This window comes from Vitis vinifera, chromosome 13 (assembly GCF_030704535.1).
Source record: "Vitis vinifera cultivar Pinot Noir 40024 chromosome 13, ASM3070453v1".
Lineage (NCBI taxonomy): Eukaryota > Viridiplantae > Streptophyta > Magnoliopsida > Vitales > Vitaceae > Vitis > Vitis vinifera.
In genome coordinates this window covers 12,056,834-12,128,922 of record NC_081817.1, presented here as the reverse complement: position 1 = coordinate 12,128,922, position 72,089 = coordinate 12,056,834, and the positions used below count along the sequence as shown (strand labels likewise).

Sequence of the window (72,089 nt, the reverse complement as noted above, 5' to 3'; positions counted from 1 at the left end):
GTGATTGAATCTAAAAAATCCTCAAGAAACTCATAAACTCCAAAATGTACTCATCTTTTTACATATTCTTTTTATGCTAACTTTGAACTCTGGTGGTTATTAGTTTGAACTCGGATTTTGATGCTTAAACCGTATTTTTGTACAAGAAATTCAAAATAACCTTGTGACAAAGTAATATTGTAAATCGATGAACAACATTAGTTTTTAATACTTTACAATACATAATTCCCGGCTTGTTGTGAATCATGCTTGTAGATTTGAAAGTTGCTTGCTGGTAATAAGAAGCATGATACTAAATACATTCATTCTATAGTTATTTGATGAGGGATGCATTATTTCCATATCATTCATTTATCTTATTGTTATTTTGGACTCTCCTTTCTTCTCTTGCTCAATATGGATTGGTTCTTTGGAGAAGTACATTAAGTCTTTGATTTACAAGGTGAATCTCGAAGGTGGATTGAATCTGGTAAAAAAAACCTTCTTGCCTTAAATCAACAAATACTGCACTATACCCAGTCATTCCTCTTAGCAAAAGAGATAAGTGTTAAAGAAGCTTGTTTGGTTCTAATTAGTTTAGTAAGTATGGGGTTTGATTTTTATTTCTTCCCATTATTATAAGTTTAGCATCTTTAGAATTGTTATGTTTTAGCAGGTTTAGTCATAGATGTTCACAATATAATGGGAAGGCTTGGCTTTTTGAAATTTTAAGAGTTCATCTCTTCTTTTCACCTATTTTGTGGTATTGAATGGTAGATCCGTCTATCTATTGTTTAAGGCTGATCTTAATCGCTTGTTATAGATGGCAGCTCTAATGATTGAGATAGATTAGTTACATGCTATATCATTTTGGTGTTAGATCTGAAGGTTGGAATATTTGGGGATTCGAGAAGTGTGTTTTAACTGGTAAAGTTTCATGGTAGTTGAATTTAGAATATCATGTACAATGGTTGGGAAGCTTGTTAGCACGTTGTTTGATGATAATGTGCTTGAAATTTGAATTTGGAAGAATCAGTCATGAAGCTGGAAAAACTGTACTAGATGGTGGCAGTTAACAGACATAGTGATGATGAAATTCTTAGTTCTTATTGGTTCTGAACTACACATTACTGGATTCCATTGACAGCTTAAATCGGGGCTAGGTGGTTTTGTGCTGCTGTTTTCTCTGTTATTTATTTATTTCTTTTGTTTGCTCCTTTGATGGTGCATCTTGAGTACCTCTTGTGTACATGAGGTGCACCGCTTTTTATTGCATCTTTGCTATAAAATAAATTTTCCATTTCTTGTTGGATCTGAAAATACACTAAAATGAGGTTTTGGGTACCATTGTTTCAATGGAGTATTGTTATTTTATTTTTTGGAAACCCATGGCTTGAGATGAAGACAGATGCAGTTACAATCTTGCAGTTGCATCAGTTTGTGCAAAGAAGATGGATGGAGAAACAATTATGAGCTAGGGCTGTTATGCAGTACATAGTTAGTGGTTGTGAGACTAAAAAAATTCAATGGGATTTCCTACTAAGAGGAGGGGCTGTCAAGAAAAAGTCCCATCTAGTGAAACGGTTGACAATTTGCAAAAAAGAAAAGGGGTCTAGGCATTAAGAAGTTGTCCATTCTCAATAAGTCTTCATTGGAAATGGTGTTAAAGATTCGCTTTGAAGAGAGATATGCTTTGGAGAAAGGTTATAGTAGGAAATTTTGGAGAAGAGCCAAGTGAATGGTGCTCTTGGGTAGCGAGAGAAGGCTATGGTGTTAGCTTGTGGAAGTCAATAAGAAAGGGTGAGAAATTATTAAAACTAAAACAAGATTTGAGGTGGGCAATGGGAGAAGAATAAAGTTTTGGCATGATGTATGATGTGGTAATGTTCCCTTAAAGGACTCTTTTCCATTTCTATTCTCCTTTGCAACTTCCAAGGAGGCTTGGGTGGATGATGTTTGGGAGATAGAAGACGAGATGGTCCTATAGAACATGTGCTTCTCAAGACATTTTCAAGTTTGGGGGATAGATAATGTTGAGGAGTTTCTTTGGAAGCTTTAGATGGTTTGGAAGACTAGCCATTCTTGGTGAAATCTTTCTACTCCACCTTGGAATTGGAGGGTCTAGTGTCATTCCCCTCAAAGATAGTGTCGGCTCTTGAGCTTTGTATTTTGTATTTTTATTTTTTGTTTTTTTTTTTTTGTTGGGTAGGAAGTGGTTTGGGGAAGGATTCTTACTGAGGACGGACTTAAAATAAAAGGATGGCTTTTAGCGGGTTATTGTTGTATGTTTAATGATGTAGAAGAATTAGTGGACTATCTCCTTATCCATTGTGGGAAAGTTAGAGGGCTATGACACTTCCTATTCTCTTTGTTTAGCATTTCATGGGTTCTCCCACATTTGGTGAAGGGCATGTTAATGTGTTGGAATTTGACTTGTGGGCAAGAAGACGAGAACAACATGGAGAACAACTCCTCTATACCTTTTCTAGACAATCCGGAAGGAAAGCAATGCATTAACCAATATCTTAAAGACTACCTTATATCTGATCTATATATGTGGTCTTGAGGGTATCTTATAGTTGATGGTCAAACTAATCCACCATCCTCGATAGATTTTATTATTAACTTGTTGATATCTAAGTACTAGATTGGGGCGGTGGTTGTAGCTTGCTTCTTTTTGAATACTTTCATGTATACTTCTAGTGTATTGTGGTCGCCCCCTGTTTATTGGTGTTTTTTATATATGTATTTATTCTTACTTGCCTATGAAAAAAATGTAGTATGTTGGTTATTAATTCATTCTTTTTGGAATATGGGATGTCAATAACTGCCTCTTTAAGCTTCTGTTATGCATTATTACCATGATAATAGCTTACAGAGGCTCTTATGATTATGGCACATGCTTCCTCTTGTAGGATTGCTGAACTCTGTTCATGTTACTTTTTCCTTCAAAAAAATGTAACCTAAGAGTATGGGGACTTTGCAAAGTGTATGCATCCAGTTCAATCGATATCAAGGCTATGTTACAAGTCCTAATTATTTTCATGGGGGGAGGTTTGGGTTACGGCCCTTTACAGGGAATGAGACCTTGGAAGCTTTCTTATGAGTGTCTTTTTGTTTGTCTTTGTTCTATTACTCAATCCTGTCAATTATCTGCCACAAAATAGTACCTTGTGAAGTCACCTGAATTAATTCTCCAATTATTTTTATTCTCTTTTACATATTATCTTGTTAGCTAGTTGTTAAACATGAGAGGGTTAAAAAGGAAAAATGAGTGGAAGACTTCTACTAAAGCCCACTTGTGGAAAGCTTATTGAAATGTTTCTCCATTTATTTTATTTTTTCCCTCTTTTTCAAGCGGAGAAAAAGATAGCTACCATTCACAATGTTTTTGCTGTCATAAGGGGATCTGAAGAGCCTGATCGCTATGTCCTGCTTGGCAACCACAGAGATGCATGGACATATGGAGCTGTTGACCCCAATAGTGGAACTGCAGGGCTACTTGACATTGCTTGTAGATATGCTCTTATGATGCGTCAGGGGTGGCAACCTCGGAGGACAATTGTTCTATGCAGTTGGGATGCAGAAGAGTTTGGGATGGTAGCTAATATTTCATCTTTGTTGGTCATTAATATAAAATGGACCAGGTTGTCAATCTCTAGATCATTTTGTTATTTCTAGGAATTTTGGATTCTATAGAGAACAAATACAACTGTGTCCTAGATACTGCACCCTGAAAGTGTGTCAAAGAAAGGCATTTGATCACTCTTAATGCCTATATTTGGTTTAGGATGTTAATGGGCAAAGAATAGCCATGACATGTAGGCTCTGCCACTCTTCTATTGTTGGAATTGCCATCCAGTTGAGTCATAGTGGTGCACATCACTAGGAGAGATATTCCTACTTCCATGATATCAGTGACGAAAAAAAAAAATGAGAGCTTAAGTCGTTAGTTTATGTGGTTTTAGCGAATTATGTGCTCATCCCTGATGTGAAACCTCAGACTGATTATCAGCTGGCAATTTGCAACCATTGTAGATGAATCAATAGTGGATTATTTCAAATGTGTATGAACTCAAGAGGCTACCATCTGTGATATAAACCTTTTTCCTTGCTTGAAGTTGTATATATCACCATCACCAGTTTTTACTGTCGCTGCCTGAATTGCTATATGCACTTGCTCATTTATTTGTTCTAAAAGTAATCCAATTAGCTAGGCTTGTTCTATTTGAATGGTTGTGTGTATTTAACACTCAAAAGTAATTTACTTGTGTTGTGTGGCCTCAGATAGGATCTACTGAGTGGGTCGAACAAAACCTTTTGAATCTGGGTTCTGAAGTTGTAGCATACCTTAATGTAGACTGTGCAGTTCAAGGACCAGGCTTCTTTGCTGCTGCAACGCCTCAGCTAGATAATCTTCTCATTGAGGTTGCAAAGAAGGTAGAAAAAGATGGCAAAATAAGTTCACAAGATTGTTAATGTTCAATCTATTTGGATCTGAATTAATGACAACACCTGGTATTTCAAACTGTCTAAATTGTGATTTAAACTGAATTCCAGGTCCAGGATCCTGACTCAGAGAGCATGACCATATATGATAACTGGATGATTACAAATAAAGTCATCAATGTAAGTTAACCCTAATCTTTAGCTTTTCAAATCATTGGAATGGTTGCATTATGGTTGTCCTCATGCTTTTACCATCTTTGAAAAACACAAGGTTCCAAGTAAATGAAGTTATGAAACATTACAGACCTTTTTTTGGTTTGTGGAGGTTGATCTTCACATGTGAAATGATTGTCCTCCTTTGTAGGTGGCAATTCAAATAAATTTATTTGTTGAATGTACAAATGACTGTCTAGGATTCTAAGGAAATTTGTTTCAAAATTCTATTATTCTCTTGCTGATGCTCCCTTTGAAGTAGGATAGCTCCTTAAACTCAGAATAAGTTGTCTTAATCACTTGTTTAGTTGGACGATTATGTTTAGGGTATTGCATGGATTTTAAGGCTTGTCAAATTAGATAAATTCTTATAGGGTTAATTTGAAATTTTGGTAGAATGGGGTATGCTTAAAAAGTTCTGAAATTATGAAAAGAGGACTGAGTTGTGAAATTTCAGGACGATAATTAATTCAAGTTCTTTGTTACTTGGGTAAATGTGCTGTAGAAGTCGGGTTTTAGGTTAGAGAAAAGGTTTCATCTTGGAGAAAACAAAATTTGCGTATTTCGTCATATTATACCACCAATCATCACACTAACTTATTCATGCTTATACCATGACCACCACGACCACAGCAGTATTGTTGTTACCACCACCTCCACTATAGATGTTTATCACTTAATTATCTCCTTTTGCCCCTCAGTACGACCCCTTTCCAAGTTACACCATTTTTGGAAGTACTTTTTCAATTGCAAAAATACAACTAAAAAGCTTCAGTTGCAATTAAAAAATAAAATGTTTTGGAGAGAACAAAATTTACTTTTCCCATAACCTATGATCACATCAACACACTACTTCCATGAGCATCACACCACAGTAGTACTGCTACCACCACCTTGGTTGTCTGCTACAACCACCAGTTCCGTTTCATCAATACTTTGCTTAAATAAATTAGTCTGTCTGCACAGAAGACTTGTAAACATGCTTTTTACTTCTGTTTTTCATCAAAAAGCAAAAAGGAGAGACAAGTATACCACTTTTCTTGCTTTATAAATTTTGGCTTTGGATATGTCAAAATTTATATTTGTTGTTTCTATATGGATTGTATGAAGTAATTATTGGGATTGTCTTGGCTAGATTGCAGATTCAGAGGCTAAGTGGAGTGGATTCTGATTTTTCTCCACTTTTGCAACATGCAGGGGTTCCTTCTGTTGATTTATACTATGGAAGAGGTACATCACTTATACCCTAACATTTCCAAATTACAAATGGAAATTAGGAAAGCTATGAGTATTGAGAAAATGTGTTCTTGTGAAGGGAACTTGTGTGCTCAGACATGCATGCATAAAGGAAACTAAGCATCTCCACTTTAAGGGGTACATTAGCTTTGTCCTTGGTTTTTTTTTTAATCGATGAAAGGACATAAAAGTGGAACAAAGTGTAGTTATTTTTATAAGTTAGCAAATGTTAGTTTTGTTTGTAATTCATCATTCCCATCCTTCTCGGTTGTGGGACAGATAGATTGCCTTAGGCTTCCATCATGGATATCAAAGTTCTCAAAGAATATACATGTTTGTGTTGAATAGAGATGACATGGGGCGGGTTTTTTCGAGTGTTTGCCCCATCCCACCCCTAATAGGACGAGTTGGGGATTTTTTTTTTTAAATCCATGGTGGGTTTGGGTATGTCTTGCCCTGGTTATATATAATATTAAATAAAAAATATTTTGATTCTTTTTTTTCCTTTTACCTTTTCTTTACATATGTATAAAAAAAATTATTTTTCATAAAAATAAATTGTAAAAAATATACTATATATTTATATTTAAATTATATTTATTTTTAATATAATTTAAAATTTTAAAAATAGAAAAGTTTTAAGAAATGAAGAAAAAATTAAACAGGGCAGGGTTGGCATGGGGGTGACCCATCCTGAACCTGCCCTATTGCCATCCCTAGTGTTGAACAAGAGTGCCCCAGTCATTGCTTTTGCTTGTTCTCTTTTGTAAGTGAATGTGTTAGTTTTAAAGAAAACCTGGGATGTTTTTTTGCAATCAAATTCTGCAATTTCATAATCCAAAATGCAAGGCAAGGATTCCTTTTCATTTAATTTGAATATACAAGCTGAATTGTCTTCAATCTCCTAATGAATTTTTTGTTTCTCCTAAAGTGAGTGAATAGATATGCATAATTTGGTGTATTTTTGCCATTGCTTTGTGAAATCAATCTGTGATCAGATTATCTCAGCTATTTGTACTTTTTCAATTAATTGAAGGAGTTTAAGGGTTTGTTTGGCAACGTTTTCAAATATGGTTATCAAAAAACGGTTTTGTAGAACAATTTTTAAAAATAATTACCAATTATTTTCAAGTAAAAAATTCTTTATGGGAACTCAAAAATGGAAGACAGTTTTTTCTGTTTATTCTCCATGAAGGTAAAATGCATTTATGTATGTTGTAAAGTTCCTAAAGTATTCTCTATAATTTCAATGTTTACTTATAATACTCTACAAAAACTCCTTGAAGTAGTTGTAAAAATAACCTGTTTATTTAAAAAAAATAAAAATTCTAAATGTGTTTTTTAAGTGAAAAAATTGTTTTATATTCTAAATGGCAGAAAACTATTTTGAAGAGTTTCAAAATAAGTATTCCAATATATGTAGGCAAATAGGTTCTTTTCTAATTGGTATGCTGATTTACAAAGAGAGAGCATGTTGCTTGTGCTTTTGCAGTTTTCTTCCACCTTTTTTTTTTCTTTTCTGTAACGCTTAAAATTGAGGTCAGTTGAGCTTTTTTAAAAGGTGTACTTTTCTTTCTTTCCCTACAATTATCTTGGTCAATTTGGCAGTGACTCCACATATTAAAAACCTTTTCATTCAACTGTGGTGTGTTTGCAAATCCAGTGCAACCAAAATCATTCCACTGGGTTTACTTGGATGTGGAATGATTTAGTTTTGTTCCTTTATATTATTGCTCTCGAGAACATTTTCTTGCATGTGTAGAATGATCATTTTTAGGGCTTTATGAAGTGATATTTTGAATTTCTTAATTTTCTCATCATCTCTGATGGTATTTCTGTTTTCTTTGGTATTTCCATTTTAAAGGATGGTTTTTTGCTTGTTCCTTTTTTCCCTTTTCTAAATGCACCAGAAATTACACCTGGAAAGATTCTAGTTTCAAGGCATAAGACGGAGTATAAAAGAAAAAAAATAATTTGTTTTTTTCATTTGTAGGCAAATTATTTCCACTAAAAGGATTATCGAAAGCTTTTATTATGATACTCCAAGCACCGTCAATAATGTTAGTAGTAAAATTTACATCACAATTAAGATTTCATGCTAATCAATTTGGTAAAATAGAACTTCAACTTTCTTTTTCTTTTGTCCTTGAGATTTTCCAGTCTATCACACTGCTTTTGACTCCTATAACTGGATGACAAACCATGGGGATCCATTGTTTCAACGTCACGTGGCTGGTTAGCTTCTTTTCCTTCTAGTATGCATTCTTGAAAAAGATTTATCGATGAACTAGGAAAATCACTGCTTCATTGTCACTTCTTCAAGCTTACATAGTTTTCTGTTTTTTACTGCCTCAGTAGCTGGAGTTTGGGGACTTCTAGCTCTTCACCTGGCTGATGATCCTATTTTACCTTTCAACTATGTCTCTTACATAGAACAATTATGGGTAGGCATCTGTTATCTTTCATTTATCATTGCTTATTTTCTCTGTCATTAAACTAGATTTTTTGAATTGAGATTTTATACTCTGGTAACTGCAACTTAACCAGGTGAAGTGACCTTATTTTCAAAAATTTTGATCTAGCCTTATATCTAAATAGGGAAGTTTTGATCTTTTGAAATGGTATTCCTTTAGGAACTGCTACTCACTGTCCTTTTGTCTGCGGCCTTGGGTAATCATTCGATTTGCCAGAGTTAGTCACTTCATTTTGTGAGAAAGCCCCTGCTCTACCTGCACAAAAATGAAAAATAAAGGACAAAAAGGGAGGGTGGAAGAAAGAACTTGAGTACATCTGTTTTACACAGCATTATTTCTTTCTTTTTTTTTTTTTTCTTAGGGATGCAAAAGGATGTTACCATGTTTTAGAAATTGAAAATTTCAAATAGACCAGAAATAATTGATTGTTCATTTTATTTTATTTTTTTCCTTTATGCATAGTTAATTTGATTTCATGTGTTACTGCTTGCAAGAAGTTATTATTCATTACAATTAAACACCAGGGCTACTTTTGGTTTAGTATAAGTTTCCTTGGTTGGTCCCTTGATATTTTCTCAGAAGAAAGAAAAAGATAATCAATTTTTTTGTAAAAATGTGACATGGTGTGGTCCAAGATGTTGCACTTATGCTATTGAAAAAGTTGTGTAAGTGCTGATATGCATTTGTATATTTGTTCTGTTATATACATATACTAGTCTTGTAATAATCTTTTTTCTTGGGGCAGAACTACACAAATCTCCTACGCAACTTGGGTGAAAGGTACTGTATCCCTGCACCCTATAACTGCATCCATTCAGGAACTCACCTCTGTAGCCGAAGAAGCTGAGGGAGAAGCATCTAGCAGTCCCTATGGCCAACTTGACAAGGAACAATGAAGATAGCCTCTAGACGTCCATTTGATGGGTGCAAGGCTGCTAGATTTTGCAATTCTTAGACCATACTTGCAACATCCTGCCATCAGTCATGACCCAGGTAGTGCTATTGCCATACATGCCAACATTGCACCCTTGTTCTTGCTGCAAGAAAATTGAACTAATTCATAAGAAGCAACTTACAGCAACAGTGACATCTAAAGGACTGCAATCAATTCTTGCCGGTTTTGAACTAATCCCAAGGTACTTTTCCATTTTATGTGCATGTGTGTCTTATTGGGAAGTTGCTACTAATTTATGAAAGTGTTCTTGTCATGGATTTAGGCAGTACTAGTTGTAGGAAGAAACAACCTATACACTCTTGGAATTGGAAACAACAGAGGGGTTAGATACTCAACTCCATGAGACCAGATGGAAATTACTTATTTTTCGTTGTAAATCAAGTTGGGTAATTAGTTGGATTTATTTTTATTTTATTTTGCATGTTTATCTTTGTAGGTTTAATTTACATCTCTTGTACACTTGGTTAAGAACACAATACTGTTAAAAGATTCAAAGACAAAAGATGCTCTCTGTGATTTAATGGGGACATGTGCTACCAAATACCACTATACGGTACAATCATGTGTTGTTGGTAGTTTGGTTGGTTCTCCTATCATAGAGGTTGGAAGGACAAACCGAAAAGACTATGTGAAGGACAAAGTTGGGGCTATAAATATCAAACGTTGCTTTCTTGTGGAGCTCGTTGATAGATTTGTAAAGTTGATTTTAGCCAACACAGGTTGTCCTGTATTTTCTTAGGACTAGTCCACTTATGAAGCCGTGGAGAATGTGTTTGTTACCATATATATCAAGAAAAGTTTGTTTTCTTTTATTATCCTAAATATTCATGGCATCTAAACAAGTGGGGTAAATCTTTTGGTTCATGATTTATATTCAGTTTTCTTATCAATGGTGTTTTTTCCCATCAACAATTGATAAAACCCTCAAATATTCTCAACTATGAGAAATGGGAAGAAAAGAAAAAAAAAAAAATTAAAATTAACTATCAATTGAACATTTGAGTAATCCATTGTTTTTTTATATTCTTTTCTAATAATTTTTATTTGATACTTGGTGAATGTTCTCTCTTGTGCATCAACAAATTCAACTGTTCTGTGTAGTTGAGTTAAGTTTTCACTTTCCAAGTTAGATTCAAATATCTATTTTATTCTCATTAGTCATTTTTCTAAGTAAAGATATTGACATTAGTTATTTTGTATATTTTAACCATTTTTTTTTTAAGATTTTAATCTTTTTTTCTTCTTATGCAAATAGATGTATTATTTGATCTCTCTTGGAAAGAGCTTTTCCATCTCCAAGAGTAAGACGTGTTTGATCATGTATGTTCATTAATAAAAGGTTTCTCTAGTCTCACACTATCTTGTAAATTAAATCTTAGGGAGAGTCCTAGGCCCAATCTCAACGTTCTTCCAAAGGTGGATTCTCCATCTCGAGTTACTTACGATCTGTTGATAGTGTACTGATCCTTGATTGGGTAGCCTCACATTGGATTGCTTTTAAAACCTATACTTTTTTGCTTCTCAATATTGTCCTCATTCTGGGGTTTAATATTGTTTTCAAGAACTTCAAGGTTGCTAGAACTGCATGCTTGAATCGGAAACATTACTCTTACAAGTTTTCTAAAAAGTGAAAGAAAAAACTATTGTCTAATAAGGAGACCCTGATATTTGGCATTCTGAAAAGCTTAATCACCAGTTTTTGGCTGCTAGATAACTTATGGTATGCTGTTACTGATAATGTTATTGATTTTATATATGCAATTCATCCAACTACTGAAACCTTAGTTGTTGACTTGAGGAAAATGTCTCTTAGTTGCAAAATTACATTGAAAGTTGTATCATGCGTCCTTTCAACTGTTCTTGTAACAAAACTTAGTAGATATTTATTCATTATGTTCCATGCTGCTATTAACCAATTGACGCATATGGTGTCATGTATCCAAATAGAAATCTTAATTGATAGTTTTGGCTGCTAGGAAACATAATGGTATGCTGTTGCTGATAATGTTATTGCTACTATTTATGCTACTCATCCAACTCCTATGGAGAAATATGGAAGTTGTGGTTGAAAAGGTTTGCAACAGGTTTGGTGGAGTCACATGTATTGTTTATACTATTGTTTTAATTCTATTTTCATCTATCATGTACTAATATGACAACTTATTATCATGTCAAGTTTTAATGCATGACTTCATTATAAGATATAATGTCATGGCACCTTGCATTTTTGTTGAATATAGCTTACGCTTGGACTAGTCTCTTATTTACCATATTGGAGACATACTTCATTAATAACCTAGCAAGGTATTAAGTTCTTGCATTACCTCATTTGCAGTTTATTTTTTTTAATAATTGGTGTATTTTTTTCACACTAACGAAAACCATAGTAAGGAGTTTGCAACTAGAACTCAAGTCTCGCATTGAGGAGTTTGAGAAGCTTGACAAATTCCATATGGAACAAATGGAAGAAGAGGTTACTGCAAGAAATGCCCATACATCAACAGAAAGTTGGTAGTTTGAAATGTTTTATGGTAGCTAAGAGCAGTGCAGAAGAATTTTCAAAAACTGATATTGTTGAAGGTATGTGCAAGAAATGCCCACTTTGATTCTATAGTTGCTTGATCTGTTCCTTGTGTCTTCTTGAAAATTTTTAGCAAGTTATCTTTTCTTAGCTTTTTATTAGAACTTTAGTTGAAGCTTGCATATCTGATTGTCAACTTTTATATGCGAAAGGAACACCTAGAAACATGAATTGTTGAACGGTGTTGGTCCTGACATGTTTGAGGCACATGCATGTAGAGATATAACAAGACCAAAATAATCCATATCGTTGTTGAGTTGGTTTAGACATTTGTGGATTGATGCTGATAGATCTGTATCTATCAATGCTTCTGAAAGTTAGTAAGAAAATTTAATTGACATCTAAGCACACAATTTTTGAAATGTTCTACTGCATGATAAGCTGAAGCGTTGAACATCAATGATAGTTGAAGTTATGGCCATCTTATGTGCAAATCTTTTCTTGAATTTCAAAGGTATTGAATTATTTTTCAAATCTCTATGTTTATAAACATCTAGATGGTGAAGTCATCAAAATTCAATAAAAATCTATTCTTTTTCCCCCCTCAACATTGTCCTCATTTGGGTGTCTAATATTGGTGTCAATAACAACTCCAAGGCACTCTTTCTTTCTATGTGTTTGAGTGTGTCTTGTTGGTCTTTGCTTCTAATTTAGTAAAGTGTTCTCATTATAGATTTAAGCAATATTGAGTTGTTGGAAGAAATAGCTTATACACTCATGGAATTGGGATCCACAAAGGGTTCAACTACTCAACATAATAGCTAATTCACTAGAGATCAACCCTTTTTGATGCTCTTTGGGTCATGAGACCTAGTTAAAAATTACTTATCTTTCATTGTAAAGTATATTGTATAATTAGTTTGATATTTTTTAATTTGATTTTTCATGTTTATATTTGTTAATTGGATTTTGTAGGAATGTATTCTCTTAGTTTGAGAATGCGGTACTATTTAAGAATTCAGGGACAAAAGATTTTCTATGTCATATAATTGGGACATGTGCCACCAAAGTTATTTGTACAACTTGTTTGGTTACCTATATTGACAGTTGTGACCTTATTTATGTGGGATTGTAGTTCAATTGGTCAGTGCAATGCCTTTGCAAGGTGGAAGCTACGGGTTCAAGCCCCGTCAATCCAAACTAGACCAATGATAGGGTTGTGGGTCAAATGTTCTAGGAGTCATCCTCTTTTCATAATGTTCTTTTTTGTCTTATTTTTCCTCTTTTACGTTATTTCGCTCAATTGCATTCTTATCTTACTAGATAATGTATTTGGATTGTTCGGGATTTTATTTTATTTATTTATTTTTCCTTTTTTTTTTCTCATAGATTGGCTTGATTTCATTGTTATATAGTGATGTCTATACATTTTTACTGCTTTGTGGGCATGACTATGGATTTCATGTTTTCTTGTACTTGACTTTGTACCTAGGTTTGAGTTATGAAAATCATGTATGTGGCAGTTTGTGGTTAAGAAATCATTGAAAGTCATCTTATTGAATCATTGATATGGTAAAAAACTCTTCGCTTATGCCATTGTATTTTAAGCAGTTTGTGTTGTAGAATTGCCTTGTCTTTGATGGTAGATTTGTGTCATTTTCAACAATTTTTCATCCCCACGCAATCATTGTTGTATACCCTGTGCAACAAGAAAGAAATGATGTGTTTATATTTTTTTGTTGATAGTTGTTGTGATTCACACAATAATGAGTTACACTATGTGGTTGAGTTCAATAAGGGTGTTGGAAGTCTTAAACTGTGATTGCATTTTTATTTTGCTTTAAGTTTGCTTTGGTTTGTTGACCTTCACCCATGTTAGTTATTGGCGATTTAGGTCAATTTCCAACTGTAGCTTGGTGTCTTACTCTATAAGGAATAGAAAAAGGCTAGCAAGGGTCCAACTAGGATTTCCTTTATGTAAATTGCATGCTTTAATTAATATTTAAATCAGCTATTAACAAAAGAACAGGAAAAAGAAGCACTAAATCACAATGGTAGAGCCAACTCTATTTTTGTAATCCACTATAAAAGTTGTTTGTTTCTTATTATTTTTGTGGTTTTCTTAAGAAATAATATAATGTGGAATGTGGGGTTTAATAAGTTCAGAGCTACGACAATGACAAGAAGTGTGTTTTTCTTCTTCTTTGCCTTAATATGTAAATCAACTTATGCTTTTGTTGTTAGAGCAATTGGTTTAATCATTGTTGTTTTTAACAACCTATTTGGTACTTATGTGAGATTGGCATTTCTCTTGTTTTGCCCCTTAAGACAAGTAATCTCTATCTCCTTTTCATGGTGGTGATGAATTTGTTAGATTTTCCCTTAGGCAATATATAAGTTTTGGAGTTTAAATTTCTAGATAAATTTGAAAGATAATAATGGAATTTGAATTTTTGTATTAGTTTTTTAAAGTTCTTTGTATGCTAGTTTCATTAAAAATTGATGTTAGATTCTTTTTTAAAGTTCCTTGAATGCTAGTTTAGTTAAAAAATCATCTTAAGTTATTTTCTAAAGTTCTTTGAATGATATCTTAGTTAAAAATTCATGATGTTTGATTATTTACCTTTGAGAGCTTGTTATTCTTTAGAAAAAACTTAATTGATTTTTGAGTCAAAATTTCTTTTACAAAAAAAGATCTTTTCTCCATCATGAATGAAAAGGTAGCCAAAAAGAAGGTCTAAGTTGATTTTTCCTTTCTTTTCAAATTGTTTTAAGTTATGAATAAAAAATCCCAACTTTTAGGTCTTTTGTTTGGAATTTCTTAATTTTCTTAGTTCCTTTTTTGCTCCTCCTAAAATCATTTTTTTTTTAAAATAATTTAAATTATTTTCAAAAGGAAAAAAATCATTTAAGGACTTTAAAACAAAATTCGTTTTAGGTTTAGGGCAAAGATCTCACTTTCTTTTAAAAACATGCAACTCATTTCATACAAGTTGCATTCTCTTTTTGGTTTTCCAAAAACTTTGTTTTTATTCACATAAGTTTGAACTTGTGCCCCCAAACTAATGGGAATGTCCTTGGCCTTGGTAATCTTTTCACTTGAGGTTGAGGATGTATGGGTTATGGAATATTGAAGGAAGATTTGATAGAACCCTACATAAAAGATATTTTAAAATTAATCATTGCTACCAGTTTCAACTTAGCTAATGACCTTTTAGTTTTAAAATTTGTTTTAATTATTTTTGGAGTGTATTAAATTTTTTTTTTCCACAATTGTGTGATGTTACTCACTTCTTGAAATTGATTCTAGAATGTTATTTGCATCAAAAAAGCTTTTCCCAAAGTTGATTTATTTAGTTGGTTATATACCTTGTATAGCTGATGTCTTTGTAAGTTCATGCCATGCAGATATTATGCTCTCATAATTGCTTGTCATCATCTTTTATCCTAGCTTCTCCATTTGTATTGAAAGTGTATTGCGTTAAAGATATGTTCTTCAGGTACACTCTCCACCATTCACTTCTTTTTAGTTACATATGAAATGTTTTGTGTGAACCATACCATGTTTGATATTGGCACTAAGTGCCTTGATGTTTGTTTGATTTTCGCTGATGAGATGCATGTTATATATTTTGTTGTTTTAACTAACTTTAGTATCTTGTAATACTTTAAATTGCAGGTATTACTCTTCCTTTATGGTCTAACTTGAATTATTTGTTTAGCATGCTTAATATGTTATTGGAATTTAAGTAATCACCATTAGTCTTCCTTGATTCCCTCTATTAATCACTTAATTGTCGTACTTCCCTCAATTTAGTCGGTAGAGACCTTTTCAAGGGTTTAGAGTACCATTATCTTAAGGTACCTTCCTGATAGGTAACTTGATCTTTGGACCTAAACTCGGATTTATTATTTCAAAGACATGTTTTTCCAAAAGTTTAAGGTGTCATTTTTCTTAGGCTTTTAGTTTCTTATATTATTTTCCCTATAAAAAATAAATAAAAATAAGTGGCATGAGAACTCCAAATTTTAATAAAATATCAATTTTTCACAAATAAAAAATGAGTCTCGTCGTTGAGTGGGGACGCAAGTGAGAAATGCAAGTCCATAGTAACCCCCTTCCTAGACTTTGTTTATGGCACATTCTTTCTTTCAGTTTGATTAGAGTATCCCCTATCCTTAACATTGTTTAGGGCATCCCTTTTTCCTTGAGTTTTTTTTTTTTGGGCATCCCCCTTAGTTTGTTTAGGACATCCCCCTTTCCTTTAGTTTGTTTAGCATCACCCTTTCCTTTAGTTTATTTAGGTCATTTCCCTTTATTAGGGCATCCACCTTCCTTTAATTTGTTTAAGGCATCTCCTTTCTTAGAGTTTCCATAAGTCATTATATTCCCTTGAGTTAAATTAGGGAATCACCCTTCCTTCATTTTCTTAGGTCATCCCTCTTCGTGGAGTTTTTTTTTTTTTTTTTTTAAATTCATCCTTATTTCCTAATTTTGTTTATGACATCCCCTTTCCTAGAGTTTCTTTAAGGCATCCCCCTACCCTTAGTTTGTTTAGGTCATCCCATTTCCTTGATTATTATTAGGGAATCTCCCTTCCTTGACTTTGTTTAGGACATCCCGTTTTCCTTTAGTTGTTTTTTTAGCATCCCCTTTGAGTTTTTTTTAGGGCATTCGATTTCTTTGAATTTGTTTGGGGCATTCATTTTCCCCAAGTGTTATCATGATACCCCCCTTCCTTTAGTTTGCCTAGGCCATGGGATTCCTTAAGAAACCCTTAGTGCATCACCCTTCCTTCACATTCTTAGGTCATTCCCTTTCCTAGAGTTTGTGTAGAGCATTCACCTTAGTTGAATTTGTTTAAGGCATCCCCTTACTAAGTGTTTATTCAATGCACTCCCACTTCCTTAAGTTTTATAGGGCATCCACATTCCTAGAGTTTTTTAACAACATCCCCTGTCCTTGAATTTGTTTATGGCATAGAGTTTCATTAAGGCATCCTTTCCTTTAGTTCTTGTGGGGAATCCCTTCCTTGATTTTCTTTTGGACACCCTTCTTTCCTTTAGTTTGTTTAAAGTATTGTCATTCTATGAATTTGTTTAGGGTATTCCCCTTCCTTTAGTTTGTTTAGGGCATCCCCATTCCTTGAGTTTCTTTAGTGCATCACCCTCTCGAGTTACATTAGGGCATCTCCCTTTCTTGAGTTTCTTAGGTCAACCCTCTTCATGGAGATTGTTTAGTTCATTCCCTTTCTTGGACTTTGTGTAGAGCCATCCCCTTTCCTTAAGTTTGTTTAGGGCATCCCCCTTTCAATAGTTGATTTAGTGCACCCCCACTCTCTTAAGTTTTATAGGGCATGCACCTCCTGTAGTTTGTTCAACACCTCCCATTTTCTATATATTTTTGGCACATCTCCCTTCATTGAGTTTGTCTAGGGAATCCCCTTTCTTGGAGTTTGTCTATGACAACTGCTTTCCATCACTGTTATTAACACATCCCCCTTTCATTAGTTTTTTATAACGTCTCCCTACCCCTTGAGTTGGTTTATGGTATACCCTCTTGGAGTTTATTTAGGACATCTTCCTTTCTCCAGTTTGTTTAGGACATCTTCCTTCAGTGACTTTGTTTAAGGCATCTCCCATACTCAAGTCTTATAAAGGCATTCCCCTTCCTTGAGTTTGTGTGTGGCATCCCCATTCCCTAACTTTGTTTATGGGATCCACCTTACTTTAGTTTGTTTAAGGATTTCCCCATCCTTGAGTCTGTTTAGGGAATCCCCCTTCATTGAGTGTTACTAGGGCATTTCTCTTCCTAAATTGTTATTAAGGAATCCCCCTTCCATTAGTTTGTTTAGGGCATCCCCATTCCTTGAGTTTCTTGGGGCACCCCTTTCCCTTGGGTTACTTTAGGGCTTCACCTTCCTTGAGTTTCTTAGTCCCTTTTCATGAAGATTATTTAATTCGTTCCCCTTCCTGGAGTTTGTGTAAAGGATCCCCCTTGCTTGAGTTTATGGCACCCCCTTCCAAGAGTTGATTTAGTGCACTCCCACTTCCTTAAGATTCATAGCACATTTGCCTCTTGGAGTTTGTTAAGCCCCTCCCTCCCCCTTTCTTGAGTTTTTTTTTTTTTTTGGCACATCTCCCTTGTTTGAGTTTGCCTAGGATCATTTCCCTTCTTAGAGTTTATTTAAGGCATCCGCTTTCCTATAGTTTTATTAGGGTATCCCCTTCCTTTAGTTTGTTTTGTGCATCCATGTTCCTTGAATTTCCTTAAGCCATCCCACTCCCTTGAGTTACATTAGGGCGTCACCCTTGCTTTAGCTTCTTAGGTCATTCTTTTTCATGGAGATTTTGTAATTCATTCCCTTTCCAAGAGTTTGTTTAGAGCATCCCCCTTCCTTGAGTTTGTTAATGCCATCCCCTTCCCAAATTTTGTTTAGAGAATCCCCCTTCTTTGAGTTTCTTTAGCGCATGCTTCATTGAGTCGTGTTAGCACATCCCCTTCTTTGAGTTTGTTTACAATATTCTCCTTCCATATCTTTGTTTAGGGCATCCCCCTTCCTTGAGTCATATTAAGACGTCCCACTATCCCTTAGTTTCTTTATAGAATATCTATTCCTTGAGAATTTTTTTAGTGCATCCCCCTTCCTAGAGTTTGTTTAGGGCAACCTGATTCTTAGAGTTACTTATGGCATCCTCCTCATTTGATTATGTTTAAGGCAACCCCCATCCTTGAGTCTTATTAGTGCATTCCCCTTCCATGAGTTTCCTAATGGCAATGCCTTTTTTTTTTTTAGTTTGTTTAGGGCATCCTTCATCATTGAGTTTATTTAATGCATGTACCTTCCTTGAGTTCATTTAGGGAATGTGATTTCATCGAGTCTTATTAAGGCACCTTTTTCCATTATTTTCTTTAAGACATCCCCTTTCATTCAATTAATTTATGACATTCACCTTCCTTATCTATATTTACATCATCCCCTTTTCTTCAATGTTATTAAGGCATCTCTTCCTCCCCATCCCATAGATTCTTTGTTGAATTCCTATTCCTTGCATTTGTTTAGGTTATGCCCCCATCCTTGAGTATGTTTAGCACACCCCCCTTTCTTGAGTTTGTTTAAGGGTATGCCCTATTCCTTGAGTATGTTCAAGACATCCTCCTTATTTGAGGTTTTTTCGGGCATCCCCTTCCTTAGGTTTGTTTAGGGTATTCCCCTTCATTGAGTTTATTTTGGGCATCCTCTTTCCTCGAGTGTTATTAGGGTATTCCCATTCCTCTATTTTTTTTAGGACATTCTTGTTCATTGGGCTATCAAACTACCTTGATTTACATTAGTCCATCACCTTTCCTTCAGTTTCTTAGGTCATCCATCTTCATGGAGATTTTTAATTCATTCCCTTTCCTAGAGTTTGTTTAGACCAACCAACCTTCTTTCAATTCTTTTAGCACATACCATTTCCTAGGGATTACTTAGTAGACTCCCACTTCCTTTAGTGTAGTAGGGCATCCCCATCTAGTAGTTTATTTAGCGCAACTCCATTTCTTGAGGTTGTTTAGCACAACCGCTTTTGTTGGGATTGGGCATCCCCCTTGGTAAAGTTTGTTTGTGGCATGCCCTTTCTATGGGTCTTATTAGTGAATCCCCCTTCTTAATGTTCATTTACAACGTTCTTCTTCCATTGGCTTTTTAAGGGGATCCCCCTTCCTTGACTTTGTTTAGAGATTTCCCTTCATTAAGTTTATTAAGGGCATTGGGCATCCCACTTCCTTAAGTTTATTTAGGGTATCCCTTATCCTTCAAGCCATAATTAGGATGTCATCCTAGGTTTTATCTAAACATAATCATTTGTTCTCAAGACTGCTCATCATTGGAACGCCATTCATACTACTATTCATTTTCATTCTTAGTTTGTTTAGTTTCACATCATTGAGATCCCATCCTAGGTTCTATCTAAGCTAATTCGTTTGTTCTTTTGATTGCTCATCATTGGACCATAATTCTTGGTTTTATCTATGTTCATTCTTCGTTCCTTTAGTTCCCCGTCATTGGGTTACTATCCTTGTTTTAATATAAGTTTCTTTGTTGGTTCCTCTGATTTCTCATCACTAGGACGTCATCCTAGGTTCTATTTATATCCAATTTGAGTTAATTTTGTGTCTGATTGTCTGTATACCATCCTAGGTTCTACCTAAGCTTGGTTGTTTGTTATGTTTCACATCATTGTGATGTCATCCTAGTTTCTATCTAGGTTTATTTTTAGTTCCTTTGGGTTCCACACATTTGGATAACAATCCTAGGTTCGACCTATGTTCATTGTTCGTTTATTTGGTTTCCCATCAGTGTGAACTATCTAAGCTTATTATTTGGTTTCCCATCATTGTGAACTATCTAAGTTTATTCGTATGTTCCTTTGGTTTCTCATAATTAGGACGCCATCCTATGAGTTTGTTTAAGGGTTTGCACTATTCCTTGAGTGTGTTCAGGACATCCTCCTTCCATGAGTTGTTTTTGGGCACCCCCTTCCTTAAGTTTGTTTATGGTATTCCCCTTCATTGAGTTTATTTAGGGCATCCTCTTTCCTCAAGTGTTATTAGGGTATTCCCATTCCTCAATTTTTTAAGGACATTCCTGTTCATTGGCCTATCAAACTACCTTGATTTACTTTAGTTCATCACCCTTCCTTCAGTTTCTTAGGTCATCCATCTTCATGGAGATTTTTAATTCATTCCCTTTCCTAGAGTTTGTTTAGACAACCAACCTTCGTTCAATTCTTTTAGCGCATACCCTTTCCTAGGGATTACTTAGCAAACTCCCACTTCCTTTAGTGTAGTAGGACATCCCCATCCAGTAGTCTGTTTAGCACAATCGCTTTTGTTGGGATTGGGCATCCCTGTTTGGTGGAGTTTGTTTGTGGCATGCCCTTTCTATGAGTCTTGTTAGTGAATCCCCCTTCTTAATGTTCATTTATGACGTTCTACTTCCATTGGCTTTTTAAGGGCATCCCGCCTACTCAAATTTGATTAGAGCATCCCCCTTCCTTAACTTTGTTTAGAGATTTCCCTTCATTAAGTTTATTAAGGGCATCGTTTAGGGCATCCCACTTCCTAAAGTTTATTTAGGGTATCCCTCATCCTTCAAGCCATAATCAGGATGTCATCCTAGGTTTTATCTAAACATAATCATTTGTTCTTGAGATTGCTCATCATTGGAACGCCATTCATACTACTATTCATTTTCATCATTAGTTTGTTTAGTTTCACATCATTGAGATCCCATCCTAGGTTCTATCTAAGCTAATTCGTTTGTTCTTTTGATTGCTCATCATTGGACCATAATTCTTGGTTCTATCTCTCTTCATTCTTAGTTCCTTTAGTTATCCGTCATTGGGTTACTATCATAGTTTTAATCTATAAGCTTATTCGTATGTTTGTTTGGTTTCTCATAATTAGGACGCCATCCTAGGTTCTATCATAGGTCATTCTAACTTCCTAAGGTTTTCCATCAATGGGATGCCGTCCTAGTTTCTATTTAAGCTTATTTCTTTCTTGTTTTTGTTTCTCATCATTGAGATGTCATCCTAGGTTCTATCTGTGCTTAATTTTAGTTCCTTTTGTTTAAAATTTATGGGAACCCATGCTAGGTTGAATCCAAGCTTATTTGTTGCTTCCTTTGCTTTCTCATCGTTGTGAGGCGATTCTAGCTTCAATTTAAGCTTATTCGTTTGTTCCTTTACTTTATGCTCATTGCAACACCATCCTAGTTTCTATCGATGTTCGTTTGTAGTTCCTTTGGTTTCTCATCATTGAGATGTCGTTCTAGGTCCCACCATCATTGGAACACCATTCTAGGTTCTATCTTTTTCCATTTTTACTTCCTAAGGTTTGCCATCATTTGGATGTCATCCTAAGTTCTATCTAAGCTCATGTTTGTTCTTTTGATTACTTATCATTGGAACGCCTTTCTTGACTTTATCTATGTTCATTCTAAGTTTCCTTAGTTTCCCATCTTAGTTCCTTCTGTTTATCTTTACTAGGATGCTATCGTAGGTTCTATCTATGTTCAATTTGATTTCCTTTCATTGGGATGCCATCCTAGTTTCTATCTAAGCTTAGTCGTTTTTTCCTTTGGTTTGCCATCACCGAGATGCCTTTCTAGCATCTATCTATGTTCAAAGTCAGTTCCTTTAGTTTCTTATCGTGGAGATGTAATCTTAGGTTTCTACCTCTACTTAGCTTGTTGTTTCTTTGGTTTCTCATTGTTGAAATGCCACCCTAGTTTTTATCTATGTTCGTTCTTAGTTCCTTTGGTTTCCCGACATTTGGATTCGGTCCTACGTTCTGGCTACGTTTATTGTTAGTTCCTTTAGTTTTGAATCATTGGGAAGCCATCCAAGGATCTATCTAAGGTGATTTGTTTAGTTAGAACATCATTGTGACGCCATCCTAGTTTCTATGTATGTTTGTTTTGAATTCCTTTGGGTTCCAAACATTTGGATGCCATCCTAGGTTTTTTTTATGTTCATTAATGGTTCCTTTCGTTTCCAATTATTGCGAAGTCATCATAGATTCTATCTAAGATAAATTATTTGTTCCTTAGTTTCCAATTATTGCAATGCCATTCTAGGTTCTATGTTTGTTCATTCTTACTTCCTAAGGTTCCCATTCATTAGGATGTCATTCGAGTTTTTATGCGTTCTTATTTCTTCATTCCTTTGGTTGGTTATCAATGTGACGCCATCCTACAATCTATATATATTCATTCGTAGTTACTTTGGTTTCACATCACTAGGATGCCATCCTAGGTTCTATCTAATCTTGTGCTTATGTTCCTTTGCCTTCTCCTCCTTTTTGATGCCATCCTAGTTTCTATCTATGTTCGTTCTTAGTTCCTTTGGTTTCTAATCGTTGGGGCAACATCCTAGTTTCTATCTATGTTCTTTGTTAGATCCTTCGGTTTCCCACCATTGGGATGTCATCCTTTGATTGCTCATCATTGGAACATCAATCTTAGTTCTATCTATTTTCATTCTCAGTTCCTTTAGTGTCCTATCATTAGGATGTGATCCTAGGTTCTATTTAAGCTTATTCATTTGTTCCTTTTGTTCTCATCACTGGGGCGTCATCTTAGGTTCTATATATGTTCAATTTTAGTTACTTTGGTTTCCAATAGTTGGGATGCCATCCTAGGTTCTACCTAAGATTAGTCGGTTGTTTCTTTGGCTTCTCATCATTGTGACACCATCACTGGAATGCCATCCTAGGTTCTAACTATGTTGAATTTTTGTTCATTTGGTTTCCAATCATTAGAATATGATCCTATTTTCTACCAAGGATTAGTCGAGATTGTTTCTTTCGCTTCTCATCGTAGTTTCTGTCTGTGTTCGTTCTTAGTTCGTTTGGTTTCCAATCATTGAGAAGGTATCCTAGGTTCTATCCATGCTTATTCATTTGTTCATTTCGTTTCTCATCATTAGCATGCCATCCTAGGCTTTATTTACGTTAATTCTTTCCTCCTAAGGTTTCCATCATTAGGATGCAATCTTGGTTTCCATCTAAAGCTTATTTCTCTGCTCCTTTCGGTTCTCATCATTGAGACTCATCCTATGTTCATTCTTTGTTCATTTAAAGCATATTCGATTGTTCGTTCGATTGCTTTATGGGATCTATCTACGGTTATTTGTTTATTCTTTTAGTTTCTTAACATTGAAACGTAATCATAGGTTCAATCATCCTAAGTTCCTTTTGTTTCCCATCATTGCGAAGCCATCCAAGGTTCGATCTATGCTTATTCATTTCTCATCTTAAGGACACCACCTTATATTCTATCTATGTTCATTCTTAGTTCCATCTCCCATCATTGGGATGCCATCCTAGGTTTTAGTTTCTATTTAAAGCTTATTTATTTGTTCCTTTTGATTTTCATCACTAGGATGCCATCCTAGGTTCTATCTATGTTGAATTTTCGTTTATTTGGTTTCCAATCATTGGAATGTCATCCCATGTTCTACCTAAGATTAGTCGATTGTTTCTTTCATTTCTCATTGTGTTGACACCATCGTAGTTTGTATCTATGGTAGTTCTTGGTTCCATCATTAGGATGCCATTCTACTTTCCATCTAAAGCTTATTTCTTTGTTCCTTTTGTTTCTCATCATTGAGACTCCATCCTATGTTTTATCTATGTTCATTCTTAGTTCATCTAAAGCATATTCCTCTGTTTCTTCAATTGCTCATCGTTAGAACGCCATTCTTGGTTCTATATATTTTCATTCTCAGTTCCTTTAGTTTCCCATGCTTGAGATGTCATCCTAGTTTTTATCTAAACTTATTCGTTTTTTCCTTTCCTTTCCCATCACTAGGACGTCATCCAAGGTTCTATTTATGTTCAATTTTGGTTCCTTATTTGTTTTGATCATTGGGATGCCATCCTGTTTCTAGCTAAGCTTAGTCAGTTGTTTCTTTGTTGTATCATCATTCTAATGCCAGCCAAGTTTCTGCCCGTGTTCGTTTTTAGTTCCTTTGGTTTCCTAAGAATTGGATTCTATCCAAGGTTTTTGTCTATGTTCAATGTCATTTTCTTTGGTTTCCAATCATTGTGAAGTCATCCTAGGTTCTCTCTCTAAGGTTATTTGTTTCTTCATTTGGTTTATCATCATTGAGACATCAACCTAGGTTAAATCTATGCTCATTGAGACTTCCTTTTGTTTCCCATCATTGCGAATCTATCACACCCCTGTTTTTTTTTTTTTTTTTTTTCAAACTTTACAATTGATACTCAAATATAGTATAAGTGCTCTAAAAAAACATGAGGATACAAAAATTTAAATGTCGAGTTTCTGCTTGATTTGGTGCAAAAAGAGAATATGCAAAACTTGTTATAAAGAGTACATCCTATATTAAACTTTATAACAATTAGTTAACAAAATATGATTCGTTTTACAATAGAAACTTGTACTATGTTAATTTACATATATATCAAAACCCCATGGTTCACTACGGGTAGTCCATACTACAAGTGTACCTGACAAATATTTATATTACATCATTCCTAAAAAGAGATTCAGTCTTTAACACAAAGGGCTTTCAATGCGAGCAAACAACATCCAATCACAATAAAGCAATGCTCAAGCATTATTTCCAACATAGGTCTTTTGACTTGCATCTAAAGGTGGAAGGGATAGGGTGAGTTCACAACTCAATGGGAAAGTTTATAACCATCCTAGACATACCCATAAAAACCTTGAATTAAACGTATAATAGCATGCATGATAAACATTTTATAACCATTAATAAATATACAATCATGTAAAACATGTATGCATGTGTTTGCTAGTTTCATCTTTGCTTTTCCTCATCCATCCTTTCACAATTGATAAACTGCTAACCCCCACCAATCTACACATCAGATATCAATCCTCCACAAGATACTTGGTCAATATAATAATAACTATTTTGAGACATCACCCAAGAGTAAGTCATATCTCGTGTCTTTTGGGACTCATACCCAAAGGAAGGACCAACCCCACGTCTTTAGGGACTAAAACCCAAGGGTAGGACCAACCCCATACACCCATATCAGAGTGTCTTCCTCGAGGGCTTTAGGGACTTTCACCCACATAAGTGCTCTCAATGATATGGGGATACAATAATTTAAATATTGAGTTCCTTCTTGATTTTGTGCAAAAGGAGGATGTGCAAAACCTGTTATAAAGAGTGCATCTTGTATTAAACTTTGTAATAATAACAAAATATGTTTCGTTTCACAAAAGAAACTTGTACTACATTAATTTGCATATACCAAAACCCCATGGTTCACTACGGGTAGCCCATACTACAAGTGTACTTGACAAATATATATATTACATCATTCCTACAAAAAAGATTCAGTCTTTAATACAAAGGCAAAACCTCAAAACACTATCAATGTGAGCAAACAACATCCAATCACAGTAAAGCAATGCTCAAGCATTATTTCCTGCATAGGTCTTCTGACCTGTATCTAAAGGTGGAAGGGATAGGGTGAGTTCACAACTCAGTAGGAAAGTTTATGACCATCCTAAGCATACCCTTAAAAACTTTGAATTAAACATGTAATAGTATGCATGATAAACATTTTATAACTATTAACAAATATGCAATCATGTCAAACATGTATGCATGTGTTTGCTGGTTTCATCTTTGCTTTTTCTCGTCCATTCTTTCACAACTGATAAACTGTTCACCTCCACCAATCTATATATTAGATATCAATGCTTAAAAACATACACGGTCAATATAATAATGACTATTCTTAGACATCACCCAAGGGCCCCGTGTCTTTTGGGACTCATACCCAAGGGCAGACCAACCCCATACACCCAAATTGGAGTGTTTTCCTCGAGGGCTTTAGAGACTTTCACCCAAGTACTCACGGTCCCACATAAACAATATATCAAAAAATAATGTTTGTAACATCACATAAACACTTCCCACTAATCAATTCTCTGAATATCATCTGTGATTATTCCATATCCTTCTGTCAATGCAACCACACCATGAACCATTTCCACAACACTAAACCAAGAATCGTCATACCAATATGCGTTCCAATCTCAATGTAACATTTCAACACAATAAACGAAGATGCAATGACACATTAAAACATTTTACGAAATCATAGAAATGACATGAAATTTCCAATAAATGTTTCAAGAAAAGAAATCAGATACATTATGGGATAGCATAAAATTCCCTACCTTACACGGACTTTCCCTCTATGATTCTTCTATGTAGGCGATCTTTACCTATTACAAGGAACCGAAATAAAACAACATAATTTAGGTTTCTTAACCATGAAAATTTATGAAATTTTCCTTTCTTACTAATTTTTAACAACTTACTGTTATTAATTTTTAATTCTCATATTTTCCAATTAATTACCAAGCACTAATTAACCTAATTAATCGCATGTTTACGAATCTATAATACTTAAGCTAAAACACTTTAATCCTTAATTAATTGTGATTTTTTAACTAAAACATGTTTATATAATTAAACTCAACTTTTACACAAATTTTACCGTGAATTTGTTTCAACATACCATGAGGAACCAAAAAAAAACTAAATTAAACAACTTGCTTACCTCAAATCTTCACTTTCTCTCTCTAGATCCTCTTTTTAACCCAAGCTGCTGCTGGTGAAATGCTGCAAGCCCCATAAAGGTCTCCATGGAGCCAAAGTAGGAGGTGACAGGCCACATGGCTGCCACCAACCCTAACTTTCCATAATTGCACTTTAGTCCTCCAAATTAACCAATATTAAACTTACAATTGGCCATTAGTCCTTTAGGTTTTCATAACTATAATAATAAGTCCTTAGGAACCTAATAAGCGTACTTAAATCATTAACTAATCCTACATAACCTTAATTAAATTTTAATTCATAATTGAACAAGATTAGCACTAAACTAAGCTTTAACATCTAATTAAGCACGTTTAAAGTTAAGTACTAAGATAATCATTATTGCCTATTTAATTCATTAGTGCTAGGTATTAATGAATCCATCCAAAGTTCGATCTATGCTTATTCATTTCTTCCTTTTGTTTCTCATCTTTAGGACACCACCTTATGTTCTATCTATGTTCATTCTTAGTTCCAATGGTTTCCCATCGTTAGGATGTTGTCTTAGGTTCTATCTAAGCTTATTCAATTGCTCATCATTGGAACCCCATTCTTATTTCCTTTCATTTCTCATCATCAGGATGCCATCCTAGGTTCTATGCTTATTCATTTGTTCTTTTGACTCATCATAATTGGGACACCGTTCATGGATCCATCTATCTTCATCCTTAGGTTCTTCAGTTTTCCGTCATTGTGATGTAATTGTTTTTTCCTTTGGTTTGCCATAACTGGGACGCCTTTCTAGCTTCTATCTATTTTCAAAGTTAGTTCCTTTAGTTTCTGATCGTGGAGATGCAATCTTAGGTTTCTACCTCAGCTTAGCTGGTTGTTTCTTTGGTTTCTCGTTGTTGAAACGCCACCATAGTTTCTATTTATCTATGTTCATTCTTAGTTTCTTTGGTTTCCTAACATTTGGATTTCGTCCTAGGTTTTGGCTATGTTTATTGTTAGTTCCTTTAGTTTCGAATCATTGGGAAGCCATCCAAGGATCTATCTAAGGTTATTTGTTTAGTTTCTCATCATTGTGACACCATCCTAAGTTCTATGTATGTTTGTTCTTAATTCCTTGGTATCCAAACATTTGGATGCCATCCTAGGTTTTGTCTATGTTCATTGATAGTACCTTTGGTTTCCAATTATTGTGAAGTCATCATAGGTTCTATCTAAGGTAAATTATTTGTTCCCTAGTTTCATTTCGTTGCATTGCCATTCTAGGTTCTATGTTTGTTCATTCTTACTTCCTAAGGTTCCCATTCATTAGGATGTGATCCGAGTTTTTATGTCTTCTTATTTCTTCATTCCTTTGGTTGTTGATCAATGTGATGCCATCCTACAATCTATATATAGTCATTCGTAGTTCCTTTGGTTTCACATCACTGGGATGCCATCCTAGGTCCTATCTAATCTTATGCATATGTTCCTTTGCTTTCTCCTCGTTTCAATGCCATCCTAGTTCCTATCTATGTTCGTTCTTAGTTCCTTTGGTTTCTAATTGTTGGGGCAACATCCTAGTTTCTATCTATGTTCATTGTTAGTTCCTTCAATTCCCCACCATTGGGATGTCATCCTTTGATCGCTCATCATTGCAACGTCAATCTTAGTTCTATCTATTTTCATTCTCAATTCCTTTAGTGTCCTATCATTAGGATGTGATCCTAGGTTCTATTTAAGCTTATTCATTTGTTCCTTTTATTCTCATCATTGGGACGTCATCTTGGGTTCTATATATGTTCAATTTTAGTTACTTTGGTTTCCGATAGTTGGGATGCCATCCTAGGTTCTACCTAAGATTAGTCAGTTGTTTCTTTGGCTTCTCATCATTGTGACACCATCAATGGGATACCATCCCAATTTTTATACAAGGTTTTTATCTAAAGCTTATTTCTTCGTTCCTTTTGTTTTTCATCACCATAAAGCCATCCTAGGTTCTAACTATGTTGAATATTTGTTCATTTGGTTTCCAATGATTAGAATGTGATCCTACTCTACCAAGGATTAGTTGATTGTTTCTTTCGTTTCTCATCATTGTGATGCCATCGTAGTTTCTGTCTATGTTCGTTCTTAATTCCTTTGGTTTCCAAACATTTGGATGCCATCCTACGTTCTATATAGGTTCATTGTTAGTTCCTCTGATTTTCAATCATTGGGAAGTCATCCTAAGCTCTACCTATGATTGTTCAATTGTTCCCTTGATTTCTCATCATTGGGATCCCGTCCTCGGCTCTATCTATGCTCATTGTAAGTTCCTTCGGTTTCCAACCATTGAGAAGCTATCCTAGGAACATCCATGCATTATCTATGTTCTTTTCATTCCTCATCACTAGCACGCCATCCTAGGCTTTATCTATGTACATTCTTGCCTCCTAAGGTTTCCCATCATTAGGATGCCATCCTAGTTTCCATCTAAAGCTTATTTCTCTGCTCCTTTCGGTTCTCATCATTGAGACTTATCCTATGTTCATTCTAAGTTCACCCGAGTTTTTATCTAAGCTTATTCGTTTATTCCTCTACTTTCTCATCACAAGGACGTCATCCTAGGTTCTATGTATGTTCAATTTTAGTTCCTTTGGTTTCCGATAGTTGGGATTCCATCCTAGGTTCTACCTAGGATTAGTCGGTTGTTTCTTTGGTTTCTCATTGTAATGACACCATCCTATGTTCGCTCCTAGTTCCTTTGATTTCCAAACATTTGGATACTATCCATGGTTTTTGTCTATGTTTAATGGTATTTCCCAAGATTTCCATTCATTGGGAAGTCATTGTAGGTTCATTCTACAGTTATTCGTTGATTCTTTTGGTTTCTCAACATTGGGAAGTAATCATAATTTCACTCTATGCACATTATAAGTTCCTTTTGTTTCTATCTAAGCCATCCAAGGTTCGATCTAAGCTTATTTGTTTCTTTCTTTTGTTTCTCATCTTTAGGACACCATCTTATGTTCTATCTATGTTCATTCTTAGTTCCATTGGTTTCCCATCATTGGGATGCCATCCTAGATTCTAGTTTCTATATAAAGCTTATTTATTTGTTCCTTTTTTTTTTCATCACTAGGACGTCATCCTAGGTTCTATCTATGTTGAATTTTCGTTCATTTGGTTTCCAATCATTGGAATGTCATCCTATGTTCTACCTAGGATTAGTCGATTGTTTCTTTTGGTTCTCATCATTGTGACACCATCGTAGTTTGTATCTATGTTCGTTCTTAGTTCTTTTGGTTTCCAAACATTGGGATGCCATCCTACGTTTTGTATAGGTTCATTGTTAGTTCCTTTGATTTCCAATCATTGGGAAGTCATCCTAAGCTCTATCTATGGTTGTTCATTTGTTCCTTTGATTTCTCATCATTGAGACCCCATCCTAGGCTCTATCTATGCTCATTGTAACTTCCTTCGGTTTCCAATCATTGAGAAGCTATGCTGGGTTCTATCCATGCTTATTTGTTTGTTCCTTTTGTTTCGCATAATTAGCACGCCATCCTAGGCTTTATCTATGTTCAGGATGCCATCCTAGTTTCCATCTTAAGCTTATTTCTTTGTTCCTTTTGGTTCTCATCATTGAGACTCCATCCTATGTTCTATCTACGTTCATTCTTAGTTCATCTAAAGCATATTCGTTTGTTCCTTCAATTGCTCATCATTGGAATGCCATTATGTTTTCTATCTATTTTCATTCTATCCAGGCTTATTTGTTTGTTCCCTCCCTTTGCTCATCATTGGGACGTCATCCGAGGTTCTATGTATGTTCAATTTTAGTTCCTTTGGTCTCCGATAGTTGGGATCCCATCCTAGGTTCTACCTAAGATTAGTTAGTTGTTTCTATGGTTTCTCGTTGTTGTGACTCCATCCTAGTTTCTATCTATGTTTGTTCTTAGTTCCTTTGGTTTCCAAACATTTTGATGTTATCCAAGGTTTTTGTCTATGTTCAATGTTATTTCCTTTGGTTTTATTCATTGGGAAGTCATCCTAGATTCTATTTAAGCTTATTCGTTTCTCATCTTTAGGACACTGCCTTATGTTCTATCTATGTTAATTCTTAGTTCCATTGGTTTCCCATCATTGGGATGCTGTCGTTGGTTGTATCTAAGCTTATTCGATTGCTCATCATTGGGACACCATTCTTGGATCTATATATCGTCGTCCTTAGGTTCTTTAGTTTTCCATGATTGTTATGTCAACCTAGTTTCTATCTAAAGCTTTTTTTTCCTTTTGTTTTTCATCACTAGGACGCCATCCTAGGTTTATCTATGTTTGTTCATTTGGTTTCCAATCATTGGAATGTCATCCTATGTTATACCTAGAATTAGTCGATTATTTCTTTTGTTTCTTATCGTTGTGATGCCATCGTAGTTTCTATCTATGTTCATTCTGAGTTCCTAGTATCCAAACATTGGGATTCCATCCTACGTTATGTATAGGTTCATTGTTAGTTCCTTCGGTTTTCAATCATTGGGAAGTCATCCTAAGCTCTATCTATGGTTGTTCATTTGGTCCATTGGTTTCTCATCATTGGGACCCCATCCTAGGTTCTATCTATTGCTCATTTTAAGTTTCTTCAGTTTCCAATCATTGGGAAGCAATCCTAGGTTTTATCCACACTTATTTGTTTATTCCTTTTGTTTCTAATCATTTCACGCCATTCTAGGCTTTATCTATGTTCATTCTTGCCTCCTAAGGTTTCCCATTATTACGATGCCATCCTACATTCCATCTGAAGCTTATTTCTTTGTTCTTTTTTTTTTTTCCGCATCATTGAGTCTCCATCCTATGTTCATTCTTAGTTCATTTAAAACATATTCGTTTGTTCCTTTGATTGCTCATCATTAGAGCCCCATTCTTGGTTCTATCTATTTTCATTCTTAGTTCCTTTAGTTTCCCATGTTGGAGATGTCATCCTAGTTTTTATCAAAACTTATTTGTTTGTTCCTTTCCTTTCCCATCACTAGGACATCATCATCACTGTTACCGTCACCATTACCGTGACTCTCACCATTACCATTGCTGTTATCGTAACCGTAATTATCACCTTTATCGTCAATGTTACAATCACCGTTATCGTGACCCTAACTGTAATCGTCACCGTTACTATTACCATTACCGTTACTATTATCGTAACTGTTACTATCACCGTTACCGTTACCGTTACCATCACTATCATTGTTACTATCAGTGTCACCGTTACTGTCACCACTATCGTTACCATTACCATTACCATTGGAGTCACCGTCACCATTATTGTGACCATCATCGTCACCGTTATCGTGACCGTTACGGTCACCGTTACCGTGACCGTTATGATCACCGTTACCGTCACTATGATCATCACTGTTACCATTACCGTTACCCTTAACATCACCATTACCGTTACCTTTACCCTTACCATTATCGATGCCATCACCGTTACCGTTACCATTACTGTTACCGCCACCGTCACTGTCACTGTCACCGTTACCATTATTGTTATATTTACTGTTACTGTTACAGTTATCGTCATCGTTACCGTTACCGTTACCACTACTATTACCGTCATCATTACCGTTATCGTTAATGTTTCTATTATTGTTACCATCACCATTATCGTTACTGTTACCGTCACAGTAACTGTAACCGTCACTGTTACCTTGACCGTGATCGTTACCGGATCCATTACCATAACCATCATCGTTTCCATCACCGTGACCATCATCATTACAGTCACCATTTTCGTTATTGTTACTATTACCGTCGACGTTACCTTACCGTTACTGTTACCATGGATGTTACCTTACTATTACAGTTATTGTTACCATTAACATTACTTTTACTGTTATCGTTACCATTACTGTCACCATAATCGTTATAGTGACCATTACTGTTATTGTCATTGTAACTGTCACACCCCAATTTTTTTTTTTCTTATTATTATTATTATTTATTCTTCAACTAAACAATTGATACTCAAATACAGTATAAGTGCTCTCAAAAACTTAAATGTTGAGTTCCTACTTGAATTTGTTCAAAAAGAGGATATGGAAAACCTATTATAAAGAGTACATCCTGTATTAAACATTGTGACTATTAAGTTAACAAAATATGTTTTGTTTCACAAAAGAAACTTGTACAACATTAATTTACATATACCCAACCCCATTGTTTACTATGGGTGGCCCATACTACAAGTGTATCTAACAAATATATACATTACATCATTCCAACAAAAGGTGTAGTCTTGATACAAAAGACTTTCAATATGAGCAAACAGCATCCAATCACAGTAAAGCATTGCTCAAGCATTCTTTCCTGCATAGGTCTTCTGACCTGCATCTATAGGTGGAAGGAATAGGGTGAGTTCACAACTCAGTAGGAAAGTTTATAACCATCCTAAGTATACCCTTAAAAACCTTGAATTAAACATTTAATAACATGCATGATAAACATTTCATAACCATTAACAAATGTGTAATCATGTCAAACATGTATGCATGTGTTTGTTGGTTTCATCATTGCTTTTCCCCATCCATCCTTTCACAACTGATAATTTGCTAACTCCCAACAATCTACACAGCAGATATCAATGCTCCACAAGATACTCGATCAATATAATAATGACTATTCTGGGACATCACCCAAGGGCAAGTCATACCCCGTGTCTTTTGGGACTCATACCCAAGGGCAGGACCAACCCCGTGTCTTTAGGGACTAAAACCCAGGGGCAGGACCAACCCCATACACCCACATCGGAGTGTCTTCCTCGAGGGCTTTAGGGACTTTCACCCAAGGACCCATGGTCCCACATAAACAATATATCAAATGATAAGGCCTGTAGCATCACATAAGCACTTCGCCACCAATAAATTCTCTGAATATGATCTGTGATAATTCCATATCCTTCTTGCAATGCAATCACACCATAAACCATTTCGACAACACAAAACCACGAATCTTCATACAAATATACGTTCCAACATCATGGTAACATTTCAATGCAATGACACTTTAAAAGATTTTATGAAATCATAGAAATAACATAAAATTCCAATCAATAATTCAAGGAAAGAAATCAGATACACCATAGAATAGCATAAAATTCCCTACCTTACACCGACTTCCTTTTTGTGTTTCTTCTAAGTAGGCGATATTTGCCTATTACGAGGAACTGAAATGAAACAACATAATTTAGGTTTCCTAACCATGAAAATTTATATAGTTTATTGTTGCAAATTTTTAATTCTCACATTCTCTAATCTATATCCTACATGTTTTCAGATCAAATTTGAATTGAATTAAACAATATTTACAATGCATATTAATTTCCCTAATTAATTACCAAACACTAATTCTTTTGATTTTCTTAAAGCCTAACCTATTATCAAATCCCAAGTGTCCAAATAACCCAATTCATCACATGTTTACTAATCTATTTTTCAATCAAACCAAATTAAACAAAGATTTATGCTGATCTTACCATTAATAAAATACTTAACTTAAAATACTTTAATCTTTAATTAATTGTGATTTTTAACTAAAACAGGTTTATAGCTAATTATACTCAACTTTTACACAATTTTTACCGTTAATTCTATTCAACATACCATTAGGAACCAAAATAAACGAAAATTACAAAATTAAACAACTTGCTTACCTCAAATCTACACTTTCTCTCTCTAGATTCTCTCTCTAACCCAAGTTGCTGCAGGTGAAATGGAGCAAAACGAGCTGCAGCCCCCTTATAAAGGGGTCTCCAAGCACCCAAGCATGAGGTGGCAGCCCACATGGCTGCCACCAATCCACCCAAGTAGGAGGTGGCATTCCACTAACTCAAATTTCCAAAATTTGCACTTTAGTCCTTCAAGTTATAAAAAATAAAACCCATAATTGCCCATTAGTCCTTTAGGTTTTCATAACCTTAATTAGTCCCTAAGAACCTAATAAGTATGCTTAGATCATTAACTAATCCCACTTAACCTTAATCAAAGTTTAATTCATAATTAAACATGATTAGCACTAAACTAGTTTTAACCTCTAATTAAGCAAGCTTAAAGTTAAGTACTAAAATAATCATTATTGCCTATTTAATTCATTAGTACTAGGCGTTACATTGTAACCGTTACCATCACCATTACCGTTACCATCATCGTTACCGTTGCCATCATCGTGACCATTACCGTCACTGTCACTGTCCCCGTTACCGTTATCGTCACTATCACTGTCACCATTACCGTTACCATTATCATCACCGTTACCGTTACTGTTACCATCATCGTTAAAGTCATCGTGACCATTAGCATCACCATTATTGTTACCGTTACTCTTTCTGTTATTGTTACTGTCATCGTTACCGGTACTGTTACCGTTAACGTAATCTGTACCGTGATCGTGATCATCAATGTTATCGTTACCATGACCATGACCCTTACCACCACCGTGACTGTCACCGTTACCGTCTTTGTTACTGTCACTGTCACTGTCACCGTTACTGTCTCCATCATAGTTACCGTTACCGTCACCATCACTACGACATTGACCGTTACCGTTACTGTCATTATTACCATCACTGTTATCCTTAACGTCACCGTTACCGTTACCGTCACCGTTACCGTTACCGTCACCGACACCATTAGCATCATCGTTACCATTACTATTACTGTCACTGTCATCATTACCATTACCGTTACCGTTACTGTCACCATAATCGTTACCGTCACCATTATCATAATTATTATCGTCACCATTATAGTAGTCACTATTACCATTACTCTCATCGTCACCCTCAACGTTACCATTATAATTACCGAAACCGTTACCGTCACCGTTACTGTCACTAGTATAGTCACCGTCACCGTTACTGTCACTAGTATAGTCACCGTCACTGTTATCGTGACCATTACCGTGAATGTTGCTGTGACTATTACCGTTAGTGTAATACCTAGCACTAATGAATTAAATAGGCAATAATGATTATCTTAGTATTTAATTTTAAACGTGCTTAATTAGTGTTAAAACTAGTTTAGTGTTAATCCTGATTAGTTATGAATTAAAGTTTGATTAAGGTTAATTGAGATTAGTTAATGAATTAACCATGCTTATTAGGTTTTTAGGGGCTGATTATAGTTTTGAAAACCTAAAAGACTAATGGACAATTATGGGTTTTATTTTTGATAACTTGAAGGACTAAAGTGCAAAATTGGGAAGTTGGAGTTAGTGGAAGCCAAGTGGCATGCCATCTCCTACTTGGGTGGATTGCCTCCTACTTGGCTGCATGGAGAGCCCTATATAAGGGTCTACAACTCGTTTTGCACCATTTTAGCTGCAACAACTTGGGTTAGAGAGAGAATCTAGAGAGAGAAAGTGTAGATTTGAGGTAAGCAAGTTGTTTAATTTAGTAATTTTGGTTTATTTTGGTTCCTAATGGTATGTTGAAACAAATTAACGGTGAAATTTGTGTAAAAGTTGAGTGTAATTAGCTATAAACATGTTTTAGTTAAAAATCACAATTAATTAAGGGTTAAGTATTTTAGCTTAAATATTTTATTAATGATAAGATTAGCATAAATCTTTGTATAATGTTGTTTAATTGAAAAATGGATTAGTAAACATGTGATTAATTAGGTTATTTGGACACTTGGGATTTGTTAATGGGTTAGGCTTTGAGAAAAAAAAATCAAAACAATTAGTGTTTGGTAATTAATTAGGGAATATTAATATGCATTGTAAATATTGTTTAATTCAATTCAAATTTGATTTGAAAACCTATAGACATGTGGATTAGAGAATATTAGAATTAAAAATTAGCATTAGTAAATTGTATACATTTTCATCGTTAGGAAGTCTAAATTATGTGTTTCATTTCAGTTCCTTGTAATAGGTAAAGATTGCCTACATAGAAGAATCACATAGGGAAAGTCCGTGTAAGGTAGGGAATTTTATGCTATCCCATAGTGTATCTAATTTCTTTTCTTGAAACATTTATTGGAAATTTCATATCATTTCTATGCTTTTGTAAAATGTTTTAATGTGTCATTGCATCTCGGTTTATTGTGTTGAAATGTTACATTGAGATTGGAACGCAGATTGGTATGAAGATTCATGGTTCATGGTGTGGTTGAATTGACAAAAGGATATGGAATAATCACAGATGATATTCAGAGAATTGATTGGTGGGAAGTATTTATGTGATGCTATAAGCATTATCTTTTGATATATTGTTTATGTGGGACCATGGGTCCTTGGGTGAAAGTCCCTAAAGCCCTTGAGGAAGACACTCCGATGTGGGTGTATGGGGTTGGTCCTGTCCCTAGGTTTTAGTCCCTAAAGACACGGGGTATGACTTGCCCTTGGGTGATGTCCCAGAATAGCCATTATTATATTGACCGAGTATCTTGTGGAGCATTGATATCTGATATATATATATATATTGGTGGGGGTGAACAGTTTATCAGTTATGAAAGGATGGACAATGAAAAGCAAAGATGAAACCAACAAACATACATGTTCGACATGATGGCATATTTTTTAATGGTTATAAAATGTTTATCATGCATGCTATTACATGTTTAATTCAAAGTTTTTAAGGGTATGCTTAGGATGGTTATAAACTTTCCTACTGAGTTGTAAACTCACCCCATCCCCTTCCACCTTTAGATGCAAGTCAGAAGGCCTATGTAGGAAATAATGCTTGAGCATTGCTTTACTGTGAATGAATGCTCTTTACTCGCGTGGATAGTGTTTTGAGGCTTTGCCTTTGTAATTAAAGACTGAATCTTTTTGTAGGAATGATGTAATATATATATTTGTTAGGTACACTTGTAGTATGGGCTACCCGTAGTGAACCATGGGGTTTTGGTATATGCAAATTAATGTAGTACAAGTTTCTTTTGTGAAACGAAACATATTTTGTTAATTAATAGTTACGAAGTTTAAAACAAGATGCACTCTTTATAATAGGTTTTGCATATCCTCCTTTTGCACAAAATCAAGAAGGAACTCAACATTTAAATTTTTGTATCCCCATATCTTTGAGAGAACTTATATTGTATTTGAGTATCAATTGTTTAGTTAAAAAAAAAAAAAAAAACCCAAGGTGTGACTGTTATTGTTACTGTCACCGTCACCGTTACTATTATTCTTACAATCACCATTTTCGTTATCGTTACTATTATTGATACTGTTATCAACACCATTACCGTTTCCGTGACCGTAACCATTACCGTCACCTTTACTGTGAGCGTTACCGTGACCGTGATCGTTACTGTAATGTTACTATCACCTTCACCGTTACCGTTACCCTTACTATCACTATAATAGTTACTACAATCATTACCGTTATCGTTACCGTCACGATCACCGTTGCCGTCACCATTACCATTACCATTTTCGTCACCGTTACCATCCTCGTTACTGTCACCGTTACTATTACTGTTACCATTACTATTACCGTCATTGTTACAGTGATCATTTAACGTTACTGTTACCGTTACAGTGAATGTCATCGTTACCGTTACTGGTACTGTTACTGTCACTGCTATCGTCACCATTTCCATCACCGTTATCATTACTATCACCGTCACCCTTACCATTACCATTACCGTTACTGTCACCGTCACCGTTACCATAATCATAATTTAGGTTTCCTAACCATGAAAATTTATATAGTTTATTGTTGCAAATTTTTAATTCTCACATTCTCTAATCTATATCCTACATGTTTTCAGATCAAATTTTGAATTGAATTAAACAATATTTATAATGCATATTAATTTCCCTAATTAATTACCAAACACTAATTCTTTTGATTTTCTTAAAGCCTAACCTATTAACAAATCCCAAGTGTCCAAATAACCCAATTCATCACATGTTTACTAATCTATTTTTCAATCAAACCAAATTAAACAAAGATTTATGCTGATCTTACCATTAATAAAATACTTAACTTAAAATACTTTAATCTTTAATTAATTGTGATTTTTTAACTAAAACAGGTTTATAGCTAATTATACTCAACTTTTACACAATTTTTACCGTTAATTCTATTCAACATACCATTAGGAACCAAAATAAACGAAAATTACAAAATTAAACAACTTGCTTACCTCAAATCTACACTTTCTCTCTCTAGATTCTCTCTCTAACCCAAGTTGCTGCAGGTGAAATGGTGCAAAACGAGCTGTAGCCCCCTTATAAAGGGGTCTCCAAGCACCCAAGCATGAGGTGGCAGCCCACATGGCTACCACCAATCCACCCAAGTAGGAGGTGGCATTCCACTAACTCAAATTTCCCAATTTTGCACTTTAGTCCTTCAAGTTATAAAAAAATAAAACCCATAATTGTCCATTAGTCCTTTAGGTTTTCATAACCCTAATTAGTCCCTAAGAACCTAATAAGCATGCGTAGATCATTAACTAATCTCAGTTAACCATAATCAAAGTTTAATTCATAATTAAATATGATTAGCACTAAACTAGTTTTAACATCTAATTAAGCAAGCTTAAAGTTAAGTACTAAAATAATCATTATTGCCTATTTAATTCATTAGTACTAGGTGTTACATCCTCTCCCCCTAACAAAAATTTCGTCCTCGAAATTTACAAAAGCGAACCTATAAAGAGTTCCGGGTACTTGTTTCTCATATCTGATTCCAACTCCCATGTAGCTCCTTCCACTCCATGATGATCCCATGACACTTTCACTAGAGGTATGGTTTTGGTTCGGAGTACCTTCTATTTTTTATCTAAAATCTGTCTCAGCCCTTCCTCATACGTTACATCTTCTTGCAAATTCAAATCTTGCCAATCTAGTACATGTGTGGTATCAGGCTCATACTTCCGCAACATGGAACACATCATGTATACCTGATAGTTGTGGCGGTAAGGCTAATTTGTATGCTACCTCTCCAATCTTTTGAAGGATTTCAAAGGGCCCAACATATCTTGGAGCAAGCTTTCCCCTTTTTCCAAATCGAAATACGCCTTTCCTTGGTGTTACACGTAAAAACATGTGATCTCCTGTTTTAAATTCTAGGGGTCTCCTTCTGTGATCGGCATAACTTTTCTGTCTACTTTGTGCTGCCAATAACCTGTCACGTATTACTCGAATCTTGTCAGTAGTCTCTTGCACCAATTCTAGCCCAATCAGACTAGCTTCACCAGATTCCATCCAACACATAGGAGATCTACAAGGCCTCCCATACAGTGCTTCATATGGTGCCATGCCAATACTACTTTGGAAGCTGTTATTGTACACAAATTCAATCAAAGGTAAATGTTCCACCCAATTTCCTTTAAAATCCATCACACATGCTCTCTGATTGCCCATCAGTTTGAGGATGAAATGCCGAACTCAATTTGATTTCAGTTCCCAAGGCTTTTTGTAAGGACTGCCAAAAGTGTGATGTAAATCTAGGATCCCTATCTGAAACAATAGAGAGTGGTACCCCGTGCAACCTCACAATTTCTTTCACATACAATTTACTCAACACAATAACTGAATCAGTGATCCTCATTGGTAAGAAATGTGCTGATTTCGTTAATCTATCAACTATCACCCATACACTATCCTTACTTTGGGGAGTTCTTGGCAACCCTGTCACAAAGTCCATCGTCACATGATCCCACTTCCATTCTGCTATAGGTAGTGGTTGTAACAACCCTGCTGGTTTTTTATGTTCAACTTTCACTTGTTGACATGTTAAACACTTGGAAACGAATTGACATATATCCGCTTCATACCCTGCCACCAATATTGACGCTTCAAATCATGGTACATTTTAGTTTCTCCAGGGTGTACTGTGAATCGAGAATGATGAGCTTCCTTCATTACCTCCTCCTTCACCTAAGCATCATTAGGAACACAAAGTTTATTCAAGAAATGAATCCCACCGTTAGAATGTATGTTCCAACCTTCTACTGCGTCACTTGCCATGATTCGAGAGCGTATGCCCTCTAACTTTGTATCTTTCCTTTGAGCTTCAATAACCTTTTGCAATATTGTTGGTTGAGCTATCAAAGTACAAAAACATGCACCAGAAACATGTACATCAAAGCAAGGATTGAATTCACTGATGTAATCATACATTTTCCACTCATAAACCATCAACCCAGATAACACACATTGAGCCTTTCTACTTAGGGCATCAGCAACCACATTAGCTTTTCCTGGATGATACTGCAAAGTAAAGTGAAAATCTTCAAGGGTTTCCAACCATCTCCTTTGCCTTGCATTCAGATCTTTTTGAGAGAAAATATACTTCAAACTTTTGTGACCTGAAAACACTTCAAAATTTTCACCATAAGTAATGTCTCCATAACTTTAAAGCAAAGACTATTGCTGCGAGTTCAAGATCATGTGTAGGATAGTTCTGCTCATGGTTCTTCAATTGCCTAGAAGCATAAGCAACCACTCTTCCTCTTTGCATCAAAACACATCCCAAGCCATTTTTTGAAGCATCACAATAAACTGTATATCTTTCGCCACTAATAGGAGTAATTAGCACCGGCGCTGTTGTTTGTCTCCTTTTTAGCTCTTGAAAGGATTCTTCACACCTATCATTCCAATCAAAGTTCACTCCCTTGCGTGTCAATCTAGTCATTGGGCAAGCAATTCGAGAAAAGTTTTCAACAAACCTTCTGTAGTACCCAGCTAGCCCAAGAAAACTACGTACTTCAAAAACATTCTTGGGTCTTTCCCACTTTGTCACAGCTTCCACTTTTGTTGGATCCACTGAGATACCCTCTTGAGAACCCATGTGCCCCAAAAATTGAATTTCCTGCAGCCAAAAGTCACATTTCTCCAATTTTGCATATAACTGGTTTTCTCTAAGTGTTTGAAGTGCCATATGCAAATGATGACCCTGCTCTTCTCTACTCTTAGAATATATCAAAATATCATCCACAAATACCACCACAAAATGATCCAAATAAGGCCGATAGATACGATTCATCATGTCCATGAATGCAGCTGGAGCATTGGTTAACCCAAACGGCATGACCACAAATTCATAATGCCCATACCTTGTACGAAATGCAGTCCTTGGAATATCTGTTTCTCGTATCCTCAATTGATGATAACCAGATCTTAAATCAATCTTTGAAAAATAGCAAGCCCCACATAACTCGTCAAATAAGTCATCAATCCGAGGTAGCGGATATTTGTTTTTCACTGTAACTCTGTTCAATTTTCTGTAATCCACACATAACCGCAAGGATCCATCCTTCTTCTTTACAAACAATACTGGAGCACCCCAAGGTGAGGTACTAGGCCGAATAAACCCTTTAGTTTGCAACTCCTGCAACTGAATGTTCAATTCCTTAAGTTCAACTGGAGCCATCCTATATGGAGCTATTGATATTGGATCTGTACCTGGATACAATTCAATAGAAAAATCCATCTCTCTATGAGGAGGTAAACATGGCAATTCTTTAGGAAAAACATCAGCAAATTCACAAACCATTGGAATACAATCTATAGTTGTCATCTTTTTGCCTTCTCCCTTCAGATTAAAAAGAAAATAGTGTCTGCCATCCTTTCTTGACCACTTATCATCCAGGTTTCGAATTAGAGGAATAAATGTAAGCCATCTATCACCATAGAAACTCATATATGAACCAGAAGAGGTTTGGAATGTTACTTTCTTCAAATAACAATCTAACACAACATAATGTCGGGCAAGCCAATCCATCCCCACAATTACATCAAACGATGAAATATCAAGAAGAACCAGATCCATTGTAACTTCAAGACCCCCAATATAAAGTACACAAGCATGACATACCCACTTGGTTTCGACCTTACCACCCATAGGAGTCTCAACACATAATGAACAATGTAAGGGAACAAATTCTATGTCTAGCATGGAGGCAAATGATGCAGAAATAAAAGAGTGGGTATCTCCTGCATCAAATAAAACATGTGCCCAAGTGCTAAAACATAAGAGCATACCTTCCAACAAGGCATTTGACTCTGCATTTTGTGACCCTATTGCATAAAATCTCCCTTGTTGTGCTTGCTCTGGCTTCCCTTCAGACTTCCCTTGTCTAAAGTTTCCTTCCCCTTGAGGTTGCCTTCCTTGAATTCGTGGGTTCATCTGCTGAAACTGTCGTTGAGATGGCTGGAATGCAAGTCGTTGAAATTTTGGGCACTCTCTCCTCAGATGTCCCACCTCACCACATTCATAACATCTCCTTGGTCCCTTAGCTGAATCTGTAGCCCCACTATACTGTTCTTGTTTTCTGGGTTGTTGTTGGGGATGAGTCATTTTCAAGCGCTTGAAATCCTGTTCTCATTTTTCTGAACCACCAAACCTAGAATTTTTGCTTCTCAACCTTTGAGCTTCCTCCATTTCCCTTTGTATAACAAGAGCCCTTGCCACAACCTCACTGTAAGTACGAAGCATGAAAGGAGCAACCTGTGCTCTAATGTTCAATCTCAACCCCTCTTGGAATTGTTCAGCTCGCATTTGTTTATCTGCAACCACATTCGGAGCATATCTAGATAGTTGTGTAAACTTTGCTGCATATTCAGTCACTGTCATGTTCCTTTGAACCAAGTGTAACACCTAGTACTAATGACTATTTTAGTACTTAACTTTAAGCTTGCTTAATTAGATGTTAAAACTAGTTTAGTGCTAATCATGTTTAATTATGAATAAACTTTGATTAAGGTTAAGTGGGATTAGTTAATGATCTAAGCATGCTTATTAGGTTCTTAGGGACTAATTGAGGTTTTGAAAACCTAAAGGACTAATGGGCAATTATGGATTTTATTTTTTATAACCTAAAGGACTAAAGTGCAAATTTTGGAAATTTGAGTTAGTGGAATGCCACCTCCTACTTGGGTGGATTGGTGGCAGCCATGTGGGCTGCCACCTCATGCTTGGGTGCTTGGAGACCCCTTTATAAGGGGGCTGCAGCTCGTTTTGCTCCATTTCACCTGCAGCAACTTGGGTTAGAGAGAGAATCTAGAGAGAGAAAGTGTAGATTTGAGGTAAGCAAGTTGTTTATTTTTGTAATTTTCGTTTATTTTGGTTCCTAATGGTATGTTGAATAAAATTAACGGTAAAAAATTGTGTAAAAGTTGAGTATAATTAGCTATAAACCTGTTTTAGTTAAAAATCACAATTAATTAAAGATTAAAGTATTTTAAGTTAAGTATTTTATTAACGGTAAGATCAGCATAAATCTTTGTTTAATTTGGTTTGATTGAAAAATAGATTAGTAAACATGTGATGAATTGGGTTATTTGGACACTTGGGATTTGTTAATAGGTTAGGCTTTAAGAAAATCAAAAGAATTAGTGTTTGGTAATTAATTAGGGAAATTAATATGCATTGTAAATATTGTTTAATTCAATTCATATTTGATTTGAAAACATGTAGGATATAGATTAGAGAATGTGAGAATTAAAAATTTGCAACAATAAACTATATAAATTTTCATGGTTAGGAAACCTAAATTATGTTGTTTTATTTCAGTTCCTCGTAATAGGCAAAGATCGCCTACTTAGAAGAAACACAAAAAGGAAGTCGGTGTAAGGTAGGGAATTTTATGCTATTCTATGGTGTATCTGATTTCTTTCCTTGAATTATTGGTTTGAATTTTATGTTATTTCTATGATTTGATAAAATCTTTTAAAGTGTCATTGCATCTCGGTTATTGCATTGAAATGTTACCATGATGTTGGAACGTATATTGGTATGAAGATTCGTGGTTTTGTGTTGTCGAAATGGTTTATGGTGTGATTGCATTGCAAGAAGGATATGGAATTATCACAGATCATATTCAGAGAATTTATTGGTGGCAAAGTGCTTATGTGATGCTACAGGCCTTATCATTTGATATATTGTTTATGTGGGACCGTGGGTCCTTGGGTGAAAGTCCCTAAAGCCCTCGAGGAAGACACTCCGATGTGGGTGTATGGGGTTGGTCCCGCCCCTGGGTTTTAGTCCCTAAAGACACGGGGTTGGTCCTGCCCTTGGGTATGAGTCCCAAAAGACACGGGGTATGACTTGCCCTTGGGTGATGTCCCAGAATAGTCATTATTATATTGATCGAGTATCTTGTGGAGCATTGATATCTGCTGTGTAGATTGTTGGGAGTCAGCAAATTATCAGTTGTGAAAGGATGGATGGGGAAAAGCAATGATGAAACCAAGAAACACATGCATACATGTTTGACATGATTACACATTTGTTAATGGTTACGAAATGTTTATCATGCATGTTATTAAACGTTTAATTCAAGGTTTTTAAGGGTATACTTAGGATGGTTATAAACTTTCCTACTGAGACAAACTCACCCTATTCCTTTCACCTATAGATGCAGGTCAGAAGACCTATGCAGGAAAGAATGCTTGAGCAATGCTTTACTGTGATTGGATGCTGTTTGCTCATATTGAAAGTCTTTTGAGGCCATGCCTTTTGTATCAAGACTACACCTTTTGTTGGAATGATGTAATGTATATATTTGTTAGATACACTTGTAGTATGGGCCACCCATAGTAAACAATGGGGTTGGGTATATGTAAATTAATGTTGTACAAGTTTCTTTTGTGAAACAAAACATATTTTGTTAACTTAATAGTCACAATGTTTAATACAGAATGTACTCTTTATAACAGGTTTTCTATATCCTCTTTTTGAACAAATTCAAGTAGGAACTCAACATTTAAATTTTTGAGAGCACTTATACTATATTTGAGTATCAATTCTTTAGTTGAAGAATAAATAATAATCATAAGAAAAAAAAAATTTGGGGTGTGACAGCTTGGTATCAGAGCATAAGGGATTAGATCCCTATTGTGGACAATAGGTGGGGAGCCCAATAGGTGTGCTGGAGTCATTATTATTGTGACATTGTTTTATTGTGTATGATATATTGATATTAAGTGAAAGGTTAATGGATGGATGTTAGGTTTGTGTTTTTGTTGTATTGAATATGCCTGGCTATAATAATTGAGATCATGTTGCCTCTTTGAGTGCTTGATCATTGAGAATCCATTACTATGAAATTGTTGTTATCATGTTTGTTTTGCAAATGTTTGTATGTGACATAAGTGGTTTGATTGTATTGGTTAAGGGTGCTTGATTTTATGAATAACCCTTATAAGGTGATGTATTGATAATAATAATCCTTGTATACCTTTCTAAGAGAAAATGCCTAGAGGAAGGGACAGATTAACCACAAGGCCTAAACGGACAACTAGATCATCTCCAATATCTCATGGTGATGTAACTGAGGGAAGACCTATAATACATCCAGTTGCTGGTTCAGAATGCCAGAATGTGAGCTTGATTTGGGAATTTAAAGCATTGAATTCTCCAAGCTTTCGGGGTGGCCCTAATTTTCTTGAAGCTGAGAATTGGATGAAAGAAATAAAGAAAATACTGGATGTAATGGCAGTGCCTGAGGAAAGGAGAGTTTCTTTAGCTTCCTTCATGTTGAGGGATGAAGCAGACAACTGGTGGGATATGATCAAGACTATTCAGGATGTAACTAAAATGGTTTGGATGCAATTTGAGGAGCTGCTTTTATCTAATTACTTTCCAGAGGCCGTTAGAAGACAGAAGAGAGCTGAATTTATACACTTGGTTCAAAGGAACATGACAGTGACTGAATATGCAGCAAAATTTACACAACTATCTAGATATGCTCCAAATGTGGTTGCAGATGAACAAATGCGAGCTGAACAATTCCAAGAGGGGTTGAGATTGAACATTAGAGCACAGGTTGCTCCTTTCATGCTTCGTACTTACAGTGAGGTTGTGGCAAGGGCTCTTGTTATAGAAAGGGAAATGGAGGAAGCTCAAAGGTTGAGAAGCAAAAATTCTAGGTTTGGTGGTTTAGAAAAACAAGAACATGATTTCAAGCGCCTGAAAGTGACTCATCCCCAACAACAACCCAGAAAACAAGAGCAATATAGTGGGGCTACAGATTCAGCCAAGGGACCAAGGAGATGTTATGAATGTGGTGAGGTGGGACATCTGAGGAGAGAGTGCCCAAAATTTCAACGACTTGCATTCCAGCCATCTCAACGACAGTTTCAGCAGATGAACCCACGAATTCAAGGAAGGCAACCTCAAGGGGAAGGAAACTTTAGACAAGGGAAGCTTGGAGGGAAGCCAGAGCAAGCACAACAAGGAAGATTTTATGCAATAGGGTCACACAATGCAGAGTCAAATGCCTTGGTGGAAGGTATGCTCTTATGTTTTAGCACTTGGGCACATGTTTTATTTGATCCAGGAGCTACCCACTCTTTTATTTCTGCATCATTTGCCTCCATGCTAGACATAGAATTTGTTCCCCTACATTGTTCATTATGTGTTGAGACTCCTATGGGTGGTAAGGTGGAAACCAAGTGGGTATGTCATGCTTGTGTACTTTATATTGGGGGTCTTGAAGTTACAATGGATCTGGTTCTTCTTGATATTTCATCGTTTGATGTAATTGTGGGGATGGATTGGCTTGCCCGACATCATGTTGTGTTAGATTGTTATTTGAAGAAAGTAACATTTCAAACCTCTTCTGGTTTATATATGAGTTTCTATGGTGATAGAAGGCTTACATTCATTCCTCTAATTCGAAACCTGGATGACAAGTGGTCAAGAAAGGATGGCAGACACTATTTTCTTTTTAATCTGAAGGGAGAAGGCAGAAAGATGACAACTATAGATTGTATTCCAATGGTTTGTGAATTTGCTGATGTTTTTCCTAAAGAATTGCCATGTTTACCTCCTCACAGAGAGATGGATTTTTCTATTGAATTGTATCCAAGTACAGATCCAATATCAATAGCACCATATAGGATGGCTCTAGTTGAACTTAAGGAATTGAACATTCAGTTGCAGGAGTGCAAACTAAAGGGTTTATTCGGCCTAGTACCTCACCTTGGGGTGCTCTAGTATTGTTTGTAAAGAAGAAGGATGGATCCTTGCGGTTATGTGTGGATTACAGAAAATTGAACAGAGTTACAGTGAAAAACAGATATCCGCTACCTCGGATTGATGACTTATTTGACGAGTTATGTGGGGCTTGCTATTTTTCAAAGATTGATTTAAGATCTGGTTATCATCAGTTGAGGGTACGAGAAACAGATATTCCAAAGACTGCATTTCGTACAAGGTATGGGCATTATGAATTTGTGGTCATGCCGTTTGGGTTAACCAATGCTCCAGCTGCATTCATGGACATGATGAATCGTATCTATCGACCTTATTTGGATCATTTTGTGGTGGTATTTGTGGATGATATTTTGATATATTCTAAGAGTAGAGAAGAGCACGGTCACCATTTGCATATGGCACTTCAAACACTTAGAGAAAACCAGTTATATGCCAAATTGGAGAAATGTGACTTTTGGCTGCAGGAAATTCAATTTTTGGGGCACATGGTTTCTCAAGAGGGTATCTCAGTGGATCCAACAAAAGTGGAAGCTGTGACAAAGTGGGAAAGACCCAAGAATGTTTTTGAAGTACGTAGTTTTCTTGGGCTAGCTGGGTACTATAGAAGGTTTGTTGAAAACTTTTCTCGAATTGCTTGCCCAATGACTAGATTGGCACGCAAGGGAGTGAACTTTGATTGGAATGATAGGTGTGAAGAATCCTTTCAAGAGCTAAAAAGGAGACTAACAACAGCGCCGGTGCTAATTACTCCTATTAGTGGCGAAAGATATACAATTTATTGTGATGCTTCAAAAAATGGCTTGGGATGTGTTTTGATGCAAAGAGGAAGAGTGGTTGCTTATGCTTCTAGGCAATTGAAGAACCATGAGCAGAACTATCCTACACATGATCTTGAACTCGCAGCAATAGTCTTTGCTTTAAAGTTATGGAGACATTACTTATATGGTGAAAATTTTGAAGTGTTTTCAGATCACAAAAGTTTGAAGTATATTTTCTCTCAAAAAGATCTGAATGCAAGGCAAAGGAGATGGTTGGAAACCCTTGAAGATTTTCACTTTACTTTGCAGTATCATCCAGGAAAAGCTAATGTGGTTGCTGATGCCCTAAGTAGAAAGGCTCAATGTGTGTTATCTGGGTTGGTGGTTTATGAGTGGAAAATGTATGATTACATCAGTGAATTCAATCCTTGCTTTGATGTACATGATTCTGGTACATGTTTTTGTACCTTGGTAGCTCAACCAACAATATTGCAGAAGGTTATTGAAGCTCAAAGGAAAGATAAAAAGTTAGAGTGCATGCGCTCTCAAATCATGGCGGGTGATGCAGTAGAAGGTTGGAACATACATTCTAATGGTGGGATTCATTTCTTGAATAAACTTTGTGTTCCTAATGATGCTCAGGTGAAGGAGGAGGTAATGAAGGAAGCTCATCATTCTCGATTCACAGTACACCCTGGAGAAACTAAAATGTACCATGATTTGAAGTGTCAATACTGGTGGCAGGGTATGAAGCGGGATATATCTCAATTCGTTTCCAAGTGTTTAACATGTCAACAAGTTAAAGTTGAACATCAGAAACCAGCAGGGTTGTTACAACCACTACCTATAGCAGAATGGAAGTGGGATCATGTGACGATGGACTTTGTGACAGGGTTGCCAAGAACTCCCCAAAGTAAGGATAGTGCATAGGTGATAGTTGATAGATTAACGAAATCAGCACATTTCTTACCAATGAGGATCACTGATTCAGTTATTGTGTTGAGTAAATCGTATGTGAAAGAAATTGTGAGGTTGCATGGGGTACCACTCTCTATTGTTTCAGATAGGGATCCTAGATTTACATCACAGTTTTGGTAGTCCTTACAAAAAGCCTTGGGAACTGAAATCAAATTGAGTTCGGCATTTCATCCTCAAACTGATGGGCAATCAGAGAGAGTTATTCAGATTTTAGAAGATATGTTACGAGCATGTGTGATGGATTTTAAAGGAAATTGGGTGGAACATTTACCTTTGATTGAATTTGCGTACAATAACAGCTTCCAAAGCAGTATTGGAATGGCACCATATGAAGCACTGTATGGTAGGCCTTGTAGATCTCCTATGTGTTGGATGGAATCTGGTGAAGCTAGTTTGATTGGGCCAGAATTGGTGCAAGAGACTACTGACAAGATTCGAGTAATACGTGACAGGTTATTGGCAGCACAAAGTAGACAGAAAAGTTATGCCGATCACAGAAGGAGACCCCTAGAATTTCAGATAGGAGATCATGTGTTTTTACGTGTAACACCAAGGAAAGGCGTATTTCGATTTGGAAAAAGGGGAAAGCTTGCTCCAAGATATGTTGGGCCCTTTGAAATCCTTCAAAAGATTGGAGAGGTAGCATACAAATTAGCCTTACTGCCACAACTATCAGGTATACATGATGTGTTCCATGTGTCCATGTTACGGAAGTATAAGCCTGATACCACACATGTACTAGATTGGCAAGATTTGAATTTGCAAGAAGATGTAACGTATGAGGAAGGGCCGAGACAGATTTTAGATAAGAAAGAGAAGGTACTCCGAACCAAAATCATACCTCTAGTGAAAGTGTCATGGGATCATCATGGAGTGGAAGGAGCTACATGGGAGTTGGAATCAGATATGAGAAACAAGTACCCGGAACTCTTTACAGGTTCGCTTTTGTAAATTTCGAGGACGAAATTTTTGTTAGGGGGAGAGGATGTAACACCTAGTACTAATGACTATTTTAGTACTTAACTTTAAGCTTGCTTAATTAGATGTTAAAACTAGTTTAGTGCTAATCATGTTTAATTATGAATTAAACTTTGATTAAGGTTAAGTGGGATTAGTTAATGATCTAAGCATGCTTATTAGGTTCTTAGGGACTAATTAAGGTTTTGAAAACCTAAAGGACTAATGGGCAATTATGGGTTTTATTTTTTATAACCTGAAGGACTAAAGTGCAAATTTTGGAAATTTGAGTTAGTGGAATGCCACCTCCTACTTGGGTGGATTGGTGGCAGCCATGTGGGCTGCCACCTCATGCTTGGGTGCTTGGAGACCCCTTTATAAGGGGGCTGCAGCTCGTTTTGCTCCATTTCACCTGCAGCAACTTGGGTTAGAGAAAGAATCTAGAGAGAGAAAGTGTAGATTTGAGGTAAGCAAGTTGTTTAATTTTGTAATTTTTGTTTATTTTGGTTCCTAATGGTATGTTGAATAAAATTAACAGTAAAAAATTGTGTAAAAGTTGAGTATAATTAGCTATAAACCTGTTTTAGTTAAAAATCACAATTAATTAAAGATTAAAGTATTTTATTAACGGTAAGATCAGCATAAATCTTTGTTTAATTTGGTTTGATTGAAAAATAGATTAGTAAACATGTGATGAATTGGGTTATTTGGACACTTGGGATTTGTGAATAGGTTAGGCTTTAAGAAAATCAAAAGAATTAGTGTTTGGTAATTAATTAGGGAAATTAATATGCATTGTAAATATTGTTTAATTCAATTCATATTTGATCTGAAAACATGTATGATATAGATTAGAGAATGTGAGCATTAAAATTTTGCAACAATAAACTATATAAATTTTCATGGTTAGGAAACTTAAATTATGTTGTTTCATTCCAGTTCCTCGTAATAGGCAAAGATCGCCTACTTAGAAGAAACACAAAAAGGACGTCGGTGTAAGGTAGGGAATTTTATGCTATTCTATGGTGTATCTGATTTCTTTCCTTGAATTATTTGTTGGAATTTTATGTTGTTTCTATGATTTCATAAAATCTTTTAAAGTGTCATTGGATCTCGGTTTATTGCATTGAAATGTTCCATTATGTTGGAACGTATATTGGTATGAAGATTCGTGGTTTTGTGTTGTCGAAATGGTTTATGGTGTGATTGCATTTCAAGAAGGATATGGAATTATCACAGATCATATTCAGAGAATTTATTGGTGGCGAAGTGCTTATGTGATGCTACAGGCCTTATCATTTGATATATTGTTTATGTGGGACCGTGGGTCCTTGGGTGAAAGTCCCTAAAGCCCTCGAGGAAGACACTCCGATGTGGGTGTATGGGGTTGGTCCTGCCCCTGGGTTTTAGTCCCTAAAGACACGGGGTTGGTCCTGCCCTTGGGTATGAGTCCGAAAAGACACGGGGTATGACTTGCCCTTGGGTGATGTCCTAGAATAGTCATTATTATATTGATCGAGTATCTTGTGGAGCATTGATATCTGCTGTGTAGATTGTTGGGAGTCAGCAAATTATCAGTTGTGAAAGGATGGATGGGGAAAAGCAATGATGAAACCAACAAACACATGCATACATGTTTGACATGATTACACATTTGTTAATGGTTATGAAATGTTTATCATGCATGTTATTAAACGTTTAATTCAAGGTTTTTAAGGGTATACTTAGGATGGTTATAAACTTTCCTACTGAGTTGTGAACTCACCCTATTCCTTCCACCTATAGATGTAGGTCAGAAGACTTATGCAGGAAAGAATGCTTGAGCAATGCGTTATTGTGATTGGATACTGTTTGCTCATATTGAAAGTCTTTTGAGGCCATGCCTTTTCTATCAAGACTACACCTTTTGTTGGAATGATGTAATGTATATATTTGTTAGATACACTTGTAGTATGGGCTACCCATAGTAAACAATGGGGTTTGGTATATGTAAATTCATGTTGTACAAGTTTCTTTTGTGAAACAAAACATATTTTGTTAACTTAATAGTCACAATGTTTAATACAGGATGTACTCTTTATAACAGGTTTTCCATATCCTCTTTTTGAACAAATTCAAGTAGGAACTCAACATTTAAATCTTTGAGAGCACTTATACTATATTTGAGTATCAATTCTTTAGTTGAAGAATAAATGATAATAATAAAAAAAAAAAAAATTGGGGTGTGACAAATAGCACCTAGGATGGCATCTCAATGATGCGAAACTAAACAAAACTAAGAAATAAAATGAATAGAACTATGAATGGCTTTCCAATGATGAACAATCTCGGAAACAAATGATTATGTTTAGATAGAACCTAGGATGACATCCTGATTATGGGGTGAAGGACGAGGGATACCCTAAACAAACATAAGGAACCGGGATGCCCTAAATGATGCCCTTAATAAGCTTAATGAAGGAAATTCTCTAAACAAAGTCAAGGAAGGGGGATGCTCTAAGCAAATTCGAGTAAGCAGGATTCCCTTAAAAAGCCAATGGAAGAAGAATGTCATAGTGAACATTGAGAAGGGGGGTTAACTAATAAGACTCATAGAAAGGGCATGCCACAAATACACTCTACCAAGGGGGATGCCCAATCCCAACAAAAGAGGTTGTGCTAAAAGACCTCAAGAAATGGAGTTGCACTAAACAAACTATTGGATGGGGATGCTCTACTACACTAAAGGAAGTGGGAGTCTGCTAAATAATCCCTAGGAAAGGGAATGAACTAAAAATCTCCATGTAGATGGATGACCTAAGAAACTTAAGGAAGGGTGATGGACTAAAAAAGTAAATCAAGGTAGTTTGATAGCCCAATGAACAAGAATGTCCTAAAACAATAGAGGAATGGGAATTACCCTAATAACACTCGAGGAAAGAGGATGCCCGAAATAAACTCAATGAAGGGTTAACACCCTCATCAAACTTCAGGAAGGGGATCCCGAAAAAACTCAAGGAAGGAGGATGTCCTGAACATACACAAGGAATTGTGCATACCCTTAAACAAACTCATAGGATGATGTCCTAATTATGAGAAACCAAAGTAATATATGAATAAGCTTAGATAGTTCACAATGATGCGAAACCAAAGGAACGAACAATGAACATAGGTCGAACCTAGGATTGCATCCAAATGTTGGGAACCCAAAGGAACTAAGAACAAACCTAGATAGAAACTAGGATTACATCACCATGATGAGAAACATAACAAACAACCAACTAAGCTTAAGTAGAACCTAGGATAGTATGCAAACGATCGGACACAAAAATAACTCAAATTTGGTACAGATAGAACCTAGGATAATGTCCTAGTTATGAGAAATCAGAGGAACAAACAAATAAACTTAGATTAAAACTAGGATAGTAACCCAACGGGTAACCAAAGGAACGAAGAATGAACAGAGATAGAACCAAGAATTATGGTCCAATCATGGATGAGCAATCAAAAGAACAAACTAATTAGCTTAGAAAAAACCTAGGATGGCATCTCAATGATGTGAAACTAAACAAACTAAGAATGAAAATGAATAAAATTATGAATGGTGTTCCAATGATGAGCAATCTCGGGAACAAATGATTATGTTTAGATAGAACCTAGGATGATATTTGATTATGGGGTGAAGGACAAGGGATACCCTAAACAAACTTAAGGAAGTGGGATGCCCTAAAAGATGCCCTTAATAAGCTTATGAAGGAAAATCTCTAAACAAAGTCAAGGAAGGGGGATGCTCTAAGAAAATTCGAGTAAGGGGGATTCCCTTAAAAAGCCAATGGAAGAAGAAAGTCGTAATGAACATTGAGAAGGGGGATTCACTAATAAGACTCATAGAAAGGGCATGCCACAAACAAACTCTACCAACGGGGATGCCCAATCCCAACAAAAGCGGTTGTGCTAAAAGACCTCAAGAAATGGAGTTGCACTAAACAAACTACTGGATGGGGATGCCCTACTACACTAAAAGAAGTGGGAGTCTGTTAAATAATCCCTAGGAAAGGGTATGCCCCAAAGCAATTGAAGGAAGTTGGTTGCTCTAAACAAACTCTAGGAAAGGGAATGAATTAAAAATCTCCATGAAGATGGATTACCTAAGAAACTTAAGGAAGGGTGATGGACTAAAAATGTAAATCAAGGTAGTTTGATAGCCCAATGAACAAGAATGTCCTAAAACAATAGAGGAATGGGAATTAACCTAATAACACTCGAGGAAAGAGGATACCCTAAATAAACTCAATGAAGGGTAATACCCTCAACAAATTACAGGAAGGGGATCCCGAAAAAAACTCAAGGAAGGAGGATGTCTTGAACATACACAAGGAATTGTTCATACCCTTAAACAAACTCATAGGATGATGTCCTAATTATGAGAAACCAAAGGAATATATGAATAAGCTTAGATAGTTCACAATGATGCGAAACCAAAGGAACAAACAATGAACATAGTTCGACCCTAGGATTGCATCCAAATGTTGGGAACCAAAAGGAACTAAGAACAAACCTAGATAGAAACTAGGATGACATGACAATGATGAGAAACATAACAAACAACCAACTAAGCTTAGGTAGAACCTAGGATGGTATGCAGACAATCTGACACAAAAATAACTCAAATTTGATACAGATAGAACCTAAGATAATGTCCTAGTTATGAGAAATCAGAGGAACAAACAAATAAACTTAGATTAAAACTAGGATAGTAACCCAACGGGTAACCACGGGAACGAAGAATGAACAGAGATAGAACCAAGAATTATGGTCCAATCATGGATGAGCAATCAAAAGAACAAACTAATTAGCTTAGAAAACACCTAGGATGGCATCTCAATGATGAGCAATCTCGGGAACAAATGATTATGTTTAGATAGAACCTAGGATGACATCCTGATGATGGGGTGAAGGACAAGGGATACCCTAAACAAACTTAAGGAAGTGGGATGCCCTAAAAGATGCCCTTAATAAGCTTAATCAAGGAAAATCTCTAAACAAAGTCAAGGAAGGGGGATGCTCTAAGCAAATTCGAGTAAGCGGGATGGCCTTAAATAGACAAAGGAAGATGAGCATCGTAAATGAAAATTAAGAAGGGGGATTCACTAATCAGAATCATAGAAAGGGCATGCCGCAAAAAAAATCTACCAAGGGGGATGCCCAATCCAAACAAAAGCGGTTGTGCTAAAAAACCGCAAGAAAAAGAGTTGCGCTAAACAAACTACTGGATTGGGATGCCCTACTACACTACAAGAAGTGGGAGTTTGCTAAGTAAACCGTAGGAAAGGGTAGCCCTAGAAGAATTGAAGGAAGTTGGTTGGTCTAAAAAAATTCTAGGAAAGGGAATGAATTAAAAATCTCCATGAGGATGGATGACCTAAGAAATTGAAGGAAGGGTGATGGACTAAAGTAAATCAAGGTAGTTTGATAGCCCAATGAATACGAATGTCCTAAAAAAATAGAGGAATGTGAATACTCTAATAACACTCGAGGAAAGAGGATGCCCTAAATAAATTCAATGAAGGGGAATACCCTAAATAAACTTAAGGAAGGGGATGCCCGAAAAAACCTCAAGGAAGAAGGATGTCCTAAACATATTAAAGGAATAGGGCGTACCCTTAAACAAAATCATAAGATTGCCTCCTAATTATGAGAAACCAAAGGAACCTATGAACAAGCTTGGATAATTCACAATAATGGGAAACAAAATGAACGAACAATGAAAATAGGCCGAACCTAGGATTGCATCCAAATGTTTGGATTCCAAAGGAACTAAGAACAAACCTAGATAGAAACTAGGATGACAAACATAACAAACAACCAACCAAGCCTAGGTAGAACCTAGGATGGTATGCGGACGATTGGACATAAATTAACTCAAATTGCATATAGATAGAACCTATGATGACGTCCTAGTGATGAGAAATCAGAGGAACCAACGAATAAACTTAGATTAAAACTACGATAGTACCCCAATGATAGGGAACTAAAGGAACGAAGAATGAACGGAGATAGAACCAAGAATTAAGGTATAATGATGAGCAATCAAAAGAACAAACGAATTAGCTTTAATAGAACCTAGATTGCAACTCAATGATGTGAAACAAAACAAACTAAGAATGAGAATGAATAGAACTATGAATGGCGTTCCAAAGATGAGCAATCTCGGGAACAAATAATTATGTTTAGATAGAACCTAGGATGACATCCTGATTATGGGGTGAAGGACGAGGGATACCCTAAACAAACTTAAGGAAGTGGGATGCCCTAAACGATGCCCTTAATAAACTTATTAAAGGGAATTCTCTACACAAAGTCAATGAAGGGGTAAATTTGAGTAAGCGTGATGCCCTTCAAAAGCCAATGGAAGAAGAACGTCGTAAATGAACATTAAGAAGGGGAATTCACTAATAAGACTCGTAGAAAGGGCATGCCACAAACAATCTCTACCAAGAGGGATGCCCAATCCCAACAAAAGCAGTTGTGCTAAAAAACCTCAAGAAATGGAGTTGCACTAAACATACTACTGGATGGGGATGCCCTACTACTCTAAAGGATGTGGGAGTCTGCTAACTAATCCCTAGGAAAGGGTTTGCCCTAAAAGAATTGAAGGAAGTTGCTTGGTCTAAACAAACTCTAGGAAAGGGAATGAATTAAAAATCTCCATGAGAATGGATAACCTAAGAAACTGAAGGAAGGGTGATGGACTAAAGTAAATCAAGGTTGTTGATAGCCCAGTGAACAGGAATGACCTAAAAAAAATAGAGGAATGGGAATACCCTAAACAAACGTAAGGAAGGGGATGCCCGAAAACAACTCATGGACGGAGGATGTCTTGAACATACTAAAGGAATAGGGCGTACCCTTAAACAAACTCATAGGTTGGCGTCCTAATTATGAGAAACCAAAGGAACATATGAATAAGCTTAGATAGTTCACAATGATGGGAAACAATTTGAACGAACAATGAAAATAGGCCGAACCTAGGATTGCATCCAAATATTTGGAACCCAAAGGAACTAAGAACAAACCTAGATTGAAACTAGGATGACATCACAATGACAAGAAACATAACAAACAACCAACTAAGCTTAGGTAGAACCTAGGATGGTTTGCAGATGATCAGACACAAAATTAACTCAAATTGCATATAGATAGAACCTAGGATAACGTCCTAGTGATGAAAAATAAGAGAAACAATGGAATAAACATAGATTAAAACTATGATAGTATCCCGATGACGGGAAACTAAAGGAACGAAGAATGAACAGAGATAGAACCAAGAATAATGGTCCAATGATGAGCAATCAAAAGAACAAACGAATTAGCTTAAATAGAACCTAGGATGGCATCTCAATGATGTGAAACTAAACAAACTAACAATGAAAATGAATAGAACTATGAATGGCGTTCAATTGATGAGCAATCTCCGGAACAAATGATTATGTTTAGATAGAACCTAGGATTACATCCTAAGGAAGTGGGATGCCCGAAACGATGCCCTTAATAAACTTAATGAAGGGAGGGAGATGCTCTAAGCAAATTCGAGTAAGCGAGATGCCCTTAAAAAGCCAATGGAAGAAGAGCGTCGTAAATGAACATTAAGAAGGGTGATTCGCTAATAAGACTCATAGAAAGGGCATGCCACAAACAAACTCTACCTAGGGGATGCCCAATCCCAACAAAAGCGGTTGTGCTAGAAAACCTCAAGAAATAGAGTTGCGCTAGACAAGCTACTGGATGGGGATGCCCTACTACACTAAAGGAAGTGGGAGTCTGTTAAGTAAACCCTAGGAAAGGGTATGCCCTAAAAGAATTGAAGGAAATTTGTTGGTCTAAAAAAACTCTAGAAAAGGGAATGAACTAAAAATCTCCATGAAGATGGATGACCTAAGAAACTGAAGGAAGGGTGATGGACTAAAGTAAATCAAGGTAGTTTGATAGCCCAATGAACAGGAATGTCCTAAAAAAAAATAGACGAATGGGAATACCCTAATAACACTTGTGGAAAGAGGATGCCCTAAATTAACTCAATGAAGGGGAATACCCTAAAAAAACTTAAGGAAGGGGATACCCGAAAAAACATTAGGGAAGAGGATGTGCTAAACATACTCAAGGAAAAAGGCATACCCTTAAACAAACTCAAGAAAGGGGGATGTGCTAAACATACTCAAGGATGCGGGCATAACCTAAACAAACGCAAGGAATAAGAATTCTAAAAAGAAACTATGGGATGGGGAGGAGGAGATGCCTTAATAACATTGAAGAAAAGGGGATGATCTAAAACATAGATAAGGAAGGTGGATGGCATAAATTAACTGAATGAAGGGGGACGTCTTAAACAAAATAATGGAAAAAGATGCCTTAATAAGACTCGGTAAAATCACATTCCCTCAATGAACTCAGGGAAGCTCCATGCATTAAAGAAACACAAAAGGTGCGGTTGCCATAAATAAATTCAACGATGGAGGATGCCCTAAACAAACTAAAAAAGAAGCCTTGTCGTAAGGAAACTCATGGAAGGTGTGTTTCACTTCTGCTGCAGTCTTTGACCTTAAGTCTTTCTTGGGAGTTCCACTCTATATCAGATATTCTACCTCAAGGTTTCTCAGGTTGCACCCTTTTTTTAGGTGCTTCGACCCCTTCAGTCTCTCTTTGAGCCTTTTGGTCATTTGGACAAAGGAATGGGGGAAAAACTAGCATAACCTATTGGAGGGCTGATACAATAATAGCCCTTTATCTCTTATGCTCGTTATCCTAGGAATATGATATGCTATACAATCACAACCCGTCTTTGCTCAATGGATACAAAACACCCATGCCCTAGCACATGCTAATAAGACTCAAGAATGAGGGTTGCCTTAAACATAATCAAATGAGGGGGATGCCATAAGTAACTCTAAGAATAAGGGTTGTCCTAAATAAACTCTAGGAAGGGGGATTCCCTACAAGAAATTCTCCAGGAAGAGGGCACAAACACTAAACAAACTCAAGGAATAGATATTCTATAAAGAAACTAAGGGAATATGTGACGTCTTAATAAGACTGAAGGAAGGGTGATGCCCTAAACAAAGATATGGAAGGAGAATGTTGTAAACAAACTAAAAGAAGGGGATGTGCTAACAAGACTCAATGGATGGGGATGCCCAAAAATTTGAAACCAAAGGAACTAAAATTAAGCACATGTATAACCTAGGATGACATCTCAATGATGAGAAACAAAAACAACAAAAAAAAAAAGCTTAAATGGAAACTAGAATGGCATCCCATTTATCGAAAGCCTTAGGAAGTTAGAATGAACAATGATAGAACCTAGGATGGCGTCCTAATTATGAGAAGCCAAAGGAACATATGAATAAGCTTAGATAGTTCACAATGATGGGAAACCAAAGGAACAAACAATGAACATAGACCGAACCTAGGATTGCATCCAAATATTTGAAAATGAAAAACCAAAGGAACATACAAATAAGCTTAGATAGTTCACAATGATGGGAAACCAAAGGAACGAACAATGAACATATGTCGAACCTAGGATTGCATCCAAATGTTTCGAACCCAGAGGAACTAAGAACAAACCTAGATAGAAACTAAGATGACGTCACGATGATGAGAAACATAACAAACTACCAACTAAGCTTAGGTAGAACCTAGGATGACATCCTAGTGATGAGAAATCAGAGGAATAAACGAATAAACTTAGATTAAAACTAGGATAGTAAACCAATGACAGATAAGTAAAGGAACGAAGAATGAGCAGAGATAGAACCAAGAATTATGGTCCAATGATGAGCAATCAAAAGAACAAACGAATTAGCTTAGATGGAACCTAGGATGGCATCTCAATGATGTGAAACTAAACAAACTAAGAATAAAAATGAATAGAACTATGAATGGCGTTCCAATGATGAGCAATCTTGGGAACAAATTATTATGTTTAGATAGAACCTACGATGACATTCTGATTTTGGGGTGAAGAACGAGGGATACCCTAAACAAACATAAGGAAGTCGGATGCGCTTAATAAAATTGATGAAGGGAATTCTCTAAACAAAGTAAAGGGGGATGCTCTAAGAAAATTCGAGCAAGCGGGATGCTATTAAAAAGCCAATGGAAAAAGAACGTCGTAAATGAACATTAAGAAGGGGGGTTCACTAATAAGACTCATAGAAAGGGCTAGAAAGGGCATGCCACAAATAAAATCTACCAAGGGGGATGCCCAATCCCAAGAAATGCGGTTGTGCTAAAAAACCTCAAGAAATGGAGTTGCGCTAAACAAACTACTTGATGGGGATGCCCTACTACACTAAAGGAAGTGGTAGTCTGCTAAGTAATCCCTAGGAAAGGGTATGCCCTCAAAGAATTGAAGGATGTTGGTTGGTCTAAACAAACTCTACGAAAGGGAATGAATTAAAAATCTCCATGAAGATGGATGACGTAAAAAACTGAAGGAAGGGAGATGGACTAAGTAAATCAAGCTAGTTTGATAGCCCAATGAAGAGGAATGTTCTAAAAAAATAGAGGAATGGGAATACCCTAATAACATTCGAGGAAAGAGGAAGCCCTAAATAAACTCAATGAAGGGGAATACCCTAAACAAACTTAAGGAAGGGGATGCCTGAAAACAACTCCAAGGAAGGAGGATGTCCTGAACATACTCAAGGAATAGGGTATACCCTTAAACAAACTCAAGAAAGGAGGATGTGCTAAACATACTCAAGGATGTGGGCATAACCTAAACAAAGGAATAGGAATTCTACAAAGAAACTATGGGATGGGAGGAGGACATGCCTTAATAGCATTGAAGAAAAGGGGATGATCTAAACATAGATAAGGAAGGTGGATGCCATAAATTAACTGAATGAAGGGGGGGACGTCTTAAACAAAATAATGGAAAAAGATACCTTAATAAGACTCGATGAAATCACTTTCCCTAAATGAACTGAAGGAAGGTCCATGCATTAAAGAAACACAAAAGATGAGGTTGCCCTAAATAAACTCAACGATGGAGGTTGACTCAATGAAGCATGCGCTAAAGAAACTATTTGTCATCCTTGCGACACATCCTAGGTTCTATCTCAGTTTATTCTTTGTTCTTTTGGATTCTCCTCATCGGATAAGCTTCCTAGGTTCTATCTTAGTTTATGTTTCGTTCCTTTGGTTTCTCATCATTGGTACGCCATCCTAGGTTTTATCTCAGCTTATATTCTTTGTTCTTTGGTTCCTCATCATTGGGACATCGTCCTAGGTTCTATCTCCGTTTATTCTTTGTTCCTTTGGTTTCTCATCATTGGTATGCAATCCTATGTTCTATCTAAGCTTAATCGTTTGTTCGTTTGGTTTCTCATCATTAGGACACTATCCTAGGTTTCTATCTAAATTTTTTCTTTATGCCTTTGGTTTCTCATCTTTGGAACACCAATGCAGGTTCTATCTCAATTTATTCTTTGTTGATTTGATTTCTCATCATTGGGTCGACATACTACGTTCAATATAAGTTTAATCATTTGTTCATTAGTTTTCTCATCATTGGGACACTATCTGCAGCTCTATCTACGTTTCTTCATAGTTCCTTCAATTTCTTATCATTTGGACACCATCCTAAATTCAACCTTAGTTTATTCTTTGTTCCTGTGGATTCTCGTCATACGGACAAACTCCTAAGTTCTATTTCAATTTATTTTTTGTTCCTTTTTTTCTAATCGTTGGGACGCCATCCTAGATTCTATATGAGCTTAATCGTTTGTTCCTTTGGTTTCTAATCATGTGGATACAATCCTAGATTCTTTGATCCTTTGGTTTCTCGTCATGTGGACACAATCCTTAGTTCTATCTGAATTAATTCTTTGTTCATTTGGAATAGATCTAATGTTCTTTCTATGTTTCTTCTTTGTTACTTTTCTTTCTCATCATTGGGACACCATCATAGGTTCTATCTCATTTGAATCTGTGCTTATTTCGGTTCTCACCGTTGTGAGTCTATCCTAGGTTTTATCTAAACTCTATCGTTTGTCCTGTGACTTCTCATCATTGGGACATTATCCAAGGTGCTATCTAGGTTTACTCTTTGTTCATTCTGTTTTCTCATCATTGGGAAAACATCCTTGGTTTTGTCTGTATTTATGTTTTATTCCATTGGTTTCACATCCTTAGGATTTTATCCTATGTTCTAACTTTAATCGTTTCTTCCTTTGCTTTTGCATCAATGCGACACCATCTTAGGTTCTATCTCAATTTATTCTTTATTCGTTTTGTTTCTCACCGTTGGAAAGCTATCATAGGTTCTATCTAAGCTTAATGAATTGTATGTTTGGTTTCTCATCAATTGGACACCATCCTAGGTTCAATGTTAGTTTATTCTTTGTTCATTTTGTTTCTCATCTTTGGGACGCCATCCTAGGTTCTATATAAACTTTGTCTATGCTTAATCATTTGTTCGATTAGTTTCTCAGCATTGGGACAACATCCTAGGTTCTATTGTAGAGTATTCTTTCTTTATTTTCCCTTGCATCATTGGGATGCCATCCTAAAGTCTATGTAGGCTTAATCATTTATTCCCTTCATTTCTCATCAATTGAACTCAATCCTAGATTGAATCTAAGTTTCATCTTTGATCCTATGGTTTTTCATCAGTAGGACACCATCCTATGTTCTATATCAGTTTATTCTTTGTTCATTTTGGTTTCTAATTATGGAGATGTTATCCTGGGTTCTATCTATATTTAATCATTTGTTCATTTGCTTTCTCATCATTGGGACATCATCCTAGGTTCTTTCTCAGTTTATTGTTCATTTGGTTTCATATCATCCTAAGTTCTATTATAGAGATGCGGTCCTAGGTTCTATCTAGGTTTCTCCTTTCTTCCTTTAGTTTCTCATTGTCGGTACACCATCCTAGGTTCTATCTCAGTTTTTTTGTTTCTTCATTTGGTTTCTCAACATTGAGACACTATCATAGGTTCTATCAAACCTTAATTGTTTGTTCCTTCGGTTTATGAACCAATTTGGGACACCATCCTAGGTTCTATCTCAGTTTTTTCTTTCTTCATTTGGTTTCTCAACACTGAGACACTATCATAGGTTCTATCAAACCTTAATTGTTTGTTCCTTCGGTTTATGAACCAATTTGGGACACCATCATAGATTTGATTTTAGTTTAATGTTTGTTCCATTGGTTTCTGATCACTTGGACAATATCCTATGTTCTATCTAAGTTTATTGTCTGTTTATTTGGTGTCCCCATCATTAGGACACCATCCTAGGCTCTATCTAACCTTAAATGTTAGTTCCTTTCATTTCTTATCAATAGGACTGCATCCTCGGTTGAACCTTAGTTTCTTCTCTCTTCATGTGGTTTCTAAAAATTGTGACATCATCCTATATTCTATCTCAGTTTTTTGTTTTTTCATTTGGTTGCTCATCACTGGGACGTCATCCTAGGTTCTATCTATCCTTAATCATTTGTTCCTTTGGGTTTCTAAACATTGGGATACCATCCTAGGTTTAATTTAAGTTTGATGTTTTTTCCTTTGGTTTCTCATCATCGGTAAACCATCCTAGGTTTGATCTTAGTTTATTATTTTAGGTACAACCTAGGATGGCGTCCACATGGTGATAAATCAATGAAACTAAGAATAAAATTAGATAAACCTAAAAGGGTGTCCCAATGATGAGAAAGCAAATGAACTAAAATTAACCAGGATAGAACCTAAGGTGGCGACCTAATGATGAGAATCAAACGAATAAGGTTAGATAGAACCTAGGATAGCGTACTACTGATGAGAAATGAAAGGACCAAAGAATAAACTTAGATAGAACCTACGATTGTGTCCCCATGACAAGAATCCAAAGGACCAAATGATTGAGCTTATATAATCTAGGATGGCGTCTCAATGATTAGAAACAAAATGAATCTTTTAGCTTAAGTGTTTTATTTATGGTAAGATCAGCATAAATCTTTGTTTAGTTTGGTTTGATTGAAAAATAGATTAGTAAACATGTGATTAATTAGGTTATTTGGACACTTGGGATTTGTTACTGGGTTAGGCTTTAGGAAAAAAAATGAAAACAATTGATGTTTGGCAATTAATATGAGAGTTAAAAATTAATAGCAGACAGTTGTTAAAAATTAGTAAGAAAGGAAAATTTCATAAGTTTTAATTGAATAAATTTTTGTGGTTAAGAAACCTAAATCATTTTATTTTATTTCAGTTCCTTGTAATAGGTAAAGATCGATTACATTGTAGAATTACAGAGGTAAAGTCCGTGTAAGGTAGTGAATTTTATACTGTTCCATGGTGTATCTAATTTCTTACCTTGAAACATATATCAGAATTTCACGCCATTTCTATGATGTTTTAATGTGTCATTACATCTCGGTTTATTGTATTGAAATGTTACAATGAGATTGGTATGAAGAGTCATGGTTCCGTGTTGTGGAAATGGTTCATGGTGTGGTTGCATTGCAAGAAGGATATGGAACAATCACAAATGATATTCAAAAAATTGATTGTGGGAAGTGTTTAGTGATGCTACATGCATTATCCTATGATATATTGTTTATGTGGGACCGTGGGTCCTTGGGTGAAAGTCCCTAAAGCCCTCGAGGAAGACACTCCGATGTGGGTGTATGGGGTTGGTCCTACCCCTGGGTTTTAGTCCCTAAAGACACGGGGTTGGTCCTTCCCTTGGGTATGAGTCCTAGAAGACATGGGGTATGACTTACCCTTGGGTGATGCCCTAGAATAGTCATTATTATATTGACCTAGTATCTTGTGGAGCATTGATATCTGATGTGTAGATTGGTGGGGGTTAGCAGTTTATCAGTTGTGAAAGGATGGAAGATGAAAAGCAAAAATGAAACTAGAAAACACATGCATACATGTTTGATATGATTGCATATTTATTAATGGTTACAAAATGTTTATCATGCATCAATTAAACGTTTAATTCAAGATTTGTAAGGGTATGCTTAGGATGGTTATAAACTTTCCTACTGAGTTGTGAACTCACCCTATCCTTTCCACCTTTAGATGCAGGTCAGAAGACCTATGCAAGAAATAATGCTTGAGCAATTCTTTACTGTGATTGGATGTTGTTTGCTCGCAATGAAAGTGTTTTGAGGCTTTGCCTATGTATTAAAGATTGAATCTTTTTGTATGAATGATGTAATGTATATATTTTTCAAGTACACTTGTAGTATGGGCTACCCGCAGTGAACCATGGGGTTTTGGTATATGCAAATTAATTTAGTACATGTTTCTTTTCTGAAACGAAACTCATTTTGTTAACTGATAGTTACAAAGTTTAATACAAGATGTACTCTTTATAATAGGTTTTGCATATCCTCTTTTTGCACAAAATCAAATAGCAACTCAGCATTTAAATTTTTGTATCCCCATATATTTAAGAGCACTTATATTGTATTTGAGTATCAATTGTTCGGTTAAAAAAAATGAGGTGTGACAGGTGTCACATTGATTAAAAAAAAAATGAAGAAACGATTATGGTTAGATAGAAAATAGGATGGTTTATAATGAAGACAAACCAAAGGAACAAGGAATAAACTAAGATAAAACCTAGGATAGTTTCCAAATGATGAGAAAAGAAAGGAACAAAGAGGAAACTGAGATAGAACCTGGGGTTGTGTGTCCTAGTGATAAGAAACAAAAGGAAGAATCGATTAAGCTTAGATAGAACCTAGGATTGTGTCCCAATTATGAGAAACCAAATGAACAAAGAATAAACTAAGATAATACATAGGATGGTGTCGCATTGATGCAATAGCAAAGGAAGAAACAATTAAGGTTAGAAAGAACCAGGATGGTGTCCCAATGATGAGAAACCAAAGGAACAGTTTATTAAGCTTAGACAAAACCTAGGATGGTAACCCAATAATGAGAAACTAAATGATCAAACAATTGAACTTAGATAGAACCTAGGATAGCGTCCCAATGATGAGAAACAAAATGAGATAAAACCTAGGATTGTTTTCCCAATGATGAGGAACCAAAGGAACAAACCATTAAGTTTAGATAGAACCTAGGATGGCATCCCATTGATGAGAAACGAAATGAAAAAGAATGAATTGGGATAGCACTTAGGACGGTGTCCTAATGATGAGAAACCAAAGGAACAATGAAGAAACTTAGATAAAACTTAGGATGGTATCCTAAAGATGAGAAACCAAAAGGAATAAACGATTGAACTTAGAGAGAAGTCAGGATGGCGTTCCAATGATAAGAAACCAAAGGAAAAAACAAATATTCTTAGATAGTACCTAAGATTGTGTCCCAGTGATTATTAATGAGTGAAACTAAGAATAAACTTAAAACCTATAATGGAGTTCCAATGAAGAGAAAGCAAAGAAACTAAGATAAAACCTAGGATGGTGACCCAATGATGAGAAACCAATGGAACAAACATTAATAAGGTTACATAGAACCTAGGATGGTGTTCTAATGATAAGAAACAAAAGGACCAAAAAATAAACTTAGATAAAACCTACGATGGTTTCCAAATGATGAGAATCCAAAGGACCAAATGATTAAGCTCAACTCAAAATATCAATCCTAAAAAAATTCTATTTTCTTTAAAAGAGTCTTTCAAAGATAATAAACCCAAAATGTGAATTTTAACTAAATCACAAACAATTAAGTACTACAATTATCCAACTTTACAAATCAATCAAGCAAGCAAACTGAATCACCTTGCCTAAAGGAAGGAAGGTACTTTCTAATCAACCAATTAAACAACATATTTTCCTCAACTAGTGTTCAAGCTTGATCCTAAAAAATTCTCAATGGAGTCATCAATTTGTGGATCTGCATTTTTCACGTGCGTTCCCACTCATTGATGGGAGTCACTTTTTAAATGATAAAAAATTATTGTTGTTAAAATTGGAGTTGCCACTTATTTTTATTTGTTTTTAAGGAAAATAAAATAAAATTCTAAAAGCCTAAGAAAAATAACTCCTTAAGTTTTGGATAAGGTGTTTAGCACCCTCTAAGCCTTAAAAAGGTCTCTATAACTAGATTGAGGGAAATAAGACAATTAATCGATTGACTAATGATACCAAGAAAGGATAAGGTGTTTATCTAAATTCAAATTACATGTTATCCATATTCAAACAAATATATCTAAGCAATCAATCACACGAGTAAGGAAGATAGGCATACTACCTGAGTTGTAACTTAAGTGTTGTCACAAGACATCAAAGTTAGTTTTAAAAAAAAACACATACACACACACACACACACATGTATTTTACCATAGTAAGAAATCTAACATAAGCAATCAAAAAAATCTATTAAGCATGATAATGATCATATATGAAGCTTTACATAGCTAATGGAATTAAGATGCAAAGATAAAAAGCGTACCTGAATAGCATAAATAGCTTACAATGTGCTTCCATAAGACATGAGAGGTTAGATCAAAGTTATAATAACAGACAATAAAGAAAAGAAATCCTAACATGCATGGTATCTAAATATTATAACAGAAATGAGCAAAGTATAAGAAAACACAAATTATTAAATAAGTCATGTATACAACTCCCAAAAAAAAAAAATAAAGAAAGGGTTATGATTAAAACATGTAGCAAAAGGGGCACACTATTATCAAAAGGAAAATTTTAAATTAATATCTAGGAACATCATTTGATCATGAAATTAAGACAAACCTCTCTATTATGCCTATATCACAATACAATAACCAAAGTCAAGCAAAATAAGTCAAATAACACCAAAAAAAAAAAAAAGGCAAAGTCAAGTAAAGTACAAGACTTTTAGCATGTGATCAGAATAGGAAGCATCATAAAACAAATCCCAAAAAAAAAAATCTTGAAGTAGAATTTAATTACAAAAGTTTTCAGGAAACATCTCCTACACGTTTAGAACAACATAAAAAAGCCCAAACTGAATTTGTAAAAATATTGAAAGGTCTCCTAAAATCATAAAAAAAAAAAAAAATCATACATGTACTTCAAATTGTCTAGTTTACAAAACTAAAATAAATAAATAAAGGCCAGACTTGGGAGCCTTAGAAAGTATTCTAAAACACTCAAACTTATCAGCTATCCAAAAACAGTCATGTGCAGTAGGCACAAATTTGAAAAATCATCTCTTAAGAAAACATACTTTTTAATATTTTGTCTCAAAATTCAATCTTAAGAAGTAAAAAATCTGAGGAAAATATTTATTTAAATTTAAAATATCAAAAAGTAATTTAATTTTGCAAAGTACTCTCAAGTGTACAGAAGTAAGCCTAAACAAAACATGCTGAAAGAGATGATCATAATTTTGACTTCAAGAAAATCTATTTGACTCGAATAATATTCCAAAATCAAGTTCAAGAAGTAATGAACATCGTCAAATTTTTGGAAATCTTTTTTTAAATACTCTAAATTATCAAAACAAATTTTAAATCCCAAGGGTTAGTAGCTGAGTGGAAACCGAAAACAAGAACGAGTTTTGAAAAATTCTTTCATATAAGGATTCCATCAATCCCCCATTCAATCTCCATTTGTTTTACTTGTGTATTCCCATTAATTTGGGAGCACAAGTCCAAGCCTATGTGAATAAAAAAAAAAAATTGAAAACAAACAAAGGAGAATGCAACTTAGATGAAATGAGTTGCATAATTTTAAAAGAAAATACAATTTTTTTCCTAAACCAAGAACGAATATTTTTTTCAAAGCCTTTTGATGATTTAAATACTTTTGAAAGTAGTTTTAGGTGCAAAAGGAAACAAGCGAATTAAGAAATCCCAAACAATAGCCATAGAGTAGGAATTTTTAAATTCTAATGTAAAGGACTTTGAAAACAAGACAAATAAACAACTTGGATCTCCTTTTTGGCCACCTTTTACTCATCATCCAAGAGCCTCAATCATGATGGAGAAAATTTATTTTTTATGAAAAGAAGGGAACAACTTTGATTCAACTCAAAATATCAATCCTAAAAAAAAACTCTTTTCTTTAAAAAAAGTCTTTCAAAGATAATAAACCAAAAATGTGAATTTTAACTAAGTCCCAAACAAACCAATATGCTTTCAAAAATAAAAATCAAGACTTTTAATAGCATGAAATATAAGCCAACACCATGAATAATACATAACAACCAGAAAACTAAAATCCTAAGAATTTTCTAAGCTTTCAAAAATAAACATCAAGACTTTTAATAGCATGAAATAAAACCAAAAGATCTAGAACCTAAAAAATACCAATCTTCTAAGGATGAAACCTTTAATAAAAATAATCATCAAATTACAAATATAATAACTGTAACACCTAGTACTAATGATTATTTTAGTACTTAACTTTAAGCTTGCTTAATTAGATGTTAAAACTGGTTTAGTGCTAATCATGTTTAATTATGAATTAAACTTTGATTAAGGTTAAGTGGGATTAGTTAATGACCTAAGCATGCTTATTAGGTTCTTAGGGACTAATTAAGGTTATGAAAACCTAAAGGACTAATGGGCAATTATGGGTTTTATTTTTTATAACTTGAAGGACTAAAGTGCAAAATTTGGAAATTAAGGTTAGTGGAATGCCACCTCCTACTTGGGTGGATTGGTGGCAGCCATGTGGGCTGCCACCTCATGCTTGGGTTCTTGGAGACCCCTTTATAAGGGGGTTGCAGCTCGTTTTGCTCCATTTCACCTGCATCAACTTGGGTTAGAGAGAGAATCTAGAGAGAGAAAGTGTAGATTTGAGGTAAGCAAGTTGTTTAATTTTGTAATTTTCGTTTATTTTGGTTCCTAATGGTATGTTGAATAGAATTAACGGTAAAAATTGTGTAAAAAGTTGAGTATAATTAGCTATAAACCTGTTTTAGTTAAAAAAATTCACAATTAATTAAAGATTAAAGTATTTTAAGTTAAGTATTTTATTAATGGTAAGATCAACATAAATCTTTGTTTAATTTGGTTTGATTGAAAAATAGATTAGTAAACATGTGATGAATTGGGTTATTTGGACACTTGGGATTTGTTAATAGGTTGGGCTTTAAGAAAATCAAAAGAATTAGTGTTTGGTAATTAATTAGGGAAATTAATATGCATTGTAAATATTGTTTAATTCAATTCAAAATTTGATCTAAAAACATGTAGGATATAGATTAGAGAATGTGAGAATTAAAAATTTGCAACAATAAACTATATAAATTTTCATGGTTAGGAAACCTAAATTATGTTGTTTCATTTCAGTTCCTCGTAATAGGCAAAGATCGCCTACTTAGAAGAAACACAAAAAGGAAGTCGGTGTAAGGTAGGGAATTTTATGCTATTCTATGGTGTATCTGATTTCTTTCCTTGAATTATTTGTTGGAATTTTATGATTTCATAAAATCTTTTAAAGTGTCATTGCATCTCGGTTTATTGCATTGAAATGTTACCATGATGCTGGAACGTATATTGGTATGAAGATTCGTGGTTTTGTGTTGTCGAAATGGTTTATGGTGTGATTGCGTTGCAAGAAGGATATGGAATTATCACAAATCATATTCAGAGAATTTATTGGTGGCGAAGTGCTTATGTGATGCTACAGGCTTTATCATTTGATATATTGTTTATGTGGGACCGTGGGTCCTTGGGTGAAAGTCCCTAAAGCCCTCGAGGAAGACACTCCGATGTGGGTGTATGGGGTTGGTCCTGCCCCTGGGTTTTAGTCCCTAAAGACACGGGGTTGGTCCTGCCCTTGGGTATGAGTCCCAAAAGACACGGGGTATGACTTGCCCTTGGGTGATGTCCCAGAATAGTCATTATTATATTGATCGAGTATCTTGTGGAGCATTGATATCTGCTGTGTAGATTGTTGGGAGTCAGCAAATTATCAGTTGAAGAAAGGATGGATGGGGAAAAGCAATGATGAAACCAACAAAAACATGCATACATGTTTGACATGATTACACATTTGTTAATGGTTATGAAATGTTTATCATGCATGTTATTAAATGTTTAATTCAAGGTTTTTAAGGGTATACTTAGGATGGTTATAAACTTTCCTACTGAGTTGTGAACTCACCCTATTCCTTCCACCTATAGATGCAGGTCAGAAGACCTATGCAGGAAAGAATGCTTGAGCAATGCTTTACTGTGATTGGATGCTGTTTGCTCATATTGAAAGTCTTTTGAGGCCATGCCTTTTGTATCAAGACTACACCTTTTGTTGGAATGATGTAATGTACATATTTGTTAGATACACTTGTAGTATGGGCTACCCATAGTAAACAATGGGGTTTGGTATATGTTAATTAATGTTGTACAAGTTTCTTTTGTGAAACAAAACATATTTTGTTAACTTAATAGTCACAATGTTTAATACAGGATGTACTCTTTATAACAGGTTTTCCATATCCTCTTTTTGAACAAATTCAAGTAGGAACTCAACATTTAAATTTTTTAGAGCACTTATACTGTATTTGAGTATCAATTCTTTAGTTGAAGAATAAATAATAATAATCATAAAAAAAAATTGAAAATTTGGGGTGTGACAATAACAAGGAAATTTAAGACC

At 35.5% G+C, this 72,089-nt stretch overlaps 3 protein-coding genes and 1 long non-coding RNA gene across 5 annotated transcripts; 3 read left to right on the top strand and 1 right to left on the bottom strand.

Annotated features, from left to right (window-relative positions):
• Window positions 1-2,701: 2,701 nt before the first annotated feature.
• On the top strand, window positions 2,702-9,502 carry LOC100852881 (probable glutamate carboxypeptidase AMP1). 2 transcript variants are annotated; one of them, XM_010648508.3, is made up of 8 exons: window positions 2,702-3,579; window positions 4,267-4,419; window positions 4,540-4,608; window positions 5,784-5,871; window positions 8,029-8,112; window positions 8,233-8,321; window positions 9,097-9,344; window positions 9,430-9,502. In XM_010648508.3, exons 1-7 carry the CDS (start codon window positions 3,250-3,252, stop codon window positions 9,196-9,198), a joined length of 915 nt encoding a protein of 304 aa, XP_010646810.2. In that variant the 5' UTR covers window positions 2,702-3,249; the 3' UTR covers window positions 9,199-9,344; window positions 9,430-9,502. The 2 variants fall into 2 exon arrangements, with proteins under 2 accessions (XP_010646810.2, XP_059598204.1); XM_059742221.1 differs by having other exon boundaries at window positions 3,487-3,626.
• A 22,173-nt stretch (window positions 9,503-31,675) lies between these two features.
• LOC132254888 (uncharacterized) lies at window positions 31,676-32,775 on the top strand. The gene is made up of 2 exons (XM_059741904.1): window positions 31,676-31,711; window positions 31,930-32,775. The coding sequence occupies exons 1-2, from the start codon at window positions 31,676-31,678 to the stop codon at window positions 32,773-32,775; spliced, it is 882 nt and encodes a 293-aa protein (XP_059597887.1).
• Window positions 32,776-35,055: 2,280 nt separating this feature from the next.
• LOC132254887 (uncharacterized) lies at window positions 35,056-35,847 on the bottom strand. Its single transcript, XM_059741903.1, has 3 exons — window positions 35,738-35,847; window positions 35,206-35,642; window positions 35,056-35,138 (listed from the first exon to the last, which is right to left on the bottom strand). Exons 1-3 carry the CDS (start codon window positions 35,845-35,847, stop codon window positions 35,056-35,058), a joined length of 630 nt encoding a protein of 209 aa, XP_059597886.1.
• Window positions 35,848-43,766: 7,919 nt separating this feature from the next.
• LOC132254977 (uncharacterized) lies at window positions 43,767-45,570 on the top strand. Its single transcript, XR_009467455.1, has 3 exons — window positions 43,767-43,939; window positions 44,427-44,487; window positions 45,271-45,570. It is a non-coding gene; the product is annotated as an uncharacterized LOC132254977 (long non-coding RNA).
• The last annotated feature ends 26,519 nt before the right edge of the window (window positions 45,571-72,089 follow it).

Coding starts and splice junctions, on each gene's coding strand:
- LOC100852881 (XM_010648508.3), top strand. CDS start 3,250: ATGAGTGGAAGACTTCTACTAAAGCCCACTTGTGGAAAGCTTATTGAA. Junction 4,420..4,539: donor TCATTGAGGTTGCAAAGAAG/GTAGAAAAAGAT, acceptor ACTGAATTCCAG/GTCCAGGATCCTGACTCAGA. Junction 8,322..9,096: donor CTTACATAGAACAATTATGG/GTAGGCATCTGT, acceptor TTCTTGGGGCAG/AACTACACAAATCTCCTACG.
- LOC132254888 (XM_059741904.1), top strand. CDS start 31,676: ATGCCATCCTACATTCCATCTGAAGCTTATTTCTTT. Junction 31,712..31,929: donor CATCTGAAGCTTATTTCTTT/GTTCTTTTTTTT, acceptor TCCCATCACTAG/GACATCATCATCACTGTTAC.
- LOC132254887 (XM_059741903.1), bottom strand. CDS start 35,847: ATGGTCACGATAACAGTGACGGTGACTATACTAGTGACAGTAACGGTG. Junction 35,643..35,737: donor TCGGTAATTATAATGGTAAC/GTTGAGGGTGAC, acceptor TTATGGTGACAG/TAACGGTAACGGTAATGGTA. Junction 35,139..35,205: donor CGATGATGGTAACAGTAACG/GTAACGGTGATG, acceptor TAACGGGGACAG/TGACAGTGACGGTAATGGTC.